Source organism: Geotrypetes seraphini, chromosome 12, assembly GCF_902459505.1.
Source record: "Geotrypetes seraphini chromosome 12, aGeoSer1.1, whole genome shotgun sequence".
Lineage (NCBI taxonomy): Eukaryota > Metazoa > Chordata > Amphibia > Gymnophiona > Dermophiidae > Geotrypetes > Geotrypetes seraphini.
In genome coordinates, this window is record NC_047095.1 from 116,468,117 (window position 1) to 116,520,981 (window position 52,865).

The 52,865-nt window shown below is 45.1% G+C and overlaps 2 protein-coding genes across 4 annotated transcripts; one reads left to right on the top strand and one right to left on the bottom strand.

Annotated features, from left to right (window-relative positions):
* Nucleotides 1-4,477: 4,477 nt before the first annotated feature.
* On the top strand, nucleotides 4,478-13,775 carry LOC117346868 (mucin-3A-like). The gene is made up of 4 exons (XM_033917055.1): nucleotides 4,478-4,692; nucleotides 5,940-10,310; nucleotides 12,806-12,891; nucleotides 13,387-13,775. Exons 1-4 carry the CDS (start codon nucleotides 4,644-4,646, stop codon nucleotides 13,495-13,497), a joined length of 4,617 nt encoding a protein of 1,538 aa, XP_033772946.1. The 5' UTR covers nucleotides 4,478-4,643; the 3' UTR covers nucleotides 13,498-13,775.
* Nucleotides 13,776-26,549: 12,774 nt separating this feature from the next.
* LOC117346851 (gastrula zinc finger protein XlCGF57.1-like) lies at nucleotides 26,550-51,653 on the bottom strand. Of its 3 annotated transcripts, XM_033917017.1 has the most exons (8): nucleotides 51,382-51,653; nucleotides 49,301-49,427; nucleotides 41,024-41,137; nucleotides 36,967-37,080; nucleotides 35,746-35,853; nucleotides 35,133-35,228; nucleotides 32,955-33,074; nucleotides 26,550-27,173 (listed from the first exon to the last, which is right to left on the bottom strand). In XM_033917017.1, the coding sequence occupies exons 1-8, from the start codon at nucleotides 51,403-51,405 to the stop codon at nucleotides 27,148-27,150; spliced, it is 729 nt and encodes a 242-aa protein (XP_033772908.1). In that variant the 5' UTR covers nucleotides 51,406-51,653; the 3' UTR covers nucleotides 26,550-27,147. The 3 variants fall into 3 exon arrangements, with proteins under 3 accessions (XP_033772908.1, XP_033772906.1, XP_033772907.1); XM_033917015.1 differs by lacking the exon at nucleotides 26,550-27,173 and having other exon boundaries at nucleotides 31,525-33,074; XM_033917016.1 differs by lacking the exons at nucleotides 26,550-27,173; nucleotides 35,746-35,853 and having other exon boundaries at nucleotides 31,525-33,074.
* Between the last annotated feature and the right edge of the window lie 1,212 nt (nucleotides 51,654-52,865).

The following is a 52,865-nucleotide window of genomic DNA, read 5'->3' on the forward strand; positions in this document are numbered from 1 at the left end:
AACTCGTGGCCCGGGGACCACATGGCCCGCCAGGTACTGTTTTGAGGCCCTCGGTATGTTTATCATAATCACAAAAGTAAAATAAAACAGTTTCTTGATCATATGTCTCTTTAGCTATAAATGATAATATTATTACTAAGACTTAGCCAAAAGTAAAGCTTTATAAACTATAAAGAGTTTTACCTCATGCAAAATTGTCATTTCTTTAACAAGACATTAACTATTTTTTTCTGAGGCCCTCCAAGTACCCTACAAATCCAAAATGTGGCCCTGCAAAGGGTTTGAGTTTGAGACCACTGTTCTAGATCTTTACCCCATAATGCTGCTTGATGTGAGAGATGATGCTGGTGATGACTTTTAAATTTACAACCTCTAACCGGTGGAGAAACAAAGTTTGGATGTGAGGTTCTCCTGAATCTGTTGGTTGTGAAGGAGAAAAGGTCTGTTATATATTGAGGGGCTAAGCCGTAAAGTACCTTGAAGCAAAAACAACCAAACTTGAATTGCACACGTGCCTCCATCGGCAGCCAGTGCAGAAGTCGGTAGGAAGGTATCACGTGATCAGATTTCTTCAGTCCGCAAAGTAGCCTAACCGCTGCATTTTGTACCAGTTGCAATCTTCTGGGAGAGTGCCATATAGGCGATGTTACAATAATCGAGTTGACTCAGTATGAGGGATTGTACCAGAATTCTAAATGATGAGACATCGACGTAAGCTCTGATGGACCGAAGCTTCCAGAGGGTGAGCAAGATCTTTCTAATCAGGGAGTCTACCTGGCAAAGGGGAACATTCAAGTTTTATCCTGCTAATACATTTCAGAGCCTGAGCTCAGCACTGATTCCATCACTGTATCACAGATCCGCACTACACCCAGCACATTTCCATACTGTGGTCTAGAGACTAGACCCGGTCAGTTACCTGTTCCAGAAGGAAGACTTGTAGGCCGGTCCTGGATTTCTGCCAATCTCATCCTGGTGCATTATGGGACCTGCAGCCCTGATTTAAATGGATAGAATCATGGACTACAAGACTTTGGGATATAATTTTAAAACCAGGACCGGCCAAAAACTCTCCTTTCTGGAATGGGTAACCTGGTCGCTCTAAGTCTAGGCCAGTGATATGCTGCCAGTAATATATTACTGCTATTATTACTTCTCTTACCCTTTCCTTTAACTTCTTTCCTTTCCTTTGACAATTGGCATTTTTTTCCTCTCAGATTTAGATTCATTATCTATTGTTCACTGCTTTATCTTCTCAAGGCAAATGGTATATTAAATTATAATAAACCATAAGATGTAATCCAACTCTGGGACTGGATTCAGTAAATAGCATTCATAATTCAACGCCCCCCCCAATTTAGTGCTGAGTAGAATTCTCTAACGGGCATTCCTGGATCGGGGCTCTTTAGTGTTTAACACCAGGATCTGTGGCCAGCTTTGGGCGCGAGGCGTTACACCAACTGAAACCAGGCGTGACTCCCAGCATGCAAGCTGGGCACAGATCCGCACTATTCTGTAGCAAGGTGTGCTTAACAAGGAAACGCCCATGACCCTTCTATGGCCACGCCCCTCTGCAAATCTACATGTGCAGTAGAGATCCAGTATGGGACAGCTGCTGGGGGTACTGCAGGGTAGGATCGAGGTGCACTGGCAAAGCTGTGGGCATCTCAGTTCTAGAATACGAAAGGGTGCTGCAGGGTAGGATCGAGGTGCACTGGCAAAGCTGTGGGTGTCTCAGTTCTAGAATACCAAAGGGTTTTGCAGGGCAGGATCGAGGTGCACTGGCAGAGCTGTGGGAATCTCAGTTCTAGAATACGAAAGGGTGCTGCAGGGTAGGATCGAGGTACGCTGGCAGAGCTGTGGGCGTGTCAGTTCTAGAATAGCAAAGGGTGCTGCAGGGTAGGATCGAGGTGCACTGGCAAAGCTGTGGGCGTCTCTGCTTTTGAATAGCAAAGGGTGCTGCAGGGTAGGATCGAGGTGCACTGGCAAAGCTGTGGGCGTCTCTGCTTTTGAATAGCAAAGGGTGCTGCCGATCCTGAGTGAGGTGCACTAACAGAGCTGCATACATGGGTGTCTCACTAGTACAATAACAGGGAAAGCGATGAGGCAGAAATGAGGTGCATTGGCAGAGGTCTATGAGTATGTGATGGGAAAAAGGTCTCTCAGCTCTGTAACAGCAGAGTGTGCTGCAGGGTAAGAGAAAGGTAAATTGGCAGAGTCGTGTGATGGAGGGGGGTCTCAGTACTCTAAAACCTGTGTACGCTTTTTAATCTTGTGTCAGTTCATGGCTATGTTAGCTCATTTTATCCCCACTGGTTGCCAATATCCCACAGACTTATATTCAAAATTCTCTTTCTCACATTCAGAGTCCAAACCAACCATTCTCCCTCGTTTATTGATAGACTTTTGATCCCATACAAAACGTCAAGACCACTTCGATCAACGCAACAACATCTTCTCACAATTCCCTCTGTTCGACAGTTATTTTATGACCCAACTCGTCAAACCATTTACTCAGTGGTAGTGCCTACATTATGAAATTCTCTCCCGATAACCCCGAGACAGGAAACAAATTCTAATAATTTCAAGTCTAATCTCAAAACCTCTCTTTTTAATAAGGTGGGTTATAATACCACATTCACAATAATTTGGGGGTAATCATTAGCGAAGACATGAAGACTGCCAATCAAGTGGAGAAGGCTTCATCAAAGGCAAGACAAATGATGGGTTGTATCCGTAGAAGTTTTATCAGCCGGAAGCCCGAAGTTATAATGCCGTTGTACAGATCCATGGTGAGGCCTCATCTGGAATATTGTGTACAATCTGGAGGCCACATTTCCAAAAAGATGTGCTGAGAGTTGAGTCGGTTCAACGAATGGCCACCAGGATGGTCTCGGGACTCAAAGACCTCCCGTATGAGGAAAGGTTGAATAAATTGCAGCTATACTCACTCGAGGAACGTAGAGAAAGAGGAGACATGATAGAGATGTTTAAATATATCACGGGCCGTATTGGGGTGGAGGATGATATCTTCTTTCTTAAAGGTCCCTCGGTCACAAGAGGGCATCCGCTGAAAATCAAGGGTGGGAAATTTCATGGCGACGCCAGGAAATTCTTCTTCACCGAAAGAGTGGTCGATCGTTGGAAAGAACTTCTACTTCAGGTGATTCAGGCCAGCAGCGTGCCAGATTTTAAAAGGAAATGGGATACACATGTGGGATCTCTAGGGGGGTAAATTCAAGGGGTTGGGATCGTTAGAGTGGGCAGACTTGATGGGCTGTGGCCCTTTTCTGCCGTCATCTTCTATGTTTCTATTACAAACAGCCATAAGACGCACATGCATAAATTTCATCAACATATCATACAAATTACCCAGTAAAAATGCTTCATTTCGCAAAAAAGATTTCTCTTCAAAAGCCTCTTTAAAACAATCACATTTTTTTGCTTTCTAATATACAGTGGAATAGCACAAGAAAAAGCTCCCATTCTTGTGACTTTCAACATATAACTCTCTCCAGCTCGAGCAGAGCGTAAACGACGTGATAGTACATACTCAGATATACAGTTGATCAAATATCTCGGAGCCATTCCATGAAGGCAACGGTAGGTTAGCAACAGTAATTTATATTGTATTCTAAAATCAATCTTCAACCAGTAAAGTTTCACATAAAATTCAGATGCATATGAGATCTAGTCTAACAGCTCTCTACCCAGATTACTTCACCAATCCTAATGTTTTATTCCTTCCCCATTAGAGAATGACATGGTGACAAAATTCATCACCGTCCCCGTCCCCGCGGATAACCGCGGGAAACCATCTTCATGTCATTCTTTAAGGAGAGAGGGAAGAATCGGAGTATAATTGGGCACAACCACTGACCCGCAAGCTTTGCTCTGAAGAATGCTGGAGTAGAACAGCCTTAGGTTGAAATAGACACTAGAAAATGACAGTCTCTGGAATCCAGAGCAGATATTGTGATGTCATAATACCTCTTTCCAAAAGTGCCTAAGAGCCAATCACATCAGTGATGTCACAATGGCTTCATTATCCTTGGCTCACATAAGAATCAGAGTATGAATGGCCACAACCTCTGACCCGCAAGCTTTGCTTTGAAGAATGCTGGTGTAGAAGGACCGAGGTTGAAATAGACACTAGAAAATGACATGGGATTATTTCCCGCGGTTATCCGCAGGGACGGGGACGTTGATGAATTTTGTCACCGTGTCATTCTCTATTCACCATCTCATGCTCATTTTAAGCGATGTTACCCCACCCAGTTACCTTTCGTATCATGTGCAGTCCATTTAAGATTTAATTTTTTATTTAATTTTGTATATTGTAAACCGCTTTGGATATTAAAGCGGTATATCAAGCTGTAATGAAACTTGAAACTCTCAAAACAGAAAATTAATCCAGCCCTGGAACTCCTCCAGCCACTGATTAATCCGGCAGTTCAGCTGCATTCCAGCCCTTCACGACTCCAGCTCACACAGTTCTCTTTCTCCGCTTCGGAAGCTTTTCTGAATCCTTCATAAATCCAACTACAGAGCAGGAGGAAGATAGAAAAACACCTGCTACTGGGCTCCATTACCCCAAGGTCCTTACCCCTGGCCCTGGGAGACCACAGACCAGCTGGCCCAAAATGAATTACTGGGCTCTCTTCCTCACTTTGGGTTTTCTTGTGTACCCTGGTAAGTTTGCAGTTTTCAATCTGAATGCATCAGCAGAGAATCCAATTTAGTTTATAGAAGAGGATTGGTGTAAGACAAGGGAAGGGGTCCAGGACAGAAATTTGGGAGAGATCTATAAACTCACTAGCAGACAGTATTTCCTTTGGTTACAGGAAAAAAATACATATCTGGAAAAAGTTAAGAGAGGCTGGTCGTGTAGTCAGGAAAGCAAAGATGCAAATTGAAGAAAAAATAGCTGACATGGTAAAACGGGGAGACATTTTTTAGAAATATCAGTGATAGGAAGAAGTGCAAATGTGGCATTCTGAGACTCAAAGGTGAAGGGGAGAAATATGTAGAAGCTGATAAAGAAAAGGCTGAATTGCTTAACAAATATTTCTGTTCTGTGTTCACAGCGCCAGGAGCGGGACCAAGAAGACAAACATGAATAGGGATAGAGGAGTGGTAGAGCCTGATTGATTTTCAGAGGGTTGTGTTCGTGAGGACCTAGCTAACATAAAAGTAGACAAAGCGATGGGGCTGGATGGTGTACATCCGAGGGTGCTGAAGGAACTTACTAAGTTCTGGTGGCTCCGCTGACTAACCTTTTCAATGAGTCTCTAGAGTTGGGAGTGGTACTGGAGAAAGGGTGGTAGATGCGTGGAACATTCTCCCAGTAGAGGTGGTGGAGACAGAGACTGTGTCCGAATTCAAGAAAGCCTGGGATAGGCATGTGGGATCTCTTAGAGAGAGCGGAAGAGATAATGATTATTGTGGATGGGCAGACTGGATGGGCCATTTGGTCTTTATCTGCCATCATGTTTCTATGTTTACAGGCAGGTTCGGGGTGCCCTGTAGAATGGGGACCCAGGACGATTGCCCTGAAAGAGGAAGAAGGGTTGAAAGACCAAGCCTGAAGAGGAAATAGGACTGGGGGAAAATCCCAGATCTATCCAGATAAAGAGTTCACCACCTGAGTTCCTTCTATGGGAGAGGAACTGAGGTCTAGATTCTCAAGCCGTTATTGTAGCAATTTCAAAAAGGTGAGTCGTTCTCTCCCAACAAGCTGTACCATGGAGGGCAGAGAAACGTATACAAGAGGAAGGTTCTATAAGCATTGCACTTCACTTCCTTCAAATACTGCACTGTGCCCAGACTCTACTCATTGACTGGGAATGACTGACCATGCTGTGACAATATTATGATGGTAATTGACAATACATGTATAAAATCACAAATATTTTCATGATTTTTTTTTCCTGTTGCAGTTCTAATGACTACCATCGCAGCAACAACAAACACAGTGGTGGATGCTACTGAGGTACTTGCCACAGCTACCAACAAAGAGATCGTCTCCAAGGCCTTAGATGCTAAGCGAGATATAGAAGCTACAGACAGTACTCTGACTGCTCCAACGAGCACAGCAGCGGGGAAGATCACCCTCTCCAATACCGAGCACACTCCATCTCCTGGCACCTCTACGGCCGCAGAGTCCACCGTGGTTCATGGAGAGGCTACCTTGGCCGCAGGAACCTCTAGTGTCAGTTCTGCTAATTCTCCTGGGATTATAACAGTGTCCTCAGAAATCACAGCACCCATCCCACTGATCACCATGACTTCCAAGAATGTCTACTTCATAGAAGAGTCCAAAGAGACTACAGCTTCCAAAGAGAGTGCATCTGCCCTGTTTACCTCCATAACTGCAGAGACTGCCAACCCCAGGGGCACAGCAGTCATGTCATCTGATGGCACCGCCCTTGCAGAAAATCTGACCACTTCAGGAAAAGTCACAAACACTTTAAAAAGCAGAATGGCTGCGGTAACCAGTGCTTTAGAGCTCTTCGAGCCCGAGGGAAGTGTAGAGACTACAACTCCCACGGAAAGAAGGGCTTCGGACGCTATTGCATCCTTTGTAATGCAAACAGAGCGCTCCCCAATAGCAGAATATGTTAATGTAACAAAACATGCAGCTATATACAGCACTTACAGCACTGTGGTAAATGCAGACGTGAAAATACAGAATACTCAGACTACACAAAGAACCACAGCTGCAGAAAACAGAAACTCGGAGAATACAACCACTGCAGAGACTTCCAGACCTTCAGGAAATACAGCAGCAATACAGACAACAAAAAGATCGCAAAACACAATCTCAGGGTGTACAACAGCCAAAGACAATACAACAGCTGTACAGACAATCAGAGGACCAGAGACTGCAACCTTGAAGCATATAACACCTATAGAGACTGTGAGGGCTTCGGGATATATTTCAGTCTCAAAAACTATGAGAGTTCTAGGGAGTATAACAGTTATAGAGATTGCCAGAGATTTAGAAAATACTGTCTTTGGGAGTACAACAACGCCTGAAACCACCAGAATTTCAGAGAGTATGACAACCTTGGAGACCATCAGAGCATCAATAAAACAAACTTTTGAGAGCATAAAGGTCCCTGAGACTTCCACAGCACCCACAATATCAATTTGCTCAGCGACCACAGAAACCACTGGAGCAGCTGCAGAGACTATGAGAACTTTAGAGAATACAACAGCCAAAGATGCCTCCAGAGCTTCAGAAAATACAATATCAATGAGTACAGCACCTTTAGCGACAGCTAATATTTCAGGAAATAGAACCTCTGGGAATACAACAGTCTCTGAGGCCAGCATAGTTTCAGAAAATACAATTTCAGGGAATACAACAACCATGGTCACTAGCAGTACTTCAGAAATTGCAGCTTCAGAGATTACAAAGCCCTCTGACACAGTCACGGTTTTAGAAAATATTATCTCAGGGAGTACAAATGTTCTAGGGATGACCCGAGGTTCAGAAAATACAACTTCAATGAGAACAGCAGCAATAGGAAACACTAGAAGTTCCGAAAATACTACTTTGATGACAGCGATAGTTACAGATGCCAGCAGAACATCAAGATATCAAGCAACCTCAGAGAAAATGAAAGCTTCACAGAATATAACAGCTTTAGAGACAACTGTTGCTTCAGAAAATGTAGCTTCTGAGAGACCAAAGGTCTCTGAGACTAGAATAGCTCCAGGGAGTAGAAAAACCATAGGAACTACCAGAGCTTCAGAATATACAATCTCAATAAATACAACAGCTAGAGGAATTATAGGATTATCAGAATATGTAACAAATACAGAGACCATGAGATCTTCGGGGAGTACAACAGCTATAGAGACTACTGGAGGTTTAATAAATACAACTCCTGGGAATTCAAAGGCCCCTGAGACCAGCATAGCTTCAGGAAGAAAAACAACCATAAGGATCTCTAGGGCATTAGAAAATACAACCTCAGTAGATACAACAACCATTGTGACCACTGGAGCTTCAGAATATATAACAACCACAGAGACTACAACAGCTCCAGGGACTAAAATAGCTTTAGAGACTTCCAGAGGTTTAATAGATACAACTTCTGAGAGTAAAATGGCATCTGAGTTCAACATAGTTTCAGGGAGAAAAACAACCATAGGGACCTCTAGAGCATCAGAAAGTAGAACCCCGGTAGATACAACAGCCATAGCGACCACAGCTCCAGGGACTAAAACAGCTATAGAGACTTCCAGAGGTTTAATAGATACAACTTCTGAGAGTAAAATGGCATCTGAAACCAAAATAGTTTCAGAAGGTATAACAACCATAGGGACCTCTAGAGCTTCAGAAAATACAACCCCGGTAGATACAACAGCCATAGCGACCACTGGAGCTTCAGGATATATAATAACCTCAAAGACTACAACCATAGGGACCTCTAGAGCATCAGAAAATACAACCTCAGTAGATACAACAGCCATTGTGACCACTGGAGCTTCAGGATATATAACAACCACAGAGACTACCACAGCTCCAGGGACTAAAACAGCTATAGAGACTTCCAGAGGTTTAATAGATACAACTTCTGAGAGTAAAATGGCATCTGAAACCAAAATAGTTTCAGAAGGTATAACAACCATAGGGACCTCTAGAGCTTCAGAAAATACAACCCCGGTAGATACAACAGCCATAGCGACCACTGGAGCTTCAGGATATATAATAACCTCAAAGACTACAACCATAGGGACCTCTAGAGCATCAGAAAATACAACCTCAGTAGATACAACAGCCATTGTGACCACTGGAGCTTCAGGATATATAACAACCACAGAGACTACCACAGCTCCAGGGACTAAAACTGCTATAGAGACTTCCAGAGGTTTAATAGATACAACTTCTGAGAGTAAAATGGCATCTGAAACCAAAATAGTTTCAGAAGGTATAACAACCATAGGGACCTCTAGAGCTTCAGAAAATACAACCCCGGTAGATACAACAGCCATAGCGACCACTGGAGCTTCAGGATATATAATAACCTCAAAGACTACAACCATAGGGACCTCTAGAGCATCAGAAAATACAACCTCAGTAGATACAACAGCCATTGTGACCACTGGAGCTTCAGGATATATAACAACCACAGAGACTACCACAGCTCCAGGGACTAAAACAGCTATAGAGACTTCCAGAGGTTTAATAGATACAACTTCTGAGAGTAAAATGGCATCTGAAACCAAAATAGTTTCAGAAGGTATAACAACCATAGGGACCTCTAGAGCTTCAGAAAATACAACCCCGGTAGATACAACAGCCATTGTGACCACTGGAGCTTCAGGATATATAACAACCACAGACACTACAACAGCTCCAGGGACTAAAACAGCTATAGAGACTTCCAGAGGTTTAATAGATACAACTTCTGAGAGTAAAATGGCATCTGAAACCAACATAGTTTCAGAAGGTATAACAACCATAGGGACCTCTAGAGCTTCAGAAAATACAACCCCAGTAGATACAACAGCCATAGCGACCACTGGAACTTCAGGATATATAATAACCTCAAAGACTACGACAGCTCTAGGGAGTACAACTATAGAGACACCCAGAAGTTTAATAGATACAATTCTGGAGAGTACAAAGGCAACTGAGACCAGCATAGTTTTAGGAATCACAACCTTTGGCCCAATTGCAGTTAAAAGAACTATAATATCAAAAAATTTAACAACAAGAGGGATCACTAGACCTTCAGAAAACATAAGCTCAGTCAGTACAGCAGCCATAAAGACCAGTGAAATAACAGGCTCTAATATAGCCTCAGAGACGATCAGAGATTTAGGGAGTACAACAGCTGTAGTCTCTACCAGAGCTTCAGGAATTGCAATCCTGTTGAGTACAACAGCTTCAGGTACCACTCAAGGTTCAGAAAATACTACCTCAGTGAGAACAGCTGCCACAGAATCTGCCAGAGCTTCAGGTTATAGAACAACCATAGAGTCCATGAATGGTTCAGGAAGTATAACAGCCACAGAATCAAGTTGGACAACTATTTCTTCAGGAAATGCTGCTTCCGGGAGTAAAAGAAACGTAGAAATCCCTCTAACCAGTTCATCTACAGGGACCGTGAGAGCAACAGGCCTGAGCTCTGCTTCAGAGAACAAGTTTACCGCTTATCCACTTACATCCTCTAAGTCAAGAACCCAGGGGTGGAACACTATAACCTCCCCTCTCACCATATCCAACGTGACCATGCGCGCTCCCCTCTCTTCCAGCACCATGTCAACATCCCTTCCAGCCGTGGCCTTCCGAGGTAAGTCTCCATTTTTTTAAAAACCTAGGAAGGAATTCAACAAACGGCGCAGAAAATTTGGCGTTGATAGACTTGACCACGCCCTGTATAGTATAGCACTATGCTTACACACCTGCAAATGCTGGTGTGAGAACAGAACAGAAAAACTTTTCTGAATGCGTGATTGCGTAGAACTGGTGAGAAGAATACACTTCATTGCACGTCTGACAACGATCGGCACATCATACAGTACATGCATGTGTGTTTTCCAGTAATACGGCACCATTGCCAGCTGTCGTGCTTTTAAACAAATTGCCATAAAAGAACAGAGACTCCTGGTTTTTGTGATTTTTCTCATCCCGAGAAGGTGGTTTCTCCTGATTTTTCATTGTCAGTCATAACTAAGTTAGGAAAAGGCGCCCTAACTAGGGTTACCGGACGTCTGGATTTACCCGGACATGTCCTCGTTTTCGAGGACATGTCCGGGCGTCCGGACGGCGTTTCATAACCTGGCACTTTGTCCAGGTTTTGAAAAGCTTCCACCTTGGGACCCTCATCGGGAGAGCAGGCGACACAGTGATGTCATGTGCACACGCGTGTGGCGTCATCGAGTTGCATGTGTAGATGCCCTCCCAATGTGGTCCCGAGGATGAAAACAGGTTGAGGGGGTGGGGCGGGGCTGGGGCGTAACAGGGCGTGACTTGCGGCATAATGGGGCAGGGCTAGGTGGAACTGGGCAGGCCTGGGGGCGGGGCTATAGGTCTGGATTTTACACAAGTAAAATCTAGTAACCCTAGCCCTAACTGACCAGCTGACCCCTGAGGGATGAAGTATGACTCCCCCTCTTAATTCCTCAGTGGTCACTGGCCCCCTCCCATCGCTCCAAGCTCTATGTCAACTCCAGATATTACGGCCATTCCTATTAGAGCAGCAAGCTGGTCCCAGGAGTAGGCTAGTGGTCAAGGCACTACACTGTATAGAAAGGGAATCGGTCCATATTAGAGAATGACACGGTGACAAAATTCATCACCGTTCCCGTCCCCGCGGATAACCGTGGGAAACCATCTTCATGTCATTCTTTAAGGAGAGAGGGAAGAATCAGAGTATGACCCGCAAGCTTTGCTTTGAAGAATGCTGGTGTAGAAGGACTGAGGTTGAAATAGACACTAGAAAATGACATGGGATTATTTCCCACGGTTATCCGCGGGGACGGGAACGGTGATGAATTTTGTCACCATGTCATTCTCTAGTCCATATCCCACTCTAACTAGTACACTTGTGGTGGAAATTGTGAGCTTTCCAAAATCCACAAAATACCAATTGTACCTATAGATAGGAGACACCTGTAGACCTGAGGGCTTTTGTGGTGATGTACAGCTGGGCAAAGTAGGTTTCTAGGTTTTCCTGGCAGACTCATAGTACAAAGTAAGGGTGTTAAGGTGGGATTTGTGCCTGGGTCCCTTTAAGTGAAGTCCACTACACTGACCACTAGGCTGCCGTCTGCTCTGCTGGGATATCTGTGTGGCCAGTTTACTAAGGAATGGTGCCACAGAGCCATCCCTTTGGCTTGTTTTTGTGCCTTTTTTTCTAGGCCTTTTTAAAATTATTATTATTTGAAAATGGTATCTAAAGAAATACATACTGTGCACAGAAATGTCTGGAAAATAGCAATTTTCAAAACAAGAATAAAACAGACATTTATCTGGTTTGATAAATTGCTATGTTCAGGATGAGATTTTTAGATGGTTTTCAGCAAAACGTCTACCAAGACAGGGAGCCAACCCGGAAGTAACTGAAATGGTAATTGTAAAAGCCCATTTCTAAACTGTCAAATGCTACTGGGAGATAACGATGAGTCAACGATGACCTACTTGAACTTGTAACTATTTATTTCTAAGTATGACCCAATTGTATTAGTGAATGTACTGATCTCCCTGTACTATCAACTCTATTGAATGCCCATGTCAAACTGTCCATTGTAACTTCCTGGGTAATTGACCCAACCTCTTGACATAACATATCGAAAATGCCTCTCCACATATTTAAAATACCTTGTTTCTCAGAATAACCTACCCCACAGCTTAAATAACAGTATAAAACATTTGATATAAGTGTTCAAACAGTGAATTAATTCAGCATATTTTAAGCAGGACTTCAAAGGTGTCACTCAAGGCTCAGCTATCCTCTCATTGCCTCAAGCTTTACACACCAACCTTCTCATGGGTCATGCAAAAAACTTTCTTTTCCTATCAATTTTAAAATAAATAATTTAAATAAGTTTAAAGTGCATGTTCATCTCCCAACTCCTATTATATCAGTTTTAAAGAGTAAATAGAGAGTGACTGGATGGGCCATATGGTCTTTTTCTGCTATCATTTTCTGTATATCTATATATGTAAATGTGGCTTCCTGTGATAGAATTGTCCTCTATTTCTCCTCTCTGACCCCTGGGTTGCAGGATAGATCTCCAGAGAAAGTTAATGATGCCCATTGCCTGTATTCCTTTATTCCCTCAGGACTGCTTGTACTGAACGTCCAGTTTCAGAGCTCCAGATACCTGGATATCAATAACCCCAAAGCCATGCAGACTCTACTAGATCAGGTAATTATGACTTCCAAATAGCATCTATAGCAGGGGTGCTTAGTGTCAGATTTTCAGGATTTCCCAAATGAATATGCATTGCCTCCGCTGTATGCAAATAGATCTCATATATATTCAGTGTGGGAATCCTGGAATAGGGTTACCAGAGGTCTGGATTTCCCTGGACGGCTTTTCAAAACCCGGTACTTTGTCCGGATTTTGAAAAGCTTCCTGTCAAAATCGCAACACGTGACATCACGGGCATGTGTGATATCATTGTGTTGTGTCTGGGGGCGGGGCTGGGGGCGGAACGGGGCATGGCACAGGTGGAACGGGGCAGAACTGGGGGCGTGGCCATGGGTCTGGATTTTCCTTTGAGAAAATCTGGTAACCCCTATCCTGGAAGCCCAACTGGGTTGCAGACCTTGAGGGCCGACATTGAGCACCCTTGGTCCACAGTAAGCAACTGTCCTGTGACCGCAGCTGCTGGCTCACAACTTTCCTACTTTCTTCCAGGTCTGCGGTGTGCTGAAATCTGAGTTCGTCAAGAACATGGACAAAGTCACAATAAGTTGGAGAAAGAATGGACACATTCGTCAATGCAGCACCACAGCTACATCTAGCTAAATTGTCTCCAGCTTGGTTTTCCATCCCCTCTGCTTAGGCATCATTAAATTACTTCTGTAGCTGTACATTGGCACACAGGTTCGTTATTTCCCGTTTGTCTCATCCTTGGGATTGATGCTTTGACCTTGTTTTAAGGAATGATGTCAGTTTCAGCGATGTCAAGTTTACAGTGACCCCTGATGCAGGCGGATTGATATGCCGAAACACAGTGCTGTGTCGGGTCTACATTCACTGTATGTGTTTTTGGACTGAAATAAAATATCAGTGATTTTATCCAGCTGGCTCTGGTGGAAAGCTTCTTTGTCCTGCCCCACTCTTTTCCCTGCTTACCAAAAGATATCATTCAGAATTGTGGCAGTTTTCCAACAACCAAGAATCGTTTGGATTGCAAGCCCTATTAATATGTCAAATAAAGATTGTTGTGTGAAGAAGGATGTGCTGGAGGTGGAAGCAAGATGACGTTTTGAGCAGTTCACTGTGCAAAGAGCTCCTGCTCTGAGGACGAATTATTCTAATTTAACATTGTTGTAAAATTTTTTTCTTATGCCTAACAGAAGGGGGAAACAGAGGGTTTTCCCTCCACCTACCTCTGGCTCTTCAACGCCACGACAGACTTATACTATAACAGCTTATACAGTCCAACCTTCTACATCGGGCGTATCCGCTGCTGTGATTGGGGAAGCTCACAGCTTGGACGGCGAGTTTTCGCTCTCGCTGAGCCCGCGAGGACCGCACACGCCCCCAGTGCCTGGAGAAACATCGGCAGGGCAGATAATGCAGGAGGGCTTACTGAAGTAGACGCGGAAGTGATTTCAACAACGTCAACTCCTGAGTTGGAGCCGTTGCGTTCTGAGAGTATGGAGCCAGTGGGAACCAACGGTGGTGAGGTCGTTGGAGCCCGGAGTTCATCCTCTGGTGAAGAAGCCGAAGAAAATCCGGCAGTTATCTCCCCCCCTCAAACCGCTTGTGAGACCACAGGCAGTAACATTGGATTCTATCTGGTCTGCGATTCAAAATTGACACTCGGTAGGCACAAACTTTGTTACTATTACCTTAAACTCAACCTCTAAGATAAATCTTTTAGAGACTTCTGTTCAACAGCAGAAGGTGGATTTGAATAAATTATAGAAGCTAACAACTGGAGGCAAAAAATTTGGTTACTAAACAAATGATTGATAAAATGATGTTCTTGAGGAAGATAGAAAACCTAGAAAGCCAACAAAAAAATTGGAATTTGAGGATTCTTAATTTTCCGATAGCTAGGTTTATGTCTCCACAGGAACTTTTTAAGAACTTTATGTTAACAGTCTTAAACAGTTCTTTAATCAAGTCTTCCCCCAATACAGAGAATTTACTATTTAAAACAAATGTAAAAGGAAAAAGCGTTAGTAGCTAAAAGTACACAATTGGATGTTTTTGCTATGTTGCAATCTTCTGATATTGAAATACAGGGGCGGGCGACATTGTTAATCTCTCTTGTATTTCTACAGGATAAAGAAATGCTGTTAAAATTATATTTTAATTTAAAACAAGTCACCTATTTAGGTGACTTGTTCCCAGAGCAACAGAACCAAAGGAAAAGGGAGGTCCAACCTTGTCTGCAGTGAAAAACCAACCAGGAACAAAACAAACCAAAACTGCAGATGTGTACAACGATATAGGCAAAATTTATTGTGACAACTAAAATATATCTAAAAACCTTTTTACCAAACAGGGGACCCGACACTTTAGCGAGATTTCACAATATTTGGTGACTCTTGGCGAAACATACAATCCGATAGTTTTTTCTACTGCAATTTTTTGTGACATATTTTTCGTTCCTTTTTTACCATGGACCCCTGATGAAGGTTGTCCGAAACACGGACCGTGTTGGGTCCCCTGTTTGGTAAAAAGGTTTTTAGATATATTTTAGTTGTCACAATAAATTTTGCCTACATCGTTGTACACATCTGCAGAACACGGGAAGTCATCATGCCATTGTATCGAGCGATGGTGCGTCCGCATCTGGAATACTGCGTTCAGTATTGGTCGCCGCACCTCAAGAAGGACATGGCGGTACTTGAGAGAGTCCAAAGGAGAGCAACAAAAATGGTAAAAGGGCTGGAACACTGCTCATACGCCGAGAGGCTGGATAGGCTGGGGCTCTTCTCTCTGGAGAAAAGGAGACTCAGGGGAGATATGATAGAGACCTTCAAGATCATGAGGGGCATAGAGAGGGTGGATAGGGACAGATTCTTCAGACTGAAGGGGACAGCAAATACGAGGGGGCATTCTGAGAAACTGAAGGGAGACAGGTTCAAAACAAATGCAAGGAAGTTCTTTTTCACCCAAAGGGTCGTGGACACTTGGAATGCGCTACCGGAAGAAGTGATCAGGCAGAGTACGGTACAGGGATTCAAGCAGGGATTGGATGGATTCCTGAGGGATAGAGGGATCGTGGGGTACTGAGTAAACCAACCTGGTCGTGCATGTGCAAGACCGGAGGGCTAGGACTTCGATAGGAGGGCAGAACTTAAATGGGAAACCAAGGTGGCAAGGGAGCCCCTTCTGATGATTCAGACAGGCCTTGACCTGTTTTTGGCCGCCGCGGGAGCGGACTGCTGGGCAGGATGGACCTGTGGTCTGACCCGGCAGAGGCACTGCTTATGTTCTTATGTTATATGTTCCCAGTCATCTCAAAATGGACGCAAGCCAGGAGGAAAGAATTTCTATTATTTTGTCCAAAAAGTGATTTCCTTGAGGCAGCTTTCCAATTGAGATTTTCTTGTAAATGTTTTTTTTCCTATCAAGGGAATAAATTTATTTATTTTTAACCTGCCCAATTAGGTTTCTTCTTAGAGGGTAAAGGAGTCTCGATGCAGCCAGAATGAAACATGTTATTTAGTGCGGTGTTTAATTAAATGAGTAGATTAAACAACTAATTCACTGCTCTATTTCTTCATTTATCATTTATATCATTGTATTTGAATCCCCTTTTCCCGAAGGGTTTTCTTTATTTTTGCTTCCTTCTCCCCAGATTGTGGACTTTGCAAGATATATGCAGTACTCCCCCGAAATTCGCAGGGGTTCTGTTCCAGGAGCACCTGCGAATTTTGAAAAAACGCGATAATTGGAGGCGGTTTAGGGAAGGCGGGAGAGGGCTGCAGGACCGGCTTTCTTTGTATCTTCGTGCCGTGCAGGTTGCCCGACTTTGCTGATGCGCTCTTCTGCCGTAGGTTGCTCCCTCATTGCACCAATACCCTGCCGCCGCTGGTCTACTTGCGCTTCTGTTTTTTTTCCTGGCGTTCTTCGTCGCGCCCTGGCATGTAGCCATCAAACTTTTTCTGTCTTTCACCCTTGCAGAGTGGCTTTCCGTATTGACTTGCAGTGGCGAGTGCGAGCTATGAAGTTGCGTTCGGAGAAAGCGGCTGCACGGAGTGCTGGGTATTCGCAGCACAGGAGAGAAGCGCACGGGGTAATATAAAAAAAATGTAATATTTATGAGGGAAAAAACCCCGCGAACGACTGGGGCCATGAACACTGACCCGCGAGTTTGTGGGGGAGTACTGTATTGCATAGTACTGTTTCTCCTAGGACAAGTAGGATGAGTCAGCCACATATGTGGCTGACTTATCCTGCTGTCCACGGAGAACCTACGTTACAGGTAAGTAACTACACTTTTCTTGTGCTTAGCTTGATTGACTAAGTTATGTTATATTTTGTATTTCTTTTATCATCTATGTATATTGGATGTATTGAAATGATAAATAAAAAAATAAAAAAAGAAGGATGTGCTGAACGTAAGACGATGATGGATAGCGAAATTGAATTATGGATTTTCAGAATATTTTGAACAGTTGACCATATCTTTTGCCAGAAAGTATTAATACACGGGCATTCGAACATCATTTGTGCACTAAGATTTCTATCAGGTAACTAGTCTTTGGCCACTTAATTAGGCACTTTGGCCACTTTCAGGTAGTAAAGGATCACGGGTTTGATATAATGCTACGAGGCCTCTTTGGGGAAAAGCATCTAAGTTTTTGTACTTGGGGCAAGGTTAGGTGACTTGTCCAAGGTCACAAGGGACTGTCATGGGAATTGAACCCAGTTCCCCAGGTTGTGAAGCCACTGCACTATTTTGTCCTCCCCAGGAGCCCAGAACGGGTTACAGCGAGAAATTCACAATATTTTGCAGCTACAGCATTAAGTGTACATTCACATTATACTGAAGGGTAGAACTAGGGAAGAAAAGGAGCATTCACAATATCAAGGGTACGTTCACCATACACTGGGGAAGTGGAGTGAGGCTTACCGAGGTGTATACACCATAGGTTGCGGGCTTTAGATTTAGATTATCGCCAGGATGCACTGGAGGCATATAAAGAGGCATTTACAATGTACTGGAGGCATTCGATTAGATTACGTAGAGAGGTGCCTTCACATTAAATTGGAGGTATTTGGTTGGAGTACTTTTGCCATATACTCCTGTCAAGGATTAATGGTGACAGCAGTACATCCACAGCTAAACTGGAAACATGGGGCTGGTGGGCCCCTGGGTTGTTGGTAAGGTACATGTAGTGAACAATACCCCCCCCCCTCTTGGTCAGCCGGACTTCCATACACACTTTTCAGCATGTCTAAAATGTCCCTGGCAGGGTTAAAGAAAGCTGGGGACAAAACCAAATCAAATCTTTTCTTCTCGCCCTCCTTGCACTGCCATTCTGGTACCATCTGTAAAGCTAAAATTATCCAGTACAGGCAGTCCCTGGGTTAAGAACGAGTCACGTTTTCAAAGCTGTTCTTAAGTTAGATTTGGATGTAACTCAGATTTTTAATGTTCTGCTCCCAGCTGACAAAAGGGCCAACTGTCCCTACCAGGGTTCCCTCTAAGGTACAGCACGCACAACCACACACTGTTCTTAATATGGCCAGGCATCATTCCTGAATCTGTGTAGGAGTTTATGCCACTGGAAATACTGCTCAGTGAAATCAAATGAAGCTGCGACTGCGTTCTTAAGTACGAGTTGTACTTAAGTCGGGCGTCTGTAACTCGGGAACAGGTGTCTGCACTTCACTCACATAAGAACATACGAGTTGCCATACTGGGACAGACCAAAGGTCCCTCAAGCCCATCAGTGGCCAACCCAGGTCACAAGTGCCTTGCAAGATCCCAAGGAGTAGCAACATTCCAGAGCTGAGATTGTGATGTCATGATGCCTCATTCCACCAATGCCTAAGAGCCAATCTCATCAATGATGTCACAATGGCTTGATTATTTCTATACGGGCAGTCCCCGGGTTAAGAACGAGTTACGTTTTTAAAGCTGCTCTTAAGTCAGATTTGGATGTAACTCAGAACTTGTAGATTTTTAATGTTCTGCTCCCAGCTGACAAAAGGGCCAACTGTCCCTACCAGGGTTCCCTCTAAGGTACAGCACGCACAACCACACACTGTTCTTAATGTGGCCAGGCATCATTCCTGAATCTGTGTAGGAGTCTATGCCACTGGAAACACTGCTCAGTGAAATCAAATGAAGCCGCGACCGCGTTCTTAAGTATGAGTTGTATTTAAGTCGGGTGTCTGTAACTCGGGAACAGGTGTCTGCACTTTACTCACAAAAGAACATACGAGTTGCCATACTGGGACAGACCAAAGGTCCCTCAAGCCCATCAGTGGCCAACCCAGGTCACAAGTGCCTGGCAAGATCCCAAGGAGTAGCAACATTCCAGAGCTGAGATTGTGATGTCATGATGCCTCATTCCACCAATGCCTAAGAGCCAACCTCATCAATGATGTCACAATGGCTTGATTATTTCTATACAGGCAGTCCCCGGGTTAAGAACGAGTTACGTTTTTAAAGCTGCTCTTAAGTCAGATTTGTATGTTACTCAGAACTTGTAGATTTTTAATGTTCTGCTCCCAGCTGACAAAAGGGCCAACTGTCCTTACCAGTGTTCCCTGTAAGGTACAGCATGCACAATCACATACTGTTCTTAATGTGGCCATGCATCATTCCTGAATCTGCTACAGGAGACGTGTAGGAGTCTTTGCCGCTGGAAATACTGCTCAGTGAAATCAAATGAAGCCGCAAACGCGTTCATAAGTATGAGTCGTACTTAAGTCGGGTATCTGTAACTCGGGGACTACCTATATTCACATTTTTTTGTCACCATCCTTGGGAATTCTCAGCCTTTTATGTGAACTGGAGTCACAGTGTGGCTGCAAACACTTTTCTGTTATCCTCGGCGTTGCATCAATGTGTCAGGGGAATAAACTGCTGAGTTCTGTCCCCCCAGGGTAGAAAATCTGCCTTATGCTGCAAAGTTTTCCCCTCGCTTTTCAACAAGTTCAGCAATTTATCCCGCTGAGAGAAATCTGGGGCAGGGTGTCTCCCCTCCCAACAATTATAGTAGAAAAAAGGAGCTATTGATGCCCCTGTATAAGAATAGCCTTACTGGGTCAGACCAATGGTCCATCAAGCCCAGTACAATTCTGGAGGCCGTACCTTCAAAAAGATATAAAAAGGATGGCGTCGGTCCAGAGGAAGGCTATTAAAATGGTGTGTGGTCTTCATCATAAGGCGTATGGGGACAGGCTTAAAGATCTCAATCTGTATATTTGGGAGGAAAGGTGGGAGAGGGGAGATATGATAGAGACGCTTAAATACATACATGGCATAAATGTGCAAGAGGTGAGTCTCTTTCAGTTGAAAGGAAACTCTGGAATGAGGGGGCAGAGGATGAAGGTTTAAGGGGATAAATTCAGAAGTAACCTCAGAAAATACTTTTTTTCATGGAAAAGGTTGTGAATGTGTGGAACGGCCTTCCCAGTGAAGGTGGTGGAGATAAAAATTGTATCTGAATTCAAGAAAGCTTGGGACAAGTATGTTGGATCTTTAAGGGAGAGGAGGGGATAGGGGATGGCATGGTTAGGCAGACTAGATAGGCCATATGGTCTTCATCTGTCTTCATGTTTCAATGTTTTTCTATAGGAACAGAACTTCTCTTTCTAAAGATGCAATACGGGGCAGCTTGCCAGGAATTATTTCCTCAGAGCTGGTATGGAGAACTTTTTAAACTCCTTTGTGTTTCATAATTAAGTTTAGCTCTGACTTTTATTTTCTCTAAAAATATCTTCAGTTCTTCTAAATCCTGTTCATATAAATTGCTTCCATATATTCAGACACACTGCTATTAATGCCTTTACACCAACTTCTCAGCATTACTGCACCCTCAGTCTCCATCTTTTTTTTTTATATATAATAAACCCTATTTAGGGCTCAAGAATTTGTGACCTGCTGAATGAAATACCTGCCAGGAGCCCCCCTCTACATATTTATATGGTGCTTTGATGCCTCCACCTTATTCTCCAGAATTATAGCAAAACCTAAGTGAATTCATCTCTTAAAATCTCTCCCAGAACTCTCTTATCTATCCTGCCTCACAGACAGATTCACACAACTCCCTCCTGGAGCAAACACTTGCTGGAGTTTCCCTCCTCATAAACTCCTCCCCTTCTCCACAGACCCAATTACAGCCACTGATGTTTCCCTCCTCAGAAGCTCCTCCCCCCCTTTTCACAGCCTGTTACACCCACTAGTTTCCCTCCTCAGAAGCTCCGCCCCCTTTTTCAGAGACCCAATTAGAACCACTGATGTTTCCCTCCTCAGAAGCTCCTCCCTCTTCTTCACAGCCCAAGTTCCACCCACTGGTTTTCCCTCTTCAGAAACTCCTCCCCTTCTTCACAGCCTTGGTTGCCATGTAGAAGACAGATCAGTTCATTAGTGACTGCCTGCTCGGTCTCACAAATCAAGGTCCTGACAAGAAAATCACAGAGATCAAAATGCCAGCTTCACTAACACATAAACTTACTAGCAAACCCAATTTATATATGGGTTGCATGTAGCATTTTTTTTTTTCTAAGTATGCATGGTAGAGACTTAAACTCTTCCCCCTGCGACCACAAGGTCCCCCCTTCCACCACCTGTAGGTCCTTCATGGGCTTTCTTTAAAAGCCCTGGTGGTGTAATGGCCTCTATGTCTGGGTTTTGAAAAGCTTCCCGACAATTGCGTCGGGAAGGGACATCCGTGCATTCGCGGGTGCAATGTGATGTCATACACACGTGACGTCATTGCATCGTGTCCACGGAGGTGCGGATGCTTTCTGGTGACACGGCTGGAGGGTAGAACAGGGCAGGAAAGAGACGGAACTGGGCGGTCCTGGGGGCATGGCCATAGGTCCGGATTTTCCCGAAGGAAAATCTGGTAACCCTACCAGTGGCTCCTGCCTATGTTTCAAGTTTATTATGAAATTTGATTAATCGCCTATTCCAAATTCCAGGCGATGTACAATTGATAAAAAGATTAAAATAACAGGGGAAACAGACATAACTAACAAGGGCAGATCGTACTGAACATATTATAAAATCAGCAAATACATAATTAACAAGGACAAATTTACTGAACATATTTAATAAATCAGCATATACATATAAAGTCAAACAAAAGGAAAAGCGAGAGAAGAAATACAATCTATTTATAAAAGAAACAATTAAGGTAAAAAAAAAAAAAAACCAATAGGAAAGGGAGAGGGAAGGAAAACAAAAAAAACCCAAAAACTATCAAGAAAGTAAGGAAAAACTAAAAGGCATAAGCAATTCTATTAATCATTGAATGCATCTTTAAAAAGAAAGCCCTTAAGTTTGCTCTTAAATTTATCCAAGTTCTTTTCCTCTCTTAAGTAAATTGGAAGGGCATTCCATGATTGAGGAGCCGTAACTGAAAAGATAGATTACCGCCGTGTGTTAATAAATTTTAAAGATGGAATGACCAGTAAGTATTGGTCGTTCCACCTCAGTAATCTAGAGCAGGGGTGCCCAACGCGTCGATCGCGATCGACCAGTAGCTCAGGAAGGCAACGCGAGTCGATCGCGGAGCCTAGCCCGGGCTCTGTGATAGACTCGTGTTGCCGTCCTGATCTACGGGCCGATCAGCCTTCCTCTCCAGTGTTCTTTCTCCCTAGGGCCTTTTAGCTGGGCGATCCGCCCAGCTGTCATCTGCCGCTGCTGAACAAAAAACCGGCTTGGAGATTTCAGCCCGTAGCGAACTTATGCTCCGGGCTCTAACATGTGCGTGCCGGCTTCTCTTCTCTTCCCTCCGAAACCGGAAGTTATGTCCGGGGAGGGGAGGGGAGAAGGGAAGCCGGCATGCACATGTTGAGAGCCCTGAATCGCTATGGGCTAATGCGGGAGACAGGTTAGTGAAGCATTTGTTCTTCTTCCTGCCGGGTCCTGCCTACTTTCTGTTTCCGCGAAGGCAGGACCCGGCAGCATTTCCCCCAATAGGTTGATCACGATCTTGGGCTGATCAGCCTTTCTCTTCCCGACGGAAGAATTGACGTCGGGGAGAGGAATGCTGGTTGGCCGAAGCAGGGAGAGCTTGGGGCCTGTTATTGGTGGCATTTGGGTCCTGGTCCCCGATGGTAATGGCAGTGGCAGTGGCTTGGGGGAGGGCAGGGAGAAAGAAAGAAAAAGGGCAGGCAGGGAGACAGAAGGAAAGAAGAGAAACAGAAAAAAATGAAAGGGAGGCAGAGAGAAAGAAAGGGCAGGGAAGAGGAAGGAAAAGTTGGGGGAAGGAATGAGGTCTGGAGGAGAGGAAGCATACAGGCTAAAAGAAGGGAAGAAAGATTGTATGCACAGTCAGAAGAAGAAAGTGCAACCAGAGACTCATGAAATCACCAGACAAGGTAGGGAAAATGATTTTATTTTAAATTTAGTGATCAAAATGTGTCTGAATTTATATCTGCTGTCTATATTTTACACTAAGGTCCCCTTTTACTAAACCGCAATAGAGGTTTTTAGCGCAGGGAGCCTAGGAGTGTCGAGAGCAGCGCTGGGCATTCAGCGCAGCTCCCTGCACTAAAAACTGCTAACGTGGTTTAGTAAAAAGGGAGGGGGGTATATTTGTCTATTTTTGTATGGTTGTTACTGAGGTGATAGTGCATAGAGTCATCTGCTTTGACCTCTTTGAAAACCCTGGAATAGGAATGATGATTAACATTTTCTATGCGTACAGTGTGCGTTGTGTTTTTTTAAAATTTTATTGTTGGTAGATCATTTTGACTTGGTCATTTAAAAAGTAGCTCGCAAGCCCAAAAAGTGTGGGCACCCCTGATCTAGAGGAAGTGTAAGGAATTAAAACTTTATAAATAAAAGCTGGGGTTTTGAATGTCAAAGACTTGAAAGTAAGGAGGCATCATTTGTAGACTATGCGATGGGCAACTGGGAGCCAATGTGCCTTCTCAAGTAAGGGTGTCACGTGATCAAATTTTTTTAGCTTTCGCAATATGTCAGTTCCAAATCTCAAATGTCTTGTGAGCTGCCATGGGAAGTCACAGCAGCCGCTTTGGTTATGAAGACGGCATGGGCAGTAGTGACCGAGGATAATCGCCAGGGTCCACTATAAATGCGCCTGTTTAACTTTCAAAATCCTATATGGTATCCTCCCTCCCTTTATCCCTCTTTCTTGGAATTCCTCAAACCCTAATACCACCAGATCCTCCCACAAATTAAAACTATCCTTCCCCTCGCTAAAAGGCATTTCCCACACAGGAAAGCTAGGGACCTCCCTCCACTTCAAAATCACTGAGCTCTGGAACAACCTTACCTCCCCTCTTCGGAACTTGAGCTCTCTCCAAGTTTTCCGCAAACATCTGAAAACCTGGCTTTTCTCAAAAAATGTAAGTCTCCCTCCAACTTAGGAATCAAGGAAACTCTTATATCTTGGCATCCCAAGTCCTCTAAATTTTCTTCACACTTCTACCTCTAACCCTCTGTTGTAGTTCCTTCCTATTTCTCCTACTGTAAACCGCGTCGAGCTCTACGAACGTGGAGATGATGCGGTATACAAACCTAAGGATTAGATTAGATTAGATTAGGATCACAAAGAGACCATTAGACCGCCAGAGTTTTTAAGGTAGGCTTGGGGAGGGTCGAAGGTGTGTACTGGTGCATACCGGCTGTATCTATTTATTTGAGGTATTTATATACAACCTATCAAATTATCTCAGCGGTTTACAATCAGGTACTCGAGCATCTACCCTATCTGCCCCGGTGGGGCAATGGAGGATTGAGTGAGTTGCCCAGGGTCACAAGAAGCAGTGTGGGATTAGAACCCACAACCTCCGGGTGCTGAGGCTGTTGCTCTAACCTAGGGTTACCCCGATGTCCGGATTTCCCCTTCTGAGGACATGTCCGGTGATCTGGATGGTTTTTCAAACCCCAGCACTAAATTGCACTCTTTTATCCAGTTGCATACCAAATGGTTCCCTAGAATGTGGTTTTAGTGCCCGTAGGACCCCTGAGGAAGAAGTGCTCTTCGAAACACGTACCGTGTCGGGTCCTGGTTTCTAACCCCATGCGAACCATATTCTTTGGATACAAACAGTTTATTCAACGAGTAAAGACTTGGTTTTATTGCGCATCATCTCTGCAGTTCTCTTTTGCATTTGCTGCTCGATGCATAACTGCAGTTCAAAAAAAGCGTGGGATGAACACAGAGGATCTAGAATCAGGAAATAATAGTAAATAGTGAAGAACTAAGGCCAGTATTGGGCAGACTTGCGCGGTCTGTATCTGTATATGGCCGTTTGGGGGCCGCCGCCACAATTGGGGAACAGGCCAGTGCCGAGGTCTTAACTCTCCCTGCTTATCTTCCCCAGCGCGTGGCCGACCAATTCACGCCACCTGACGTCAATTCTAACGTTGGGGAGGAACTTCCGGGCCATCCAGGCAGCAATTGGCTGGCCCGGAACTTCCTCCCCGACATTAGAATTGACGTCAGGTGGCGAGAATTGGTCGGCTCCGAGCTGGGGAAGATATGCAGGGAGAGCTAAGACCTCAGGCGCTGGCCTGTTCCCCGATTGTGGCGGCGGCGGCCTGTTCCCCGATTGCGGTGGCTTGGGGGAGGGCAGTGGGAAGGGAAGCAGATTGGGGACCCCTGCTTTAGGTGAGGACAGATCGCGGGCCGCAAAATAGTCCCTGGGGGGCCGCATGTTTGAGACCGCTGGAATAGATGGACTGGAGTGAGCTTTGGCGGAGACTTCAGTAGTTGGAATCTAAGACACAGTACCGGGCAGAGCTTTGGATTCTTGCCCAGAAATAGCTAAGAAGAAAATTAAATTTAAATTGAGTCAGGTTACTATATGTTTTGTTGGATTTTCTTTGCTTGTGCTTGTACTTCAAAATAGGCACCAGAAATGTAGGCCAGGGTTTTCGAGGCCTACATTTCCAGCGCCGTTATTTGACGTGAACTGCGTCTACAGAGTCACCTAAGGTCATTTCTGGAGTTAGCCACGCCTACTTCAAATTTAGGCATTCTTAGGCGCTCCGTAAATGCGATCTAGGTGCTGGTTTTGCAGGCGCTTCTAGGCATCCACATTTTTGTTTTTAAGCAATTTTTTAAATCGTTTTTAAACGGCTTTGCCACTTAAGTTAAGCACCTAACTTAAGACACCGTTTATAGATTACGGACCTTAAGGTTTAAAAAAAAATATATCATTCATTTGCTAATTAGAGTTCTCTATGTTCATTCCATTCTTTTATGAATTCCTTCACCATTTTCGTCTCTACCACCTCCCTCGGGAGGACATTCCAGGCATCAACCACCCAAAAGAATTTCTCGACTTTATTCCTATGTGTATCACTCCACAATCTCAAGTCATATGCTCTAGTTTTACCATTTACCCTTCTCTGGAAAAGATTTGGTTCTCTATTAATACCTTTCAAGATTTTAAACGTCTGTATCATACCTCCTCTATACATATTCAAGTCTGTCATCATACATTTCTTGGCTCAAACCCACACCATTTTCATTGCCTTTTTGTGGACCACTTCAAGTCTTTTTACATCCTTAGCCAGATACTCTAGCCCAGGGGTGAGCAACTCTGGTCCTCGAGGGCCGGAATCCAGTCGGGTTTTCAGGATTTCCCCAATGAATATGCATGAGATCTATTTGCATGCACTGCTTTCAATGCATATTCATTGGGGAAATCCTGAAAATCCGACTGGATTCTAGCCCTTGAGGACCGGAGTTGCCCACCCCTTCTCTAGCCCAATCCACCATACCCCAAGCAGCAAAAAAATAAATAAAGGCCTTCCTACCTTCATCATCCTCCCAACCCCAAAATAGCCAGGATTTTAACCCCTTACAGAATAAATGATAGTCCAATTCCTTACACAAAGAATCAGGCAATTTGTTCCACAGTTCAAGGAGGACTACCAACCCTCCCCTACCCATGATCATCTCTTTTTCTTCAGAATTAGATAAAGTTACAGTTTTGAAGCATTAATTTAAAAATAAATATTTCTTGTTGGGAGGGGGGGAAGAAAAGAAGCAGACCATATGAAGAAACAATATTTTTATTCAGTATATTTCTGGTATAAAAGGCCCGTGGCCATGTTTCGCCAGAAATGGCTGCATCAGGGGCAAAGCAACCAGCTGGTAACACACAATTTCCATCAGAGCTGAAAGGAATGATCTTAGGTCCGTTTGAACTGGATTGTCGGTTTTCTCCTTATCCACTATTTCCAGTCTTCTAGCATAATGCTTTTTATCAGCTGGAATGGGAACGCTCCAGAGGTTTGATTTTATTTTTTTCATTTGCATTTGTTCATCGCCTTATCTCCCAAACAATCACTAGGCAATACAGATATATATAGGTTAATAAATAAAAACAAAAAGACAAAACTGATACAGTAATACCTTTTTTTTTACTGAACTAACAATGCATTTCTTGGCTAGTTTTTGGGAATTAAAGGCAATTAAAAAAATCAAGCATAAATATATAAAAAAAAGAATGAATAATCAATGCAACATAACAAAAAAATATAAAACTAAATACAAATGTTAAAAAATGGAATAAGAAATAGATTTTACAACATTTCCTAATAAGTAAATATCAGTTGGGTAGCGTACTAAGCCACAGACATATGCCACAGACAACTCTTCTCAAAAGTTTCTCTGGATCTGCCAATCAAAAAATCATCACCAAACCCTGACCTAACACCAGCACCAAGCATTTCTAGTCTCTTCATCAAAATCTGCCAACAGTGTCAACAGTGGCCAACAGTGTCAACAGTGGCCAACAGTGTCAAACTCTTCAATTCTGATGCAATCATTAGCCCAGAGGTTTGTTGGTTGTTTTTTTTTTTTTGTACAGTGATGTTATACCATTCACATAATTTCCAGTGGAGAAGTTGTGCTACTTTTTTGTATCTTTGGACTTCAGACCTCCACAATGAGATGTGTGACTGTTTCCAGTTCTGTGCCATACAGTCTTGTTTTTGTTTTGCCGTTGTTTTCCTATGCCTTCTGAGAGCTGTCTTGTCCGAGCCGCAATTATCAGTCTCTCTTCTTTATGTTTACGTTCACCTCTTGTTATCTGTTCTAGTGTCAGAGTCTGATTGATGGCTGATTTTTGAAGTACTTTTTTGTCATATTAGCAAGCAATAAGAACATAAGAACATAAGAAGTTGCCTCCGCTGAGGCAGACCAGAGGTCCATCTCGCCCAGCGGTCCGCTCCCGCGGCGGCCCATCAGGCCCATTGCCTGAGCAATGGTCCCAGACTATCCCTATAACCTACCGCTACTCTTATCTGTACCCTTCAATTCCTTTATCCTCTAGGAACCTATCCAAACCTTCTTTGAAGCCTTGTAACGTGCTCCGGCCTATCACAGCCTCCGGAAGCGCGTTCCATGTGTCCACCACCCTCTGGGTGAAAAAGAACTTTCTGGCATTTGTTTTAAACCTGTCTCCTTTTAATTTTTCCGAGTGCCCCCTTGTACTTGTGGTTCCCCGTAATCTGAAAAATCTGTCCCTGTCTACTTTTTCTATACCCTTCAGGATCTTGAAGGTTTCTATCATGTCTCCTCTAAGTCTCCGCTTTTCCAGGGAGAACAGCCCCAGCTTTTTCAGTCTGTCAGTATATGAGAGGTTTTCCATACCTCTTATCAGTTTAGTTGCTCTTCTCTGGACTCCCTCAAGTACCGCCATGTCCTTTTTGAGGTACGGCGACCAATATTGGACACAGTACTCCAGATGCGGTCGCACCATTGCACGATACAGTGGCAGGATGACCTCCTTTGTCCTGGTCGTGATACCCTTCTTAATGATACCCAACATTTTGTTTGCTTTTCTTGAGGCTGTGGCGCACTGTGCCGACGCCTTTAAAGACTTGTCCACCATCACTCCCAGGTCTCTTTCAAGGCTACAGATGGAGCCACAGTTCGCAAGGAAGCAGCTTTATTAAAGGATCAGACAGGGCCCATGTTTTGGCGATTGCTTGCATCAGGAGTCTGAATAGAATGCTTGAAAAGAAAACACAATATGAAAAATCTCCAAACCACCATAAAAAACTGTGACCTTACAGGCTATAGTACTTGAAACGTCTTCTTGACAGTCCTTTGCAATCCTAGGGTTCATCTAGCAGGCCCCTTCCTCTTCCCTCTGGGTCTCCTCTTCCTTAGCATACACCACTATGAACTAGTGGGGTTGCATTCCCTCTACCATCAGAGGAAGGTAGAGAAATTGATTTCTTCAAGTGACCTCATTGGTATATATGCAAGTGCTCCCTGGAAAGCGCCAGTGTTTTCTCTACCTCCAGCAGATGATAGGTTGTTCTGGCTGATGCAGTGTAGAGATCCTAGGCCTAGCTCCTTGCACTGCATGCCACGGCCATACTCCATGGTAGAACCCAAAGGCCTTGTTCCTGGGGTCCCTGGTCCAAGGACCTATCCCGGTAAAGCACAGAGCCTGACTCCACTGCCCCAAGTCTTCACTACAGATGAAAGCACAGCTTTGTTCTCTGTGCAATGGGTATTTTCTGACCGATTATTTTCTTATTCTATAAATGATGTTCCTTTCTTGTGTGCTTTTTCTCGCAGATGCAGTGTCTCCAAACGGATTTGTGACTCAAATGCCACAGTATCCCCCTTCTTTACTAACGCGTAGCATGGGTTTTAATGCCGGCAGCAGCGGTAACTGCTCCGACGCTCATGAGTGTCGGAGCAGTTACCGCCACTGCCGGTGGTAAAACCCGCACTACATGTTAGTGAAGGAGGGAGTATATTAAATAAGATCTTAATCTCTCAACTCTCTTGCTATTGCTCATCTTAATACTTGCATCTTGCCAAAGAAATTTGGATTTTAGATTTAAATTTCTTGCCTCATTTTTAGCTTTACTACCCTGCTTTTCAAAGATTTCCGCTCAGGACGAGTTACAATCAGGAAAACTAGATAGTCAATTCCTTATAATTGTGTTTACGCCAATTATTTTTCCTCGCCTGCTTTGTCTGTTTCTTTAAAGAGTTGGGTTTGTTTGTTTTTTTCTTTTCATCTTTAAATTCTGCTGCTGCTTTTTACCTTTTGTATGTTGGAACGCTTAGCTGAGCTTAGAGAAGGAGCTCAATCGTGGCTGTTCACATTTGTACTTCATTATTTTTTTGCATTTTTGGGTCTACTGATACTGTTAAATGACCCTGGAAGCTGATGATAGTAGCTCTGTACATGCAATGTATTTCTCTAGGACGGTTCATAGACAAGTCGGCAAAAGACAAAGGTGCGCACCGACAACTGAGCGCAAGACGGAGGCGCGTGCCGAAGAAAATTACAGTTTTTAGGGGCTCCGACGGGGGGTTTTGTTGGGGAGCCCCCCCCCCCCAGTTTACTTAATAGAGATCGCGCCGGCGCTGTGGGGGGTTGTAACCCTCCACATTTTACTGTAAACTTAACTTTTTCCCTAAAAACAGGGAAAAAGTGAAGTTTTCAGTAAAATGTGGGGGGAATTCACTGTTCCCTCTAAGCTGAGCAGGAGTCCTCCACCCACAGTCTCACCAATAGAGGGTGCTGTTTTACTGTCACATTTTTCAATTGTGAGGGACAGGCAAGTTCTGCAGGACTCCAGGGAACATACCTGTCCTTAGCGACTGAAAATATTCCACCCCCTAGTGGTAGCAATGCAGCTGGAGGACACCTGCTCAGCTTAGAGGGAACACTCCCAACGCCCCCACAACGCAGCGCGATCTCTATTAAGTAAAGTGGGGGGGTTCCCCCCCACACCCACACCCTGTCGGAGCCGTAAAAACAGTAATTTTGTGCGGCGTGCACTTCCGCGCTGCGCTCAATTGTCTGCGCGCGCCTTTGTCCTGGCGCGCTTTTGACCTGACACCCTCTAGGACACATACTGCCTTCGATTCATGGAATGTTCATTCTCAGGATACGCTGGTTCTTACAGATTAGCTGGAAGGCATGGAGGAGTTCTTTTGCATCCAATTTTCAAGGTCTATACGGTGTAGTCTATGATTCCAAAACTGTATGAGAGTGCAGGATGATCAATAACTTGCATTACATATTTTTATTTAAAATATTCCTGGATCTGCCAACATATCTTATTCCTTGCAGTTACTGAAATGTGCTTTATTAGTTTCAGCATTTGCTAGTTGCTTTATCAATTTTAGTATTCTCTAGTACTCTTTGATGATCTTTTCTCTCAATAATTTGTGTAGGACTGTTTCATTTTCATCTACTTCTAGATATTCATATATGTCTTATGTCACAGTCTTCAATTAGAGAGGTGTTTTCAGTCTTGCTTCTCTTACCTTTAAGGAAGGTTGCCTTAACTAATTTGCCCAGGCCATCAGAGAAACTCTTCACTACTTACTCCTCATTGGATTTAGTGCCAGGCAGAACAAGAGTGGTGACAGGGGATCTCCCAGAAAAATTCCTTGCTGGATCCTGATGATAGCGATGACAAATTGCCCAGTTGTATAATAATAATAATAACAACTTTATTTTTGTATACCGCAATACCACAAAACAGTTCAGAGCGGTTTACAGGAGAAGAGACTGTACATTTACAGCGAAGATGCAGAGTCTGATTAACCAGGGTAAAGTAACCAGTAACAGTAACAATTAAAATTAAAAAGTAAGATAGGTACTTAGAAATTCCCTTACTGTCCCGAAGGCTCACAATCTAACTAAAGTGCCTGGAGAATAACAAAGAAGTGAAAAATAGAGATAGAGGAAAAATAAGAAATGAACATTCTAACAAGACTACATTGATCTAAAATACTTTGGAAGGATGAAGAGAGGAGAGAAAGGAATATATACAGTTACAAGGGAGTGCAGGATGAGGATACCCGGGGAAGAAGAGGTACATAGGTGAGGGAGTGGTTTGATATATTTTCGTAGTGAAAGTGATGAAGGCACTTTATTATCCAACCTTGTGGGATGGTAACAAATATTTAATTATAGTCAATACTTCCTTGAAGTTAATGGTCATTGGCTCCATATTCTTCACTGCCATGATGTTATTAGAGTCTGAAATTGTATATTCGATCTGCATTGATTTCAGGGAAAAGCTTATAAACTGTAAACAGGCAATTTAATAGCTAATAATTTTTCTCTTATATGTGTTTTTTCATGTTGTCTCAGATGGCATATTTGATTGAAGTTCTTATCACATTCAGAACATTGAAATGGTTTCTTTCCCGAGTGAATCCTTTCATGTTTTGTTAGGTCGCATTTCTGACTAAAGCTTTTATCACATTCTGAACATGCAAACGGTTTCTCTCCTGTATGGATCCGCTTATGGCGTCTTAAATCACAATTTTGACTGAACATTTTATCACATTCAGAACATTTGAATGGTTTCTCTCCAGTGTGGAACCGTTCATGTCTTCGAAGAGAGGATTTATAGCGGAAACCTTTTTCACATTTTGAACAAGTATATAGTTTTTCTCCTGTATGACATAGTTCATGTGTGCCGATCTTTGACTTCAGAGCCAAGCTTTTCTCACTATCAATATAATTTAAAGGTTTATGTCCTGTGTGAATTATATGATGGATTTTAAGCTCTGATTTGTTTGTAAAACATTTTTCACATTCACTACATTTGAACGGCTTTTCACCTCTTTGAGGTGTTTTATGCATCTTGAGGGCTAACTTCTTTTTGTCACATTCTGTACATTGAAATGGTCTTTCCTCCGAGTCTGTTCCCACATATCCTTCTGGCTCTATTTTACACATAAAGCATTTCTCACACTGAGTCCATCTTAGTGGTTTCATTGCCATGTGAAATTTTGGGTTTGTTATTAGGTTTGTTGGCTTAGGGATTCCTTTCTTATTTTCAGGACTTGTAAATCTGTCCTCGATTCTTTGCAATTGTTGGACACATGCGTCACTTAACTTCTCAGTAATCCTCTTCCCGCATTCCCTCATTTCCTGGTGTACAATAACATGGGAGCCTGTAGGGATTCTTTCCCAACAATCAGCATTTGTATATGGTCTCCCTCCATTGCTAAGACTCTGATACTGCTCTAAAGAATGTTTGGCGGTTCTCTCTTGTTCGGGACACAGGAAGCCTCTCTCTCCTTTTGGGTCTTTATCTTTCACCTTGGAGTGTGTTACTCTAGTGATACCTCTTTTACAATCAGGTGAAGGATTCAGGTCCTCTCTGGAGGGGTCTTTGTGTATCCATTTCTCCTTCTGTTGCCCATCGCACATTGTCTGTCCCTCAGTTTTGTTTCTGAATCCATTATCTGTTGGATAAAAATGAAAGTTATCTTATTAATTTTACAATTACTAAAGACATATGAGTATAGTCACATGACCTAGCATGTGCTCTATGAAGACCCCTTATGACATTTAACAATAATTGATATGGATTGTAGAGGGCCTATAGGGAAAGGAAGCGTACTGTCTGATCTCAACCTACTGGTTCTGTGCATCTCAGCCTCACTTTCAATCTCTGCAACGATTCCCTTCACTTCGATTACACTTACTGACTAATCATTTTGCAATGCCCTGCTGGAGACCTGGGATCAGGGCCAGCCCAGGGGTATTTGACACCCTGGCATGTAGCTCCCCCCTCCTCGTGTCCAGCATCTCCCCTCCCTTCCCTACCCCTTCATAGTCCGGCAGCATCTCCCTTCCATGAGGTGATCATCTCCCCTGGCTTCTCCATGAGGTGTTCTGAGGCAGTCATGGCATCTATAGGAGATTCATTGTGGCCGGTGTGAGGCCCTCAGTGTTGATGTAGGGACAAGGCCTTTCCAAACTTCCTGCTTCAGAGAGGATGGGACATGGCAGGCCTCAAAATTGTGAAAGTTTCAAGGCTCTGCATCAACCATGATAAGTCTATAGACACCATAACAGCCATGCTGGTGCCACCCTTCAAATTTTGCCATCCTAGGGGAATGCCTAGTTTACCTAACGGGTGATCCAGCCCTGCCTTGGATTCATTCTGGACCCAGTTCCTGAACCTCAGACCTGACTTTCAAAGACGTAAAAAAAACCCCCAGATGTAACTGCCCTCTATCCTCCGCATTCTATGAACTTGCAAATACAATTTGATGTTTAAGACTAAATAGAGCCCGAATTCGATGAAAACAAATGATATCTTATGTTATGTTTCCAAATCTAGGTTTGAGGCGGAGTCCAAAAGAGCAAAACACCCAACAACAAATAATTTTGTCAACAGGTTTCAAAGGTTTTTAACATTTTTCCGGAATCCGTAATAGCTATTACACACTCCCACTAGGATTCTATGATGACCTTTGAATGCTTAATGGCCGATACAAAACATGAACTTCGGACCTGATTCTACAAACTGCGTCTAACTTTTATTTATTTATTTAAAATACTGTACTTACATCCCGCATATCACAGTATCTATGCGGGTCACAAAATATACATACATAAATTAAAACAAACATGTTAATAATAAAAAAATATATATTAATACTTAGATGAAATAAATTCTTTAAAAAATTAAAACCAAACCAAACCACATAACATCTACCACAAAAGTATCTCATGATACATTTCCAAAAGCCTCTCTTAACAAAAGAACTTTCAATATCTTACGAAAATAGTGGAATACTGTCAGGAAGTGTATTCCATATTTGTGGATCCACCACACTAAAAACCCTTGAACCAATTGTGGATTTGGCAATAGCCCTCAAAGAGGGAACTCCCAACAGACACTGCGATTCAGGGCGCAACCTACGAGAAGGTATACTATATACGGTACTATTAAATCTGATACTGCCTTTGGCAACAACTGCTGAACGGCCTTAAACACCGGCACCAAGATCTTGAACTGAATTCGCCATGGAACTGGAAGCCAACAACGCTCATATGAGCGTCCGAGCTGTTACTGCTGTGACCAGCGTTAAAAACTACGCTACAGTTTTGTAAAAAGGGCGGGGGTGTAAATCTTTGCCAGCATGAGCAGCTTCTCCGGCTTGCTGCTCGCGCCGGTGTTGGCTTTCCCTCCGATATCACTTCCTGGCCCCGCAACCAGGAAGTGATTTCAGAGGTGAGCCAGGCCGAGGTGAGCAGTAGGCCGGAAACGTTGCTTGTGATGTTGGGGGGAAGGGAGAGCGTGAGCGTGGCATGGGGGGGGCAGAGAGGTGCCAGCGTCCCCACCAAGATGGCGTCCGGGGCGGTCCACCCACCCCAATCCTTACTAATCTACTACATCCCAGTGCTTAACTTTAGGCAGTCTGTAGAGAATTACCCCCTAAAAGCAAAAGTCTACAATTCTCCATAGCGCACAGCATGGACAAGAAGGATTAGGGACGTTTTGGACTTACCGCTCTTGCCTTCATAAACCACCTCTAACCCTCTCTGGTTGCGGGCATAAAGCTCTTCTAATTTCAGGGTCTCTAGTACAGGGTCAGGACTTCCGACTGTTGGAAAAGTGAGAAAAATGTTTTCAGTTTTTAAAATAATATTGGATACTAAAAGCAACACTTGGCTAAGAGTCAACCGAAGGCAATCCTGTGAGCTCTGAAAACTGAAATACCCCAAAGGCCCTCTGAAACAGTGCCAGGAGTGCATTTTCCCACCAGGAAGTGATGTCAGAAGGACAGCTGAAGCCCGCATGCTGCTCGCTGCCGGGGAAATTTTAAAAGGGTGGGTGGGCAGAGAGGAGGGATGCCGGAGCCCCCACCAAGACGGCCCGCTTCTCCCTTCCAACACCAGTGACTGTGTCACAGGATAGATCAGTAGTTTTGATCCAAGCTACATCACCTGGTTCGCTTAGCCCCTTTCCTAACCTTCCCCCCACCCAAGACAGCCCAACAAATCCCCTTCCCTACCCTTTTCCCCTCAAAAAAGTGGTCAATATCTCACTTCCCCCCCCTCCTTCCCCATGTCAAGTTTCTCCCTTTTTCTTCCTCAACTTTCCAGCTGACAGATCCTTACATGCGTCTCTGACGGTCGGGTTTCCACTTTCCTCAGATCCCTGGGCCTCACTCCTGAACTCCTCTTCCTTAAATCGAATTAAAATGTCAGGTTTGACATCAGAGAAGCCTGTTATGGGGGAAAGATGGTGGCAATGAAGTGAACAGGTCAGCAGTGGGGCTGCCGTTTAACCTTTAAGTAGATAAATATCCACTTAACATGTTTTCGGTAATAGATATCTGTCAAAGGAACCTTTTGGGAAAAAAAATTATATTTTCGGTCAGTATTCAGCTCCTGACCGCCACGGGTAAAATTAGCCGCAGATTTTCAATGCGGGGCCAGTTGACGGAGCTTATTTATTTGTTTGGGTTTATATCGCATCCTCTCAGGAGAGCTCAGAATGGGTTACAAGTTTACATACATATTGAATTATGCAGGTCCCAGATGATAATTCAGCCAACACTTGTGTAAGGCAGTTATGTGGACCCTGGTTTAAAAGTGGCTGGGACACACACAACATAACAGAGGTGTCTCAGGGCTTCTAATTCTTCCTCCCTAGGGTTACACCAGACATTCGGATTTCCCCGATGTTCTCCTTTTGAGGACATGTCCGGGGGTCTGGATGGCTTTTCAAAACCCAACACCTTGTCCGCGTTTTGAAAAGCCTCGTCCAATCGCGTCAGGCAGGGAGGAAATCCGCACGTGTGCGGATTTCCTCCCTGCCTGACAAGACCAGGCGACTGGGGGTGGGATTAGGGCATTTCAGGGCGGGGATGGGAGGAACTGGGGCAGGCTTGGGGGTGGGTCTAGGCGGTCTGGATTTTCCGAATGGAAAATCTGGCAACCCTACCCCTCCCAACCCTATGGTCCCCAACCCCCCCCCCCCCAACAAGGTCCATACCCCCTCTCTACATCCTCCCAGGACTAAAATTCCCTGGTCATCCAGGAGGACTACGGGGGCAGGAGCGAACCTCATTCACTTCTGACCCTAGCAGCCACCTCTACAAAATGGCTGATGTGACCTGTAGTGGCAGCCTTGTGGAATTTTAGTACTTTTGTAGTGAGAAGCTCCCAGACAGCACTGACATTCTGGCCAGAGACTTAGTTCACGCCATTCAAAGCAGAGAAACAAGTAACGGAGGCCGAGATAGAGGACAGTGGTCTCTGGCTTTCCCAGTGTCGAACTCCTAACTGGCACTAGCAGACCTCAGTAAAGACATTCGGGAGGAATTTTATGCTTACTTGTTATAGAAGGGTAATTCTGTTCATTCATCGTTGATTCAGAATGGCCCATAACGGGGAAATCTTGCTCTTGTTTGACACTCAACGAGAACACAGATGTTAGAACCGGAACACCTGAAACGATATCAAGAATGCGCCTTGGCTCAGTAGACATCAGGAATCCCAGTTGTCTTTGGAAACGGAAACTGTGATCTCCTCTAGAGGCTGACCAAAACCAAATTCATGGCCAAAACTTGCCACTTGGTTTCGGCCGGAACGAATCTGAAACTGAAACTGTGGCCCAAGCCTATCCTCCAAGACAGCTTCCCCGCCCTCCCCCCCCCCCGAAAACCCATCCCCCCAAGCCACCCATTATCTCTGCCCTCCCCCTACTTCCTCACTCATAAGCACTACCCAGGCCTATCTTCTAAACACCATGGCGGTCTAGTGGCCTCTTCAGAGAAGGAGTGATCCTGAATTGCTCCTGCCCTCACTGGCTACCTTGTCAAAATGGTGGCCATGACTTCCTGCAGCAGCCTCATGAGGCTGCTGTGGAAGGTTGCGATCATCATTTTGGAACTGGAACCAGCATGGGCAGGAGCAATTCCCAGTCCCCACACAGAAAGTGCATCATAATTGCTAAATATATTTTATAACAGAGAAGGTCTGGGCTCTAATAGAGCTGCCAAGGGGACCGACCCACTTGACAGGGGATTTCCAGCCCCAGCCTGCTCCACTCCACCCATTGCTCCATCCAGCCTCTCCCATTGCTCCGCCCCTGGCACAGCTGATTGGTGGCCAGAAGAACTGGCCTCCCTATCCCACAGCAGCAGGAAACACTTTCATAAAATGTCATCTCTGGCTTCTGCGAACAAAGAAATCCTGTTTCTCCCCTGCTGGACTTGCTCTTTGGAATGCTTTGACGGGCACGTTGAGATTTTCTGGGAATCTGCTACATTTTAGAAAATTATTGAAAACTTATTTTTTTTGCACAAGCATTTTTCTGCTAGCTGTACCTAATTTTAAATTGAATATCTAATCATTTAGTAGAATGAGGATGATATAATGTTTACATTTAGACCTCTGTCTCTTGTCTGTGATGTGAATTTTAGATGTCAGGTCAAAAGCGCGCCGGGACAAAGGCGCGCCCAGACAATTGAGCGCAGCGCGGGGGTGCGCACCACCGAAAATTACTGTTTTTAGGGCACCGACGGGGGTGGGTGGGTGGGGGGGGAACCCCCCACTTTACTTAATAGAGATCGCGCCGCGTTGTGGGGGGTTTGGGGGGTTGTAACCCCCCACATTTTACTGGAAACTTCACTTTTTTCCTAAAAACTGGGAAAAAGTGAAGTTTACAGTAAAATGTGGACGGTTACAACCCCCCAAACCCCCCACAACGCCGGCGTGATCTCTATTAAGTAAACTGGGGGGGGCTCCCCAACAAAAACCCCCGTCGGATCCCCTAAAAACTGTCATTTTCTTTGGCGCGCGCCTCCGTCTTGCGCTCAGTTGTCGGCGCGCGCCTTTGTCTTTCGCGGGGTTGTCTATGAACCGAATTTTAAGATTTTCGTGGGTACTCAAAGATTGTGTATGCCAATTGTGAACCACTGGCTAAAAGTGGAATACAAATGATATTTTATGAAGGCATTTCCTGCTTCAGTTGGACAGGGAGGCAACTCAGTGAAAGCCTAAAGTTGCCCAGTGGGAGTATGGGAAAAGATCTACAAAAGCTGAAAGCGGGAGACTTGGCAGGTCTGCCCTAAATGGCCTTCTACCATCTAACATCCACAATCCTACACCCACACCCCCTACTGATTCCCAACCACCCCTAAATTCCCTCCCAAAACTACCAGAGTTTTGGACTATATGCGCAATTCTTGGAAGCAAAGTATGGATATTCATTAGGTTGACAATGTACGTAGGCCTTATTATGCTATGCTATATTCTGTACTGTTATTTGAATATTTCACCGGTACAATTGTCCAATCCCTGGTACTTAGTATTTTAGACTACTGCAACAGCCTCTACCTATCATGCCCAAACTACATGATAAAACAACTACAAACCGTTCAGAACACAGCCCTCAGACTCATCTACTCGCTTAGCAAATTTGACCACATCACAAATGCTTACTTAGACTCTCACTGGCTTCCAATAAAAGCAAGATCACAATTCAAATTCTACTGTCTTCTATTCAAAGTAACCCACGGAGCTGCACCAAGTTACCTAAACAACCGCCTATACCGCAACCTCACACACAGAACAAGGAAAGCTCAAAGCCTATTCACATACCCCCCTTTCAATGGTACCAGACGAAAGAAACTCTACGATAACCTTCTAGCGACACAGGCAGCGAAAATTGACCCAACAGTCTTCAAACTGCTGACCAAAACATCAGACATCAAAGTTGAGGCCCCACCTGGAATACTGTGTGCAATTCTGGAGACCACATTATCGCAAAGATGTGCTGAGATTGGAGTCGGTACAGAGAATGGCCACCCGGATGGTCTCGGGACTCAAAGATCTCCCGTACGAAGAAAGGTTAGACAAACTGCAGCTATACTCACTTGAGGAGCGCAGAGAGAGGGGGGACATGATCGAGACGTTCAAGTATCTCACGGGCCGCATCGTAGCGGAAGAAGATATCTTCTTTTTCAAGGGACCCACGGCAACAAGAGGGCATCCGTGGAAAATCAGAGGTGGGAAACTACGAGGTGACACCAGGAAATTCTTTTTCACTGAAAGGGTGGTTGATCGCTGGAATAATCTTCCACTACAGGTGATTGAGGCCAGCAGCGTGCCTGATTTTAAGGCCAAATGGGATCGACACGTGGGCTCTATTCACTAGGCAAAGGTAAGGGAGGGTCATCAGGGTGGGCAGACTAGATGGGCCGTGGCCCTTATCTGCCGTCAATTTCTATGTTTCTATGTAAGTTCTCCGAAAAGTAATCAAAACGCTTCTATTTAAAAAACACCTACCATCACTCTAACCTCCTGCCTACACACACACAATTACTCCTTCATATTCATCATTCCTACAACATCCCTCAACGCCATGTAAGCAACCTCCATATGTAACCAATATTTCTTCCTCAGCGCTACGTAATAATCTCCTTAACTTGAATGTACTGCTCTCCTTACCTGTGATTTAAACCTGATATGTAAACATATTATATTCCTGATATGTAAACTTCCTGGAAATGTCCAGTTCTCTTCCAATTTTGTAATCCGCTTAGAACCGAAAGGCACAGGCGGAATAAAAATCTCTAATGTAAAATGTAAATGTACAATTATTTATTATCTATATTTGGATTATCCTTGTTCATTGCCTCGGATAAATTTCTTCCAAAAAAAGCAGAAAATAAAGGCTAATAAACAAATAAATAGTGAGCAAATAATATCTCTAGTACTGAAATTGGTAAATGGATTTCAGGCCTCCAAATATTGCCCTACTGGGACAGACTAAAGGTCTATCAAGCGCAGTATCCTGTTTCCAACAGTGGCCTACCCTGGCAAGATCCCAAAGAGTAAAATAGATTTTATGCTGCTTATCATTTTCCCAAGTCCGTCTTAATAATGGCTTATGGACTTCTCTTTTAAAAACTTATCCAAACCTTTTTTAAACCCTTCTAAGCTAACTACTTTCAACACATTCTCCCAGCAATGAATTCCAGAGTTTAGTTACACACTGCGTGAAGAAATATTTTCTCCGGTTTGTTTTAAATCTACTACTTAGTAGCTTCATCGCATGCCCCCTTGTCCTAGTATTTTTGGCAAGAGTAAAGAAGTGATTCATATCTACTCGTTCCACTCTGCTCAGTATTATAGACCTCTATCGTATCACCCCTGAGCCGTTAAATCCAAAGGGACCGATATTTAGACTGCGGGAGACAGCCGGCTATATCCTGCGGTCAGTGCAAAACCAAAAATTCAATGCTGGCGCCTTATCCAGTGAGAGATGGCCGCTATCTCCCACTGAATATTGGCAGATAAGTCAGCTGTGTGATATTTGACTGGCCAGGAGCTGTTCCTGGCTTTCCAAATAGCACTGAATAACTGGCAGAAAACCTTTACTTACTCTTGGTGGGGACCTTCAGGTTTTCTTTTTCCTTCTGCTCACAGTGTTGCGTTAAATATTTCTCATCTTCCTTCTTAATCTTGAATATCACATCGGGATTAAGAATTGAATAACCTGTTAATGAAAACAGCAAAGTCACCTTTTAAATTAAAGTCGTGGAACCCTCTTCCCCTCCAGCAGGGTCATCTTTGTTCTGCATCAATGGAGCTGTGGGAGTGCATGCATAGAGAGGGGGGTATGTGCCCTACAAAGCTTGGTGGAAGCTTTGCAGCTACCACTTACTTTAATTTAAACCTTAGACGATTCAGGTAAGGTCATCTCTGCAGAAAACCTTTCTAGGCGTTAGCTTTGATACTACTACTGTTTATCATTAGGCATACGCACCACTGTACATTTAACATTTAACAGTACAGGGGTTCAAGGAAGGTTTAGATAGGTTCCTAAAGGATAAGGGGATTGAGGGGTACAGATAGAAGCAGAGGTAGGTTATAGAAATGGTCAGGAACCACTTCACAGGTCATAGACCTGATGGGCCGCTGCGGGAACGGACCGCTGGGCGCGATGGACCTCTGGTCTGACCCAGTAGAAGCAACTTCTTATGTTCTTAATAGACAGTCCCTGATCAGAAGAGCTTACAATCTACTTTGTACAGACAGACAGGACATCACGGGGTTGGGGAGTTTCAAGCAGAAGGAATGATATGATAGGTATACGTATCTGATGGTGAGCGGGAGTTGAGAGTCGAGAGCAGCTTCCAAAAAGTGGACTTTTAGCGTGGACTTGAATACCGCTAGAGAGACAGAGCACGACGTATTGACTCTGGCAGCCTGTTCCAGGCATACGGCGCAGCAAGAAAGAAGGAACGGAGTTGGCGGTGGAGGAGAAGGATACAGATAAGAGGGACTTACCCGATGAATGGAGTTCCCCAGGGGGAGGGGGGAGCATAGGGGGAGAAAAGTGAGGAGTGTTTTGGTTATTTTTTGTTCCGTACCTTATTAAATTTTATATTTACTTGTTTTCAATTTTTATGGTAAACCGCTTAGATTTACCTTTGGTTTTATATTTGCGGTATATATTAAATAAATTGAACTTGAGAGACATTGAGGGACTACAGAATGAATGCACTTGTAAGTCAGTAAGAGAAGTTTGAACGCAAGCCTGAGGGCTCCCAGGTAGAAGAAATCCCAGCTACTTTTTTTAGCGCATTTGATAAGGAAGATCCAGAATTTAGGGTATACATAGAACTCTATGGGAAGATTAGGTACTTGGACCCATGCTCTTTAACATCTTTATAAACGATCTGGACATAGGTACGACGAGCGAGGTGATTAAATATGCGGACGATACGAAGTTATTCAGAGTAGTGAAGACGCAGGGGGATTGTGAAGATCTGCAACGTGACATAATCAGGCTCCAGGAATGGGCATCGACATGGCAGATGAGGTTCAACGTGGAATAAGTGTAAAGTGATGCATGTCGGTAACAAAAATCTCATGCACGAATACAGGATGTCCGGGGCGGTACTTGGAGAGACCTCCCAAGAAAGGGACTTGGGAGTTCTAAAGTACATAAGTACATAAGTAGTCGCCTCCGCCGGGGCAGACCAGAGGTCCATCCAGCCCAGCGGTCCGCTCACGCGGCAGCCCATCAGGCATATTGCCTGGTCAGCGGTCCCTGACTAATTTTATTGCCTACCTCTACACTTATCTCTAAACCTTCCACTGCTCTTATCTGTACCCCTCAATCCCTTTGTCTTCCAGGAACCTATCCAGGTCATCCTTGAAACCCTGTACTGTGCTATTTCTTATCACGGCCTCCGGAAGGGTGTTCCATGTGTCCACCACCCTCTGTGTGAAAAAGTACTTCCTTGCGTTTGTTTTAAACCTGTCCCCCTTCAATTTCATCGAGTGACCCCTTGTTCTTGTGGTTTCTTTCAAATTGAAAAATCTGTCTTTGTCAACCTTTTCGATGCCCCTCAGGATCTTGAAGGTCTCTATCATATCTCCTCTGAGTCTCCGCTTTTCCAGGGAGAACAGCCCCAGCTTCTTCAGTCTGTCAGTGTATGTAAGGTTTTCCATACCCTTAATCAGTTTAGTTGCTCTTCTCTGGACTCCCTCAAGCATTGCCATGTCCTTTTTGAGGTACGGTGACCAGTACTGTACACAGTATTCCAGATGCGGGCGCACCATAGCCCGGTACAGTGGCAGGATGACCTCCCTCGTTCTGGTCGAGATACCCTTCTTAATGATACCTAACATTTGGTTTGCTTTCCTCGAGGCTGTGGCGCACTGTGCCGACGCCTTCAATGTCGTGTCTACCATCACTCCCAAGTCTCTTTCCAGATTACTGACCCCTAGCATTGATCCCCCCATTTTGTAAGTGAACATCGGGTTCCTTCTCCCTATATGCATGACCTTGCATTTCCCTACATTGAAGCTCATTTGCCACTTTTTCGCCCATTCTTCCAATGTCGTAAGATCCCTTTGGAGATTCTCGCAGTCAACCGTGGTTTCAACCTTGCTGAATAGTTTGGTGTCATCTGCGAATTTGATGACCTCGCATTTTGTTCCCGCCTCCAGGTCGTCAATGAATATGTTAAACAGGAGCGGTCCCAGCACCGATCCTTGAGGAACCCCGCTCGTGACCCCTTGCCAGTCCGAGTAATGGCCCTTTACACCAACCCTCTGCTTCCTGTCTGCCAGCCAGTTTTTGATCCATCGGTGGACCTCCCCGCGCACCCCATGATTCCATAGCTTCCTGAGCAACCGCTCATGTGGTACCTTATCGAAGGCTTTCTGGAAGTCTAGGTAAATTATGTCTATGGGTTCACCTTTGTCCACCTGGTTATTTACCCCCTCAAAGAAGTACAACAAGTTTGTGAGGCACGACCTACCCTTGCAGAACCCATGCTGGCTCGACCTTAGCTGTCCATTTTTTTCGATATGGTCACAGATGCTGTCCTTAATCAGTGCCTCCATCATCTTTCCCGGGACCGATGTGAGGCTTACCGGCCTATAGTTTCCCGGGTCGCCCCTCGAACCCTTCTTGAAGATGGGCGTGACATTAGCTATTTTCCAGTCCTCCGGGATCTCTCCAGTTTTTAGGGATAGGTTGCATATTTGCTGAAGTGTCTCTGCTATTTCATTCCTTAATTCCTTGAGCACCCTTGGGTGAATGCCGTCCGGACCTGGTGACTTGTCGCTCTTTAGCTTGTTCTGATCGACAAGTCAATGAAGCCATCCACACATGTGCGGCGGCGGCAAAAAGGGCGAACAGAATGCTAGGAATGATAAAGAAGGGGATCATGAACAGATCAGAGAAGGTTATCATGCCGCTGTACCGGGCCATGGTACGCCCTCACCTGGAGTACTGCGTCCAGCACTGGTCGCCGTACATGAAGAAGGACATGGTACTACTCGAAAGGGTCCAGAGAAGAGCGACTAAGATGGTTAAGGGGCTGGAGGAGCTGCCGTACAGCGAAAGATTAGAGAAACTGGGCCTCTTCTCCCTCGAACAGAGGAGATTGAGAGGGGACATGATCGAAACATTCAAGGTACTGAAGGGGATAGACTTAGTAGATAAGGACAGGTTGTTCACCCTCTCCAAGGTAGGGAGAACGAGAGGACACGCTCTAAAGTTAAAAGGGGATAGATTCCGTACAAACGTAAGGAAGTTCTTCTTCACCCAGAGAGTGGTAGAGAGCTGGAACGCTCTTCCAGAGGCTGTTATAGGGGAAAACACCTTCCAAGGATTCAAGACAAAGTTAGACAAGTTTCTGCTGAACAAGAACGTGCGCTGGTAGGGCTAGTCTCAGTTGGGGTGCTGGTCTTAGACCAGAGGGCCGCCGTGTGAGCGGACCACTGGTCTGACTCAGCAGTGGCAATTCTTATGTTCCTTGGTAATCTTTCTAGTAAATAGGTACATCTCAAACGCTCTTTCTTACCAAACTTTTAGGAAGTCAATCAAAATTTATCTCTTTGATAAACTTCTCTGACTCCATTTCTACCATGATGTACTTCTAAAACACTTCCAGGAAAAATTTGATTAATCTTAAAATGTTAATGTAATTTGGAAAGATTTTTGTAATATCGCTGTCTATATACAGTCTCTTCCTCTGTAAACTGCTCTAAACTGTTTGTGGTATTGCGGTATATAAAAATAAAGTTATTATTATCATCATTCCTGAACACTTGAGTTGTCAATCCCTTCGTGAGATCCTGTATAGAGAGCCTCATTAGCATAGACACTCCTGATAGGGTAGATAACAAGAGGAAAGACCTAGCAAAGCTTTAGAATGGTCCAGGATTTGGCAGCTAAGATTTAATGCTAAGAAATGTAAGGCTGCAAAAACCCAAGGGAATGGTACAGTTTAGGGCAGTGGTCTTCAATGCAAGGCCCACGAGCCAATGGCATCCCGAGGAGAGCTTCTGGGTGACTCACGTACCTATCTGGAGTCCCCTCTCCCCGGTGAGATCCAGGGCTTGCTCGCCATTCTCGTTCCCAGCGATGCTGCTCTAACTCATTGGGCCGCCAGCAGCGTGAGTAAAGTACACGTGGTGTCTTTGGCGACCTGGAAGCTTTTTCCTCTGCTACTGCTTCCTGTCTCCACTTAGGCGGGAAGCAGTAGTAGAGAGAGAGCTTCTGAGTCGCCAAAGGCAACTGCCGAAGAGTTATAGTAGCGCCACTGGGAAGAACTGTGAGCAAGCACAGGTTCCCGTGGAGGGGTGGGCGGAATAGCATGGTGAGGGTAAGAGAGATGCTAGACCGCGGGGATGGGGAGGAACGGGAAGAAAAGATGCCAGCGTACAATTCGAGTTAAGGCAGAGAAGTAGAGGGAGGAGAGGAGAAGAAACAGAAGGGGAAGAGGGAGGGAGGAAGGTCTTTTAGGATGAGGTAGAGAGGGGAGTTAGAAAGCTAAGTTTGAATTTCTGTTTTTGCTTTTAGAAATGCAACTGTACCTTTGAGTAGGATATAGAAACCGAATATTTTAAGTTTTCTTTGATGTTTCGACGTATTTAAAACTTGCTATACTGCTGCAACTGGCAGTACAGAGCTAAGCCATTCACAGGCTAGGCAAAAAATGGAAAAGAACTCCAACTAATATGACGGAAAAGCGATTCAATCAAATCTATGCATTCATTCGTGCAAAGGGAGTGGAAGGAAAACAGGAAGAGAGCCAAGGTGATCTCCAAAGGTTCTGGCAGAGTGGTTTGGTGTCGGAGGAGTCGGCTCTCAGAGGACTCGGTCACTCATTATAGGCCTGAACAAAGAGCCACGTTTTTTCACCGCAGCCTTAAAAGGGGGCAGAGTGTGGCACCGCGGTCAAAGCTACAGCCTCAGCTCCCTGAGGCTGTGGGTTCAAATCCACACTGCTGCTCCTTGTGACCCTGGGCAAGTCACTCAATCCCCCCCATTGCCTTGGGTACATTAGATAGATTGTGAGTCCACCGGGACAGACAGGGGGAAATGCTTGAGTACCTGAATGAATTCATACAACCATTCTGAGCTCCCTTGGGAGAATGGTACAGAAAAATTGAATACATATAAATAGTGTGAAAAGTTTTCAGCCTCTGATAACCAGAGCTGGTATTGTGACATCATAATGCCTCATTCCACCAATAAGAGCCAACTTCATCAGTGATGTCACAATGGGTCTGATTTTCCTAGACTTGGCTCACTTCTACCACACTTTGATTTCTAAAATTGCACCGTGGTTCAAGCTACAGCCTCATCACCCTGGGGTTGTGGGTTCAAACCCACGCTGCTCCTTGTGACCCTTAGCGAGTCACTTAATCCCCCCATTGCCCCAGGTACATTAGATAGATTGTGAGTCCACTGGGACAGACAGGGGGAAATGCTTGAGTACCTGAATGAATTAATAAAACCATTCTGAGCTCCCCTGGGAGAAAGGCATAGAAAATTGAATAAATAAGTAGTGTGAAAAGTTCCAGCCTCTGATAACCAGAGCAGAGATTGTGACATCATAATGCCTCATTCCACCAATAAGAGCCAACCTCATCAGTGATGTCACAATGGCTTGATTGGCCTAGATATGGCTCACTTTTACTACATTTTGATTTCCAGAGTGGCGCAGTGGTTAAAGCTACAGCCTCAGCACTCTGACGTTGTGGGTTCAAACCCACGCTGCTCCTTGTGACCCTGGGCAAGTCACTTAATCCCCTCATTGCCCCAGGTCCATTAGATAGACTGTGAACCTGCCAGGACAGATAGGGAAAATGCTCGAGGACCTGAATAAATTCATTCTGAGCTCCCCTGAGAGAACAGTATAGAAAAGTAAATCTAATCTAATAAAACGGTAAGCCGCGCATGCGCACTTCCTATGCGTGCGTCTGTTTTCCGTGAGCTGTAGCTAGGAAGTGCGCCTGCGCGGCTTACGGTCTGCCCTGCTCCCTTTTGAAAGATGCAGCGGTGGCTCTCACGATCCCCGCCTGCGTTCCCTCCCTCCCTTCCTGTAAGTTGCACGTCCCCGCCGCCGTCGTTCCCTTGCGCACCGTACTCTCTCCGCTCTCTCTCTTCCTCCACCCCTGAGGCGAATGTCCACCGCGGCGGCCCGAGTCGGATGTCGGCTGCGGCGGCCCGAGTCGGATGTCGGCCGCGGCGGCTGCAGGCCGCGGCAGCCAAACCCGGAAAGCATTTTAACATGGAGTTCAGGAAGAAGGTATGGGGGGAGGAAAATACTGCACAGGGAAGTGGGGTGGGAGGGAAATGCTGCAACACAAGGAAATGGAGGGGCAGAAAAGGGGTTGATGGACAGGGGAAGAGATGCTGATGAACAGAGAGAGGGGGGTCAGAAAAATGAAGACAGGCCTACTGCTGGACAGGGGGAGCAGGAAGGAGGTGATGATGGACAGGGGGAGGTAAAACAAAGGGAGAAGGGCTTCTGCTGGATAAGGTGAGCAGTGATGGGGTGGTGGAGGACACAGGGAGGTAAAAGGAAGAGAGAATGGACAGGGGGAGCAGGCAAGGGGTGGTAGTGGACAGCCAAGGAAAAAAAAAAAATGACAGACAGAAATACAGAGAGCGGCTAAGGAGAGAGAGAAAAAAAAAATAAAGACAGACACACACACATATATTCTAGCACCCGTTAATGTCACGGGCTATAAGACTAGTAAATATATAAAAGAAATATTATAGAATTGATGCTTCTTACCCAAATGTTTGGCATCTAACTTTAGACGACGTTTTTTTTACCCCAAGATGTGCATAATTACACACCCTGCCATGACATGTCCAAAGTGGGATTTGAACTTGGCTTCCCATTGAAACTGGTTGTTGTTTTTTTTTTTTTTAACATGCCCTAAATTTAAGGTGTCTGTGGAATCTGCCAACCGGGATTAGACCCAAGATGCAGAGGGTTTATGGGTTATAGATAACTAACGCGGCCAAACTTTGCAACATAGTAGGCAAAAGCTTATTACCTGATAATATAACCCACGACCTACTGCTGCTGGAACGATGGTCAACTACTTGGCAGCTAGGCTTCAATGCTAAAAAATGCAAGATAATGCACCTGGGTAAGAGAAACCCGCGCAGAACTTATGTACTAAATGGTGAGACCTTGGTTAGGACCACGGTGGAACGTGATCTAGGGGTGATCATTAGTGAGGATATGAAGGCTGCCAATCAAGTGGAGAAAGCTTCCTCCAGGGCAAGACAATTGATGGGTTGTATCCGTAGAGGTTTTGTCAGCAGGAGACCTGAAGTCATGATGCCGTTATACAGATCCATGGTGAGGCCTCACTTGGAGTACTGTGTTCAGTTCTGGAGACCACACTACCGTAAGGACATGCTGAGGATCAAGTCGGTTCAGCGAACGGCCACCAGGATGGTCTTGGGGCTCAAAGATCTCACGTATGAAGAAAGACTAAAAAAATGGTGGCTGTACTCACTTGAGGAAAGAAGAGAACGGGGAGACATGATTGAAACGTATAAGTACATCACGGGACGTATCGAGTCGGAGGATGATATCTTCTGTCTCATGGGACCCTCGACCACCAGAGGGCATCCGCTGAAAATCAGGGGAGGGAAGTTTCATAGCGACTCCAGAAAGTACTACTTCACCAAAAGAGTGGTGGATCACTGGAACAGACTCCCACTGCAGGTGATTGAGGCCAGCAGCGTGACGGATTTTAAGAGAAAATGGGATACTCACGTGGGATCTTTAAGGGAGTGAATTCAGGGGGGCGGATACTTGGAATGGGCAGACTTGGTGGGCTATAGCCCTTTTCTGCCGCCATTTTCTATGTTTCTATTTACCTCGTGACGTGAGGATGCCGTGGATCTCCTTGATGACTTCCTTGTACAGCTTCTTCTGCCGCTCCCCCAGAACGTCCCACTCCACTTCCCAGAAATAAGCAGCGACGTCGCTGAAAGCAACCGGCACCTGGAACAGCAAAGGGGACACTCTCAGAACGTCTCCCTTCAACTTCATTATAACGTGGGCTTAATACATTCTCTTATAAATACCTCTGCCAGTGACATGAGATCTCCTCTACCTTAGAGCAGTGCTTCTCAATCCAGTCCTTAGGGGCAGTGGCATAATAAAGGTGGGGGCAGACCGCCCCGGGTGCCGGCACCTTTCCTCCTCTCTAACATCCTCCCCCCTGCTCCTTCACAATCCCCACCGTGCGCCTTCATTTCCTTCCCACCGTATCGCTTATCACTTCACCGGTGCGAGCAGCAATTCCAACCCGCTGTTTGCGCTAGCGTCGGTTCTCCCGCCGATATCACTTCCGGGTCCTGTGCCCGGGATGCGACGTAAGAGGAAGAGCCAGCGTCAACGCGGACAGCAAGTTGGCGACGCCGCTCGCGCTGGGGAAGTTAAAAGAGGGGTGCGCTTCTCACCCTCGCCACGCCGCTGCTTGGGGCATATCCAGCCAGTCAGGTTTTTGGATTTCTACAATGAGTACGGATGAGATTGATTTGCAAGCATTATCTCCTAGGTATGTAAATCTATCTCATGCATATTCATTGAGGAGATCCTGAAAACCTAACTGGGTTGGTGGGCCCCAAAGACTGGGTTGAGACCTGCTCTACATGCAGTGGTGTACCAAAGTGGGGGTTCAGAGTAGAGGTCTGCACGGGAACGGGGATCGCGGGGGTCCCGCGGAAATCCCCCCTAACCCACGGGACTCCCAAGGCGACCCCCTCTAGCCAACGGGATTCCCATGGGGATGAAAGACTTTGGAAGCAGGGTTCGTCCATATAATATAATGGACACGTCAGCCTTAGTAAAAGAGGGGGGTTATAAGTTAATTACCTGAACAGAAAACAAAAAAAGGGTTCCACCAAAGAGATTCCACAAGGAAAACAGCAGCGCAAACACAAAAGAAACTGTGGAATTGATGATCCTGTCAGAAGTAATTGCTGCTTTTTATGGAGACTGGCGGGGATGGAGAGGATCCTGACGGGGACGGGTGAGGATGGAGAGGATCCTGGCGGGGACGGGTGGGGACGGAGAGGATCCTGACAGGGACGGGTCGGGATGGAGAGGATCCTGGCGGGGACGGGTGGGGATGGAGAGGATCCTGGCGGGGACGGGAGGGGATGGAGAGGATCCTGACGGGGACGGGTGGGGATGGAGAGGATCCTGGCGGGGACGGGTGGGGACGGAGAGGATCCTGGCGGGGATGGGTGGGATTTCTGTCCCCGCGCAACTCTCTAGTTCAGAGGTGCTGGAGTGGTCGCGGGTCTGCAGACTGTTAGTCCCCGCCCCTTCTGATGTCAACTTCCTATTCCAGGGCAGGGGACCCGCAACCGAGCCATACACCTTCCCATCGCCTGGAGGAGGGGTGCTCCAGCCAGAGGAGGGAGTGCTCGACCTTGGGTTGCCGCCCCACCAGTTATGTCTGCTTAAATCTCCAGGGCAGCGATTCTTGGGGGAACCCCAGCCAGTCGGGTTTTTTCCCAAGATATCTGCAATGAATATTCATGAGGTTGATTCCGCTGCATGCAAATGTCTCTCCTGCATGTTCAGTGTGGAGATCCAGAACATCTGACTGGCTGGGGTTCCCCAGGACTGCTTTGGGGACCATTGCGTCAGGGGGGCTGGCAGATTCCGAGGAGAGGTGACAACAGCGTATGAAGGCGGCAGTGAGAGGAGGAGGTTTCAGGCTGTGTGCTCCCAGTAAAGGAGGAGGCGGCACCAGCTGACCAAGTGGGAGGGAGAGAAGTGGGGAGTTGATGTCTGAAGGCTGAAAACTAGAGAGAGTAGGGGGGTCAGGCTTATAGAGTAGTGGGGGGAGGGGGGAAGAGAGTGTGTGAGAAAGAGGAGTATAAATGCATGAAATATTATGTCTGAGAGAGAAAGCAAGAGCACCAGAGAGTTTCTCCCTTACCTGATCTGAAACCAAGGCAGACATTTCCCTCCTGATTTCCCCCAATTCTGCAGCTGCCGGGCTGGATCCAGGCTGAAGAGTTCCCTGTTTCTGGAAAGATGAATAAAGACAGGGGAGGCTGGGCTGATTTCCGAGGGTCTTTGGGATAAACTCCTTCCTCTCCCCCCCCCCCTGCAGATCTGGGGCCAGGGGCCTTTAGGGATTCTCAGTCCCAGGAAGCAGAAAGTTTTCTGCCTGGATTCGGTGTTTTCTGCTCTTTGCTGCAGAGACTACAGAAAGGAAAAGTAGAAAAAAAAGACCTTCTGTACAGAGCATGTGCAAAAATCCCCAGCTGAGCCCTCACTGCCTCCCCTTCAGAGAATGCTAGCCAGATCCCGCGTGCTTAAGATGGATCTTTAGAAATGCCAAATACCATATCTTAGTTCAAATTTTTTAAAAATTAATGTTGTATGGTAATTAACAGATACTGTAAACAGAAGCAAAACAATCCAACTGCACAAATCATGGGTGATTATTGTACCACTAACTTGCACTATTTCAGTAAAGATCCCATTTTATGCAATGAGACTTAGTTACTAATAACTGGGAGTTAGCAATAAAATAATACGATAGCCCACGTTGATAACTCCCTCCCCCTTCAATTAAAGAAAAACAATGTCTCTAGAAATTGAAAATCACTGTTATATGTAATAAAAGTGAGCTGTGTGGGGATAATCAAGCCATTGTGACATCACCGATGAGGTTGGCTCTTATTGGTGGAATGAGGCATTATGACATCACAATCTCAGCTCTGGTTACCAGAGACTGGCACGCTTCACATTACAAGGGGGTGCTGAAAAGTTCTCAGCCCAGCCAAGAAGAGATATGGTTTAGGGTTACCAGATTTTTGTCCGGAGAAACCCGGACCCCCTAGCCCCGCCCCCGCAAAGCCTCCTCTTTGTTTTCCGAGCTCTGGGCCGTTTCTGGAGTGTCTCTGAGCATGCCCGGATGCGTGTGATGTCATCCGCGCATGCTCAGAGGTCCCTCCAGATGCAGCCATGAGGCCAGGGCTTTCCAAAACCTGGATTCGCAGACCCTATTAGGAACTGGTTGAGTGGAGGTTGAAAGAGGGTAGTGGTATGTGAAAGGAGTTCATTCTGATGACAGGAATATTACCAGTGCTGTGTCACAAGGGGGAGAGTGTGGCGTAGTGGTTAAAGCTACAGCCTCAGCACCCTAAGGATGTGGGTTCAAACCCACAGTGCTCCTTGTGACCCTGGGCAATTCACTTAATCCCCCCATTGCCCCAGGTACTTTAGATAGATTGCTGGGACAGACAGGGAATACCGTTGTAAAAGTTACATGTGTTGAAAATCCTTGATGAGGCTATAAATCATCAGCAATGAGTTCTGTTTATCTGTGCTAAATTCAGAACAGTTTTTAAATGTCCGAATTTCTATCTCTTAGGCAGAGAATCACACGAGGTATCTTACAAGTCTGCCCAC

Excerpts from the sequence above, each read along its gene's own strand:
- LOC117346868 (XM_033917055.1), top strand. The coding sequence starts at position 4,644 with ATGAATTACTGGGCTCTCTTCCTCACTTTGGGTTTTCTTGTGTACCCT. Across the intron at positions 10,311-12,805 it reads TCCAGCCGTGGCCTTCCGAG|GACTGCTTGTACTGAACGTC; the intron begins GTAAGTCTCCAT and ends TTATTCCCTCAG. Across the intron at positions 12,892-13,386 it reads TGCAGACTCTACTAGATCAG|GTCTGCGGTGTGCTGAAATC; the intron begins GTAATTATGACT and ends ACTTTCTTCCAG.
- LOC117346851 (XM_033917015.1), bottom strand. The coding sequence starts at position 51,405 with ATGTCTGCCTTGGTTTCAGATCAG. Across the intron at positions 35,854-36,966 it reads GAATTACCCTTCTATAACAA|GCTTCTCTGATGTCAAACCT; the intron begins GTAAGCATAAAA and ends CCCCCATAACAG. Across the intron at positions 33,075-35,132 it reads GGTTTATGAAGGCAAGAGCG|ATAATGGATTCAGAAACAAA; the intron begins GTAAGTCCAAAA and ends TTTATCCAACAG.